This window comes from Petaurus breviceps, unplaced genomic scaffold (genome assembly GCF_028583685.1).
Source record: "Petaurus breviceps papuanus isolate PSGF00001 unplaced genomic scaffold, PetGlider_PUasm1.0 151, whole genome shotgun sequence".
NCBI classification, from domain to species: domain Eukaryota; kingdom Metazoa; phylum Chordata; class Mammalia; order Diprotodontia; family Petauridae; genus Petaurus; species Petaurus breviceps.
The window spans coordinates 5,036,810-5,090,753 of NW_027185712.1; the positions used below are offsets into that span (position 1 = coordinate 5,036,810).

The window sequence follows — 53,944 nt, forward strand, 5'->3', positions numbered from 1 at the left end:
AGAGAGAGAGAGAGAGAGAGAGAGAGAGAGAGAGAGAGAGAGAGAGAATTAGACATACAGTTGATTAAGTAAAGACGTAGGGTATATAGAGAGAAGAGGGCCAGGAACTAAACCTGGTAGTACATCCACAGGTAGAGGATGTTATCCAGAAAAGTAGACTAAAAAGGAGTAGTCATATCAGAAAATATCTAGACTAGTTCACACTCACTCTAACAGATGAGGGACCATTAATTGATTCATTTAAAAAATTTTTAATATTGGGGTAATCATCATGTAAAAGATTGTTTCAACTCTAAATTTCTGGAGTTCTGGTAGCAATAAATAAAATTTGCCCTTTTTGTTCAAAGTACTAATCCTCTTATAGATTTTAATTGTATTTTATTTTTCCCAATTACACACCAAGATAATTTTTAACATTAATTTTAAAAAGTTTTGATCTCCAACTTTTCTCCTTCCCTACCTGTCCCTCTTCTACAATGGTAGGCAATTTGATATAGGTTATACAGATGCTATAATGTAAAACCCATTTCCATATTAGTCACAGTTGTAAAAGAAGAAACAGATCAAAAGAGAAAAAAACACACAAAAAATAAAGTTTAAAAAGTATGCTTCAATCTGCATTCAAAGTTCATTTCTTTATCTGGATATGGTAGCATTTTCCCCTTTTTTCCAATTTATTTAATTATTTTTAGTTTTCAACATTCATTTCCGCAAGATTTTGAGTTACAAATTTTTCTCCCCATCTTTCCCATACCCCCAGGCAAGATGAATTACTGGATATACCAGTGCCTATATATCTTATACACACACACACACACACGCACACACACACAGACACACATATATATCATGTAAAATTTGCATGTTGCATTTTAAACAAAACATTTTTTTAACATTTGCTTTTGAAACTTAGAGTTCAAGAGTCTTTCCCCTCTTCACTCCTCACCCACCCACCCCCACTGGGAACACAGCACTTAAACATAGGTTGTACATGTGTAGTTATGCAAAACATTTCTGTAGTAGTTATATTGTGAAAGAATATATTTCCCTCCATCTTATCCTGCCTCCCACTTATTGTATTATTTTTTACTTTGACCTCGTCCGTTTTCAAAAGTGTTTGCTTCTAACTACCCTCTGCCCCAATCTGCTCTCTATTCCATCATCCCTCTTCTCATCCCCTTCCCCCCTACTTTCCTGTAGGTTAAGGTACCTAAATGAATATGAATGTTATTCTCTCCTTAAGCCAAATTCAATGAGAGTAAGGTTAACCATTCCATTTCACCTTCCTGCTGTTCCCCTCCATTTTAAGTGTTCTACTGCCTCTTTTATATGAGATGATTTGCCCTAATCTATCTCTCCCTTTGTCCTTCTCCCAGTATATTCCTCTCTCAACTTTTTTTTTATAAAATGCTTTATTAGTACCTACTTTACATCATTCATTTCTGCAAAATTTAGAGTTAAAAATTTTCTCCACCTTTTTCCCCCTTTCCACCACACCAAAATAGCAATCCCACTGGATATCCCCTCCTCCAATCTGCTTTGTCTCCCATATCTTCTCCCATAAGTCCTCCGACTTTCCATTAGGGCATGGAGGATCTCTATGCTACAGTGCCTGTATATCTTGTTTCTCAGTTACATGAAAATAATATTAAAATAGCATATATATATATATATATATATTTAAACATTTGATTTTAAAGCTCTGAATTACAAATTCATTCCATTCCTCACTTGTCACCCACCCTTACTGGGAGGATAAGCAATTCAATATACATTGTACATATATAGCTATGCAAAATATTTCCATAGTGGATATACTGTAAAAGATTAACTATATTTCTCTCCCTACTATCCCACCTCCCACTTGTTCTATTTTCTATTTTATTCTGGTCTCTTTTCAAATGTGGGTGCTTCAAATTTCCCTTCCCCCCAGCCTGCTCTCCCTTCCATCATTCCCCCTCTCATGCACTTCCCCCTACCCTCCTGTAGGGTGAGATAACCTATATAGTGTGTATGTCATTTCTTCCCTAAGCCAAATTCAATGAGAATAAGGTTGACCCATTCCTTTTTGCCTTCGTGTTCTTCCCGTCCTTTGTGACCATTTTACCCTGCTTCTTCTATATGAGATAGTTTACACCATTCTGTCTCTCCCTATTTCCTCTCATTACATTCCTCTCTAACCAATTAATTTCACCATTTAAGTATCATCACTTCCTATTCAATTAGTCTTGTGACCTCTATACATACCTGTACACATATATACACAAATTCACATACGTATTCATATGACCATCTGCATTCCTATAAAGACATAAATATGTATGTATGTTTATATAAGCATATATACATACATGTGTGCATATGTATATGTATATATACATACATAAATATACATATATATATTTCTATTCCCTTCATAATAAATGTATTCACATATATTTCTATTCCCTTCAACTATTTTCATACTTAGAAAAGTTTTGTCAATTACAAATATGTTTTCCATGTAGGGATGTAAATAGTTCAATTTTGATATGTTCCTTATGATTTCTTTTCCCTGTTTACCTTCTCATGGTTCTCTTTCTTCTTGTATCTGAATGTCATATTTTCTATTCAACTCTGGTTTTCTTTTTTTTATCAAGAATGCTCTAAAGTCCTCTCTTTCATTGAATGACCATAGTATCCCCTGAAACATGATACTCGGTTTCACTGGGTAGGTAATTCTTGGTTTTAATCCCAGTTCCTTTCACCTCCAGAATATCATATTCCAAGCCCTTCAGTCCCTCAGTTTAAAAGTTGCCAGATCCTGTGTTATCCTAATTGTGTTTTCACAATATCCAAATTGTTTCTTCCTGGCTGCTTGTAATATTTTCTCCTTGGTCTTGGAATTCCAGAACCTAGCTATAATATTCCTAGGAGTTTACTTTTTGAGATCTTTTTCAGGAGGTGATTGGTGGATTCTTTCAACCTCTATTTTGCACTCTTCTTCTAAAACATCTGGACAATTTCCCTTGAGCATTTCTTGAAGGATGATTTCTAGTTTCTTTTTTTGATCCTGACTTTCAGGTAGGCCAATAATTTTAAAATTATCTCTCCTGGATCTATTTTCCAGGTCAGTGGTTTTCCCAATGAGATATTTCACATTGCATTCTATTTTTTTCATTTGTTTGTATCTGTTTAATAGGATGTTGATTTGGAGATGGAGGCAAGATGGCGGAATAGAAGCAGGACCTCTGAGTGGCTCCAGCTTCCACCTTCCCCAATCCATGTAAGAAGGGGACTCTAAACAAACTTTGGAGCTGCAAAACGCACAAAATAACACAGAAAAGCTAACCTCCTGCTGAGGACAGCCCAGCAGGCTGGCAGGAATGGGCCAGTGCAGTGCTGTGGGAGCCAAGCCCAGCCACACACCCAGGCTTTAGCCACAGGGTGGGCCTGACAAGCTGTGGGCCTGACCAGCTGCCAGCCTGAGGGCCACAAGATCAGCAGCACCTGTGCCCATTTCCAAATTTATCAACACATAGATGCTAAGGACAAAGTGAGGGCTGTGCAGTCTAGATTTTGGGACCCAGAAAGTGGGAGTGTGTGGCTTTTCCCCTGGGCCAGAAGCCACTTAGAAGCCAGCACTTCCAGGGAGCTCCAAGTGGCAGCTTTAAGCTCCTGGATTGCAGAGTGTAGGGGAACCAAGCACAAGTCTGAGGGGTAATCACCCTTCCTTTAACCTGCTTGGATCTGGATTGCAGTCTAGAGTGGAGGTCCTGGGGTGGGTATCCAGCTTGCCAGAGCTTGTAGAGACCTCAGAAAGGGCACCCATCTAATACCTCTAGCAGTTGAGAAAACCCCAGCTTTTGGGACGAAAACTCCCCTCTGTGGTGGCATAATTCTACTGTAGCAAAAAGCCAAGGGGTCAAGTGACTGAGGGAAGACATGACCAGGAAAAGTAAACAAAGCAGGCAGAAGATTCTAACATTAGACTCCTATTTTGGGGACAAAAATGAACAAAGCATGGAACAAGAGGAGGAAAACAGTGAAGTCAGAACTTCTGCACCAAAAGCTTTAAAAGGAAAATACAAGCGAGTTACAGGCCATAGAGGATCTTAATAAGCAGATGAGAGAAGTGGAGAAAAAATTGGGAAGAGAAATGAGAACAATGCAAGAAAATTACTAAATGTCAGTGAACAGCCTGACTGAGGAAAATACCCCCTTAAAAATGTACTAACTCAAATGGCAAAAGAGGCTCAAAAAGGCAATGAGGAGAAGAATGCCTTAAAAACCCCAAATTGCCAGATGGAAAAAGAAGCACAAAAGCTCAATGAGGAGAATCATTGCTTCAGAATTAGATTGGAGCAAATGGAAGCTAATGACTTTTTGAGAAATCACGATGCTATTAAACAGATCCAAACAAATAAAAGAATAGAAGGCAATGTGAAATGTCTCATGGGAAAAACCACTGACCTTGAAAATAGATCCAGGAGAGATAATTTTAAAATTATTGGACAACCTGAAAGCCATGATCAAAGTAATAACCTAAAAATCATCCTCCAGGGAGTTCTCAAAAAAAATTACCCTGATGTTTTAGAATCAGAGGGCAAAATAGAGGTTGAAAGAATCCACCAATCACCTCCTGAAAAAGATCACAAAAAGAAAACTCCTAGGAATATTATAGCCAAGTTCCAGAATTCCCAGATTAAGGAGAGAATATTACAAGCAGCTTTTAAGCAACAAATTGAATATTGTGGACACAAAATCAGGATAACCCAGGATCTTGCAGCTTCTACACTGAGGGATTGAAGGTCTTGGAATATGATATTCCGGAGGTCTAAGGAGCTGAGATTAAAGCCAAGAGTCACCTACACAGCAAAACTGAGTATCATGTTTCAGGAGAAAATATGGTTATTCAGATAAATAGAGGACTTTCGAGCATTCTTGCTAAAACAACAAGAGTTTAATAGAAAATGTGACATTCATATACAAGAAGCAAGAGAAGCATGAGAAAGTAAACAGGGAAAAGAAATCATAAGGAACTTTTCAAAGTTGAACTATTAAAATTCCTACATGGAAAAACAATAATTTTAACTGATGAAACTTTTCTCAGTAGTTGAAGGGAATAGAAATATTTAGGCATATGAATACATATGTGAATGTGTGTATATATGTTTGCAGCTATACATAGTTAGAGGGCACAGGACCAATTTAACAGGAAGGGATGATAATTAAAAGGTGAAATTAAGCTGTGAGAGAGGAATATAATGAGAGGAGATGGGGAGAGACTGAATGGGATAAACTATCTCATATAGAAGAGACAATGGAAAATGGTCCCAATGGATGGGAAGAACAGGAAGGCAAAAGGGAATGGGTCAACCTTATTCCCATTAAATTTGGCCTGAGGAGAGAATGAAATACACATTAAATAGGGTATCTCACCCTCCAAGAGAGTTGGAGGGTATGGGGATGAGAGGGGGCATGATGGAAGGGAGGGCAGGCTGGGGGCGAGGGAAGTTGGAAGCACCCACTTTTGAAAATGGATGGGCTCAGAGTAGATAATAGAACAAGCAGGAGGTGGGATAGGATGGAGGGAAATATAGTCAGTCTTTTACATTATATCTACTATGTTATTGTTTTGCATTAGCCACACATGTCCAACCTATACTGAACTGCTTATCTTCCCAACAAGGGTGGGAGACAAACGAGGAAGTGAATGGGGAGAAAATTTGTAACTCAAAATCTGGCTGAAATAAATGATGTAAATCAGAAGTTAAAAATTAAAAAAAAAGTTTAAATAGTATGTTGATTTCTCATAAATTCACTAGCTTCCATTGACTCCAATCTAATTCTAAAGGAATGATTTACTTCAGTGAGCTTTTGAGATTCTTTTTCCATCTGGCAAATTCAGCATTTTAAGCCATTCTTCTCCTCATTGCCTTTTTGAGCCTCTTTTGCCATTTGAGGTTTCTTAAGGTTTTATTTTCTTCAGTCAGGTTGTTGACTCTCATTTCATAATTTTCTTGCATTGTTTTTATTTCTCTTCCCAATTTTTCCTCCACTTCTCTTATTTGGTCTTCAAAATCCTTCTTAAGTTCCTGTATGGCCTGTAACCAGCTCATATTTTTCTTGGAATATTTTGGTGCTGGAGTTCTGAGTTTGCTGTCTTCCTCCTTTTCCATGCGTTGATCCTTTTTGTGCCCCAAATAGGTGTGTAAAGTTGGATTGCTCTGTTTATTTTGCTTTCTTTGCCTCCTCATGTTGCCACTCAGTCACTTCACTTTTGGGCTTTTTGCAAAAATAAGACACTGCCACCAGACAGGGGAGCTTTGTCACAAATGCTAGGTTTTTCTCAGCTGCTGAATGAATTATTTGGGAGCCCCTCTGAAGCCTTCACACACTCTGGCAAGTTGGTCGCACACCCCAGGTCCTTCACCCTAGACTGCAATCCAGATCCAAGCAGGTTAAAGCAAGTGCAATTTCCCCTCAGACTGTTCTCTTGATCCCCCTACAATCTGCAAGCCAGCAGCTGAAGCTGCCATGGTGCAGTGGCTGCATGGCCACAGATCCTCAGCCCCTTCTCCCCCGGGGGCAAAGGCTGACCACACTCCCAAACTCCCAGATCCCTAATTCCCCACTGCACTGACCTCTTACTTTATCCTTAACATCTATGGGTTCATAAATCTGGAAACTGCCGCTGGTGATCTGAAATTTCTCCAGCTGGTGGCTAGTTAGGCCACCCTGGTGCTAAGACTTCTAGTTCGTGCAGGACTGCGTTCAGCTCCTAGAGCACTGTGCTGGCCACTTCCTCCCAGCCTGATGGGCTGGCCTCAGCAGGAGGTTAGCATCTCTCTGTCATTATGTGCGTTCTGTAGCTCCAAAGTTTCTTCAGAGTCACCTTTTACATGAATTGGAGGAGGTGGGAGCCGGAACCTTGCAGAAGTCCTCTTTCTACTCCACCATCTTGACTCTGCCTCCAAGACGTTTTTTCCTCTCTAACCTCTTAATTTTTTTTTTTAGATATCTTCCCTTCATATTAAACTCATCCTTTTCCCTCTGTCTATGTATACATGTACACACATAAGCTTACACTCACATATATATTTTACACACATACATCCTCCCATACATACATATATGTGTGTGTGTGTGTATATATATGTTATATACATATATATATATATATATATATACATGCATACATATTTATTCCCTTCAACTATTCTCACATTGAGAAAAGACTCATGAATTACAGTTATCATTTTTTCATGTAGGCATATAAAGACTTCAACTACAATAAGTTCCTTATGATTTCTTTTTCCTGTTTACCTTCTCGTTCTTCTCTTGTTTCTTGTATTGGAAAGTCAAATTTTCTGTTTAGCTCTAGTTTTTTTCATCAGGAGTGCTTCAAAATCCTCTATTCCATTGAATAACAATATTTTCCCCTGAAGCATTATGCTCAGTTTTGCTGGGGATGTGATTCTTGGTTTTAATCCTAGCTCCTTTAACCTCCAGAATATCATATTCCAAGCCCTTTGATCCCTTAAGGTAGAAGCTGCTAGGTCTTGTGTAATTCTGATTGTGTTACCACAATACTCAAATTGTTTCTTCCTGACTGCTTGCAGTATTTTGTCCTTGACCTGGGAATTCTGGAATTTGGCTATAATATTCCTAAGAGTGTACTTTTGGGGATGTTTTTAAAGAGGTGATCAGTGAATTCTTTCCTTTTCTGCTTTGCCCACTGTTTCTAGAATATCAAGGCAATTTTCCTTGAGAATTTCTTGAAGGATGATTTCTGGATTCTTCTTTTGGTCAAGGCTTTCAGGTTGTCCAATAATTTTTCATTATCTCTCCTGGATCTATTTTCCAGGTCAGTGTTTTTTTTTCCAATGAGATGTTTCATATTGCCTTCAATTTTGTTTTTTTTTCCATTTGTTTGGATCAGTTTTAGAGTATCTTGATTTTTCAAAAAGTCATTACCTTCCAATTGCTCCAATCTAATTGTGAAAGCATTATTCCCTTCAGTGAGTTTTTGGAATTCCTTTGCCATCTGAAAAATTTGGCTTTTTAAAGTATTCTTCTCCTTTTTAGCTTTTTGGGCCTCTTTTGCCATTTGGGTTAGTCGACTTCTTAAGGTGCTATTTTCTTCAATATATTTGGTGTCTCCTTTAGCAGGCTGTTGACTCACTTTTCATGATTTTCTTGCATCATTCTCATTTCTCTTCCCAGTTTTTCCTCCACTTCTTTTACTTGATTTTCAAAATCCTTCTTGAGCTACTCTATGGCCTGTATCCAAGTCATATTTCTCTTGGAAGCTTTAGATGCAGGAGTTCTGACTTCATTATCCTCCTCCAGTTCCATCCTTTGATCCTTTTTGTCTCCAAAAGAAAAAGGATTGTATGGTCTGATTTTGCTTTCCCTTCTTGCTCATCTTGCCAATTACTTGAATTTTGAACTCTTTGCTATGGTAGAACTCTGCTTACAGAATGGAGAGAGCTTTGTTCCAAATTGCTAGGGCTTTCTCAGCTACCAGAGCTATTAGTTTGGCACTCTCTCTACAGTACCCACAAATTATGGAACACTTTTACTCACCCTAGTACCACCAACAAAGACCATGATCCAGATCAAAGCAGGTAAAAGTAGAATCGATTACACTTTGAATGGTCATTTGGTCTCCCTACAATCTGAAGGCCAGCAGCCTGGAAATAGACATGTAGCAGCAGCTGCATCTCTCCCACTTCTCACCATGGGGGCAGGGGCCATACTGCCCTCTTCTTTCATCCTTCCAACAGAGTTCTACAATGACCTTTCATTTTCTCATTGGCATTTATGGTTTGAGAAGTCTGGAAACTACCATAGCTGCTGGTGATTCACTCACCTGAAGTCTGCTCTAGCCAGTCTCGGCTGCCCTGGGGCAAGAACCATGTGGCTCACTCAGGACTGTGCTTTCCTCCCAGTTTGCTGTGATAGACCTTTTTTGTCTGCCTGCCAGGCTGCCTTCAGAGGGAAATTTGTTTCTCTCTGTCTCTTTGTGGGTTCTGTAGCTCTAAACTATGTTTAGAGTCATTTTTTTTACAGGTATTGGAAGTGTTTGGATCTGGAGCCCTTGCCAAGTTTCTGCTTTTACTCCGTCATCTTGGTTCTGCCTCCACTAGCGTTTTCCTTAAACAGTCCTTTGAATTTGTCTTGGATTTTTTTGTTGCTGAGAAGAAGTGAGTCATTCATAGTTGATCATCACACAATGTTGCTGATACTGTGGACAGTGTTTTCCTAGGTTCTGCTAGTTTTACTCAAAAGTTCATACAAGTCTATCTAAGTTTTTCTAAAACTTTCCTGTTCATTATTTCTTATTACACAATAGCATTTTTACATTCATATACCACAGCTTGTTCATCCATTTCCAAAATGATTGGCATCTCCTCAATTTCCAATATTTTGCAACATGAAAAGGGCTGCTATAAATATTTTTGTGCATGTAGATCCTTTTCCCTTTTTTATGGGTCCTTTATCCCTTTGGGATTCAGACCTAGTAGTGATATTGCTAGATCAAAGGATATGAACAACTTGGTTGTCCTTTGGGCAAAGTCCTAAATTGTTTTTCAGAATAGTTGGATCCTTTCACAACTCAATTAACAGTGCATTAGTTTCCCAATTTACCATATTGTTTCCAACATTCATCATTTTCCTTTTTTGTCATGTTAGCCAATCTGATTGCTGAAAGATGGTATTTGAGAATCATTTTAATTTGCATTTCTCTAATCAAAAGTAATTTAGAGCATTTTTTCATGTGCCCACAGATAAAAGGTCTTAGCCTAAAAGAACCAGGGTCTCTCATTGCATCCTGATGAATATCTGGTCATTGGATCCAGATGGCTCTGGAGGAGTAAGTGAGACTGGTGTCCTTGTACAGCCCTCCTCACTCAAATCAGAGTAACCTGCAAGTCATATCATCATTTCCTGATACCATGGTCTTCTTCGAAAATGAAGGACAAAAACAACTGTGTACTTCCTTCCATCCTAGTTTTCCTCTTGTTTGTTCTCTCTCTTCTTTCACTCTTTCCCTCCTCATCGTTTTACTTCTGTCTACTGCCTTCCTCTGTCTTCCCTTTCTTCTGCCATTCCTTCCTCCCAATTTTACTTAATCTCTTCCCCTCCTACTTTCCTGTTGGGAAAGATAGATTTCTATATTCAACTGATTGTACATATTATTCCCTCTTTGAACCAATACTGAAGAGATTAAGGTTCAAGGGATGCCTATTGCCTACCCTCCCATTTTTCTCTACACTGTAAAGAGTTTTTCTCGCCGCTTCATGTCAAATAATTTGTCCCATTTTACCTCCTTCTTTCTTCTCCATACAATGGACTAGTCTTTCTCATTCTTTAATTAAATTTTTTTGTCATTTCCTCACATTTACTTTATACCCATACCCTCTGTCTATGTATATTTCTTCTCATTGGATTTGTGGGCTTCTTTTGACATTTGAGTTAGTCTATTTTTAAGGTGTTATTTGCTTCAATATTTGGGGGCGGGTCCCCTTTAACAGGTCGTTGACTCGCTTTTCATGATTTTCTTGCATTATTCACATTTCTCTTCCCAATTTTTCCTCCACTTCTCTTACTTGATTTTCAAAATTCTTCTTGAGCTCCTCCATGGCCTATTACTAGTGCATATTTTTCTTGAAATCTTTTGAGTCAGGAATTCTGACCTCATTGTCTTCCTCCCATTCTGTGCTTTGATGCTTTTTGTCCCCATAAAAGGAATTATGGTCTGATTATGTTTCCTCTGCTTGCTCATCTTGCCAGTCAATTACTTGGCTTTTGAGCTCTTTGCCATGTTAGAACTCTGCTTCAAGATTGGAAAGAGCTTTTTCCCAAATCTCTGGGGTCTTTGCAGCTGCCAGAGTATTAGGAGGGGACCCTCTGTACAGCCACCACAAGCTCTGGCACACTGGCCAAATACCCCAGGACCACCACCCAATACCAAGATCCAGATCCAAGCAGGTTAAAGCAAGAGCAATTACCCTCTGAATGGTCACTTGGTTCCCCTATAAAATGCAGGCCAGGAGCTCTGGAGGTAGCCACACGTCAGCAGCTACACTTGCCATGCCTCTGCCACTTCTCACCATGGGGCCAGAAGCCACTCTTTGATCCCCCTGTTCCAGCATAGTTCCACACTGACCTTTTACTACGTCTTTGGCATTTATGGGTTGAGAAGTCTGGAAAACACCACAGCTGCTGGTGATTCACTCTCCTGAAGTCTGCTCTGGCTGCTGGTGGTTGGGGCTGCCCTGGGCAAGAACCACATGGCTCATAGGGGATTGTTCTCAGCTCGCAACATACTTCAATAGACCTTTCCTGTCAACCTGCCAGGATGCCTTCAGTGGGAGATTTCTTTCTCTCTGTCACTTTGTGGATTCTGTAGCTCTAATTTTTTAGTCCTTCTTTTACATGTATTGGAAGTGATTGGAGTGGGAGCTCATGTTTGTACTTCTATTGTCTTTATATATTCCTTCTAGTTGTACTATTAGTAGCACAGTTTTTAAGAAACCCAAGTGTCATTATCCCATGTAGGGATGTATATAGTTTAGTTCCATTGAATCCCTTATGTTTGCTTATACCTTTTTACTTTTTTAGGCTTCTCTTGGGTCTTGATATTGGAGATCATTTTTTTATTAAATTCTTGTCTTCTTATGAAAGCCTGAAATTTTTCTATTTCATTTTCCCCTTGAAGTATTGTGGTTAATTTCACTGGGTAGGTGTTTCATGTCCTAGGTCTTTTGCCTTTTGGAATGTCATGCCCTATGACCTCCAAATCTTTAATGTTGCAGCTGCTAAGTCTTGTGTAATCCTGATTGTGGCTCCCCAGTATTTCAATTGTTTCTTTCTTGTCACTTGCAGTATTTTTGACTTGACCTGATAGGTCTAAAATTTGACTGTAATGTTCCTCAGAGTTTTTATTTTGTGATATCTTTCATGAGGTGATCAGAGGATTCTCTCAATGCAAATTTTCCCTCTGATTCCAGGATATCAGGGCAGTGTTTTCTTGATAATTTCTTTAAAATGCTATACATGTCTTCCTTCTGATTATGGTTTTCAGGTAGTCCAGTGATTCTATCATTGTCCTTTTAAATCTATTTTTCAGGTCAGTTGCTTTTCCAATGAGGTATTTTACATTCTCTCTATTTTTCCCATTCATTTATATTTGTTTGATTGACTCTTAATGTCTCATAGACTCATTAGCTTCCATTTACCCAATTCCAACTTTGAAGGAGTTGTTTTCCTCAGTTAACTTTTGCCCTTTCTTATTCATTTTATCAATTGTACTTTTTAAAGGGTTGCTTTCTTTGGTGGATTTTTGCATCTCCTTTTCCATTTGACCAATTTTACTTTTTAAACAGTTGTTTTTTCCAAGCTGTTGACACTTTCCCCCGCACAATTCTATTGCATCACTCTCTTTTCTTTTTCTTCCCTGTCATCATAATAACTTTCTATAGTCAGATTCTTTTTTTGGTCATTGTTTTGTTCATCTTTTTTTGGCCTTTTTCCTTTCTTTTAAAGTTTAGCTCTGCTCCTGTGGCAGAAGGGGGATTTTCTCAGGCTTCTTGTGCCAGGGGCTGCAGCTTCTGTGTGTTTAACTTTTGCTGTGCTGGTGTTGCCTGAGGCCCCCAGTGGGCAACACCAGGCTTCATGTCTGGTGCTATGTTAAGGGGGGGTTGGGTGGGGAATGGCTGATGATACTGAAGGCTTTAGGTGGGTTTGGCAGTTTATGTGGTGCTAAGCAAGCATCTTAGTAGTGTTGTCTAGCATGTGCTTATAATGGTAATAGAATTTAAAGATCCCCCTGCATTGCCTTGATTTTCAGGTTGTGTTAAAACCCATAGTTCGTGAATCCCACTTTTGGGATGGACTTGTTGATATGAAGAGAGGGGGCTGAACTGGGAGGAGCTGGTGCCATGGATTTACAGAGAGGCCCAATCAGAGAGAGGCCAGAAGAACTTCTGGGAGCCAGCATCAGGAGGCTGCTACTACTGCTGGAGAGTGAGAAATGAGAACTGAGGACTGAACAGGGAAGAAGCATGACTGTGGTGCCAGTATTTGTTTTGTCTGTTTTGATGTTACTTTGCCAGATTTGTCTGCTGGAAAATGTCAGTGCTGTTGTTGCAGAGGTCCTAGAACCTTGCTGTTGGTTCAGAATCCCTGAAGGAGGATTTTCTTGCTGTATGTTTACATAAATCCTGAAGTAGGGTCTTGCTGATGTTTTCAGGGTTCCTGAGACTGTCCTGCAGGCAGAGAATGAATTGATGAGGACACTGGCAATGTATATTGTGGCTTTATTAAGCTTTGTCTTCACAAGAACAGAGATTGCTGAGAAATTTCCTTGGATCAAGATAAAGAAAAGACCTCTCCTTAGGTATTGAATGCTGTGATGATATAACCTTATTGTGGCTTAGGGGTAGATGGCCTTTGTGCTCTCCACTGCACCTTTGAAAAAGTGTTTGGTGTTAATGTATGGTATTGTAATTCAGTTGTGATCCAGAGGTGGAAAACTTTTGACTTTTAAACTTTGTGACTGACCAAATAAATCTACTTTGTTTATTATTGGAAACTGATCACTAATTGAATTGAGAGAAGGCTTTGTGATTGACTAAATCGAAGTACTGCCCATGGGTGGAATATAGGGCCTTAGTACTTTGGGATTGAATTAAGAACTTACTAAATGAGAGTTACACTATATTTGATTTTGATTTTCTGTGAATGTTTTGCCTTAATTTGTCACTGAATAAATGGAGTTTGCTGTACCCCTAATCTGAACCTGGATGTTAATTGTACTTGGTATTACAGTGCTGATGCCAGTGGGATGGTTCTGAATTTCCTGGGGGCTACACTGAAGTACAAGTACTGGCCATTGGAGGTTACCTATTTGCCCAGGGATACCCTAAAGAATGTGGTGGTTCTCCCCTGGCTATGTTAAGGCATGAGTGGGGTCCTAGTGTTGATATTTGCCTGTTATATCACATTGGGGCTCAAGATCTCCCACTAGTTTTCTGAAGTGGTTCTTGCCACTGGGTTGCTGGGATGCTTCCTTTTCTGGACTATGTTCCCCTTTTATCCTAGTGAAACAGACCTTTGTGGGTGATTTTCTGAGTTTCTTTGGCTCAAATAATTTTTTCATTCCCTTTTTGTTGCATCTACTATGCCAGGATTTGTTTGGGGTTTCATTTTATGGTTGTTTGGAGGTGAATATGGGAGAGTTACAGTGATTTACTAATTACTCTGCCATCTTAGCTTTCAGAAGTTCCACAATTTTCTTATTACAGACGTTTAAAAAATCCTCCATTAGTACTTTCACAAGATTAAGAAATAAGGGGGAAGAGGGGAAGAAACCAAGATGGCAGAGTAAAAACAGGAATTCTATGCAGCCCCTGCTCCAAACACCTCCAATATCTGTAAAATATGACTCTAAGCAAATTTTAGAGGTACAGAACCCACAACATGACAGAGAGAAACCATAGATCCAGGAGAGATAATTCAAAAATTATTACACTACCTGAAAGCCATGATCGAGAAATCATCCTTCAAGAAATTCTCAAGGAAAATTGCCCTTATATTTTAGAACCAGAGGGCAAAATAGAAATTGAAAGAATTCACTGATCACCCCTTGAAAAATATCCCCCAAAGAAAACTCCTAGGAAAATCATAGCCAAATTCCAGAGTTCCAAGGTCAATGAGAAAGTATTACAAGCTGCCAGGAAGAAACACTTTGAAAATTGTGGAAACACAATCAGGATAACACAAGAACTAGCAGCTTTTAAATTAAGGGATCAATGAGCTTAGAATATGATATTCTGGAGGTCAAAGGAGCTAGGATTTAAAGCAAGAATCACCTACCCAGCAAAACTGAGTGAATGCTTCAGGGGAAAATATGGCCATTGAATAAAATAGAGAACTTTCAAGTATTCTTGATGAAAAAAAAAAAACAGAGCTGAGTGGACAATTTGACTTTCAAATACAAGAAGCAATAGAAGAATGAGAAGGTAAACGAGGAAAAGAAATCATAAGGAACTTATTAAAGTTGAACTATTTATATTCTTATATGGAAAAACTATAACTTTAACTCAGGAGACTTTTCTCAGTATGAAGATAGTTGAATGGAATATGTGTGTATACACACATACACATATATGTATGTATATATATGAGGGTGTATGTGTGTATAAATACATATGTGAGTGTTTGTACATGTGTGTACATGTATACACAGACAGAGGGCATGGGATCAGTTGAATGGGAAGGGATGATACCTAAAAATTAAAATTAAGAGGTGAGAGAGGAATATAATGGGAGGAGAAAAAGAGAGATAGAATACGGCAAATTATCTCATATAAAAGAGGTAAGAAAAAACTGTTAAAATGGAGGAGAGGAGCAGGAAGGTGAAAGGGATGGGTCAAATTTACCCTCATTGAATTTTGTTTAAGGAGGTGTAGCGGCAAGCACCCCAAGCGTCCTCCGGTTTGCTTCCACCACAGGTTCTTGGATCTGCTTTGATAAAGGAAAGCAACTCAAAATGGGTTAACAAGCTTACTTTAATCAGTCAGACATATATTGTTTACCTTGTTCAGGGGAAAAGGTCAGCACCCCGAACTTCAAAGTATACAGGCAGAATTATCAAGACAGAAACAGATCAAGTAAACAGATTTCAGACTGTCCAACCATTACATCCATACCCAGTCAACATCTGGGTTTCCACATCTGGGTTTTTCAAAGCCGGGGAGGCTCTGGACAATGGCTTCCCAGAATACAGATCAAATCACAGAACACTTCTCAAAGTCAGCCCCCAAAACAAAGCTTCACATCAGGACTTATATAGCCTTCTCCTGGCTCAGAGAATGTAACAACCTTCTGGACCCACTGGCCAATCAAGAAGTATCTACTGAAAAACAAGCCTCCCACCCCAGGCTCCAGGTGCATGTTAGCCTAGGGACAGGGAAGATCTTTAAATTTGCATTTCCATTACAGGAGGGAATAACACATACTAATTTGGGTATCTTACCCTACATGAAAGTAGGGGGGAAGAGGACAAGAGGGGTGATAGAATGGAGGGCAGAATGTGGGAGAGGATAGTTAGAAGCACATATATTTGAAAAGTGACAGAGTCAAAGTAGAAAATACAATGGGGGGTGCAATAGAATGGAGGGAAATATAGTTAGTCTTTCACAATATAACTACTATGGAAACATTTTGTGTAACTACATGTGTACAACCTACATTGAATTAATTGCTTATCTTCCCGTTGGTGTTCAGTGAGGAGGGAAGAATGGAAAAATATGGAAATTAAAGTTTTAGAAACAAATATTTTAAAACATGTTTTTACATGCAACTGGGAAATAAGATGTATAGGCACTGGGGTATAGAATTATATCTTGCCCTACTAGAGAGCTAGAGGGTGTTTACAGGAGGATATAAGAGACAGCAGATTGGGGGAAGGGGTATTTAGTAGACTTGCTGTCTTGGGGTGGGGGTACGATGGAGAGCAATTTTGTAACTCAAAACCTTGTGGAAATAAATGTTGAAAAGTAAAAATAAATTTTTAAAAAAGTAAAAAAAAGAAATTGGAGGCAATTTTGACAAAAGATAAATGTTTTCTAGAACAGATAAAAATTGTGCTATTAGCTACAAAGATGTTGATATGGTTTAGATCTTGAAGACAATAATCTCCAATGAGATACAAACCATATATACCTGAAACGAAGAACTAAAATGCCATATACAATGAAGCTTCTCTGGCATATCTATTTAGAGTACTAATTTTGGGTACTTGAAATTCATATTCCTTCCTTGAAACCTCTATGCTGAGAAATGGGACACTTCTATCTACCTACTTTTACAGCAGAAACAGAAACTCACTAAATACCATGCCATTAGTGATGCTTTTCATGGACAGTGAGCAGAGAGGAAACTTAGAGAGTCAGATCATCTTTCTTGAGAGGTAAGAGTAACAAGGAATGAGAGTTATGATGAGGATAACAACTTCTCTTATTATTCCCTTTTTGAATTTAATATTTCTCTTCTATTCTCCCCTCTCAATAAGGTTGGCTCAGAATGAGGACCTGGAATCACTCATCCATTCCAGGACCAGTAATCTTTTCTATATCATTCCTTTTTCTACATTTTCTAAGATATCTGGACTTCTCTTACATTCTCATTACCAACCTGATGCACTCTAAAATGGGTTATCATCTTTTTCCCATACCTTTGATTCTAAAAGAGGCATCAAAAACATATATTTCATTATTTTATAAAAGACCACAGCTTTGTTTTCTCCCTCTCTCCTTTTCTCCCTCCCTTCCATTCCTTTTGTTTTCTCTGCCTTCTTCCTTCTCTGCCTACTTTCATTCTTTCCTTGAAATTTCTGTTTTCAAATAAATTTCCTTGATAATTTGTACAATTTCTTCCTTGTGCATTCAAATGATAATTTGGAAATTTCCACCAAATTGTCCAAGCACAATCTAGCAGTTCTGCACAATACTATTTGCATGTTAAGCAGAATATATTTGATCAGCATACCAGAATGCAATTAACAGTTTATAATACAACAAAATGTTTCATTAAAGAGGGAAAAATAGACTAAGTATCATGTCCTAAAATCATTTCCATCACTTATCATTATGATATATACATATTCAAATAAAGCCCATGTAAGATCATTCTGAATTCTAATTAGGGCTAATGGTCTTTATTTTGATTAGATGAATCATTATTGGACACTTATCTAGACCATGGAAACTTTCTCAGGCATCAAAAGTTTTTTATAACACATTTCACTTCTTAATCAGTTTCTCTCTTTTTTTCACTTCTACTGTTAACCTTATTGGGTACTCCTGCATATCAACCTCACTATTGTTGAAGAAAATATATTTTGACAATTGTATTTCAATTTTTTATTTGCTCTCTTGCTTGCTATATTTTATTTTGTGTATTTAAAAACATAGACTTTACCAGATTGCCAAAGTACTATACATACATATATCTGCATCTGTCACCATATTGTTTAGCAAGGTTTTAGGTTAATTAATCTATGTTCATTGCCATATATGTGTATGTGTATATGTATGTATTTATGTATGTACATATATAGAAACAGATATGTAGTATCTGAAATTATAGAGATTACAATATATGTGGACACTAAAAATTAACAAATGAAAAATATTTAAGAAGCTTTTAAGTTCCATATTTCATGTTTCTCCAAGCTGCATGAAGGACTCTATGCCCCAGATATCTCTTCAATGTAGAAGCTAATTCAAGCCTGGAGTTCACACATTGAAAATACTCTCTATTTATGAGGCCTTTAGCTCCTTCAAGACTTTTCTCTAGCTTGCTTCTGTTTCAGATAACCTCCTACTCCTCTTCAGTTTGCTTTTAAACATTGTTTTCCCACATTTGAATATTGAGGTCAAGAACTGTTTTTTTATTTGTGCTTGAATTTTTCTCAAGTGTTGATATACTCTCAGAACTTAATAAATACCTTCAAACTGATTTATGGAGAGTGATATTTTTTTTCATTATATGAAGAAAAGAAATTGAAAAAGGAAAGAATTCAGTGCATCCTGGTATAGATGATGAAGACTTCAAGAAGGTTGTTATTTAATGTTGCTCCAAATTATAGAATTAAAAAATAAAAAATTACCATATATATAGTTTACATTAAGAGTTAAGGTTGACAGGTTAAAGAGTGTGATTATAAATAATTGTTTCCATTTTTGTCTTTTCTGACCCTAGGACTCTAGGAGCAATGATATAGAAAGATTTCTTAAGATTCGTAGTGAAAACTTCTTAATGGCACTGTTTTGGAGAAACACTGTGCTTCAAGATTTTTATTTTAATCTAGAGGGTGAATTTGTACTACTAGCTTGGAGGCGATGAAATTTTTTTGAAAAAGTTAAATGAGAAATTAAAGCAATTATTCAGGGAAATCAAGTCATCCCTTTGCCTACCTTCCCAAAAGAATCAAATAAATTACCATGTCCATGTTATTTTTCAGGTTGAACATGACACTTTATTGTATGTAAATAATTTGGGGGGTATAGTCACACCCACCCACTTCTATTTTGGGGAGGTGGGAGGGTATAGTGTGAGTTGAAGTATTGGATAAACAACTATGCATTGTTTCTCTTACTAAATAATAGAATTTATCATGGGATCTTAAAATAACTCACTGATGAATTCATCCCCTTTAAAGTGTATGGTGTGTGCCTATGTGTGTTTATAAAGTTAGGATTAAAGCTGGTAAATTAGTGACTAGATCTTAAATTGCCAACTTGCATCCTGCCTTCTCTAGCTTCCCTGACTGTGTGCTGAGAAGCCTACTCCCTCTCTTGAAATCTTTACCTTCCTTCAGAACTATGCTTAGGTGTAGATACCTCTGTTATGCCTTCCATGGAGCCCAGCTGTTAGTGCTCTCTCTTCTTTCAAATTATCCTAGAGCAAGCTGTTTAATCTCTTTTCTTAGTCACCTTTACTCTCTACCTTATTACGTATATCGGCATATAGGTTGTGACCTCCCATTCACCCTCCCCCATGTGAGCTCCCTAAGGCCTTCCATCCTTCAGTGCTTAGCACTGTGCATGGCTGCACATAGTAGGTGCATAATAAATATGCACTGTGTTTTCATATGTGTTTAATTAAGTTGAATAGAAATCAATAGCAAAAGAAACATTGTGAAAGCAAACAGTACAAAACTACATAAAAGAGTCTGTTTCCCAGACATGTGCGTGTTTGAGGCCTGTGTGTTTTGGGTGGTGTGGAGGTGGTTGCCTAGCAACCCCCCTCCTACAGTTCCTGGTTGTAAAAGGGAAGATTGCGCATGTCAGTCCATTGATCACTCCTTTACTGGGCCAGGAGAGAGCATTTCTCTAGCGATCCGGTAGAGTGGAATACTCAGATTGCAAGGAAACTTACCAGCTTTCCTCTGCATGGGGACCTACGCCCACACATCCCATAGAGGTATTGGTTGCTCTAGAGAAACGGGGAGATAAACAACATATTAATCAGATGGTGAAAGATGTTGAGCAAAAAGAATTTTAGTTATTTCAATCAATAATATTTCTCCTCCCTTTGATTTTATAGCAGTGAGCTGTCGCTGCATCCAAAGCTGCATGAGCTCGGGAGAGCGAAGTAATCATATCACACTGTAACCATAAGTAATAAGACATCTCCGTATGTGGGTGGGGCTCCGATGAAACTTAAAGAAATCTAAGTTGTTTGTAAATGATGGGATTTTGCTACATAAAGGAAGATTTAATGAGGCACTAAATAATATGAAGCAATAATACCCATAAACACACACTATTTACTTATATAACATTTAATTTAGTCACACAGTACATGTTACCTAGATTGGATACACATACTTCAATAAACTGAATGCTAATATTTATGTATCTGCAGCATGTATTGCAAACAAATGCCCACTTCTTTATTTTTTTTCAAGGAATGTTTTTTTTTCTTTTTCCTAGAGAGAATCTTGCCAGGTAAATCAATTGCTCCAGATGCGACTCATCTGTATCAGGTAGTAAGATGTGGGTACAGACCTCAAATCCTGCCAATAAAGGGTGTTGGTGAAAAAAATTGGTTTGTGTGCTTTCATAGTATGAAAGTATTTTTTAAATAGAAGATTACTGAGAAGGTAGGCATTTTGCCAAAAAGAAGCAATGTTGCTATATAAAATTTTCCATGATACAGAATATTAGAGTCACTACTTCCCCAGACACAACTTGATCAATTCTAGTCTCTACTCCAACATTTAGTACTTTGTTGGTCATACAGTAGATTCCTGAGACTATCTGCCTACAACACTCCACCCCATCCTTCACACACACACACACACACACACACACACACACACACAGAATCTCTGTTCAGGAGCTCAGAATCGAAGGATTTCTTTGACAAACTATAATTGACAATGTGAACTGCTCCTTGAGACTCTCTCCTGTGAAATAAATAGATGAACATATTTGTACAGAGACAATTTCATTAAATCCAAAATCAAACTAACTATATATATATACACACACACACACACAAACATACCCATTTATATATTTATGTACAACATATATGCACATTGTCCGTATTTACATATGTGTGTATGTATACATTATATATAATGTATGTACACATATGCACACATAGAAATGCCCGATTTTTCTTTTAATCTGCAGAAATTAATAGCTACCTATACCAAGTTATAATTTTTTTAGGTATTTTATATTTTCCCACACATTAGCAGTCAGTGTTTATAACCAAGTACATCATCCCTAAATTTTCTTTAAATACTCACTGAATTTCATCAAAGATGAATACACATTTGCAAGGCTCTGAAAACAAAAGTGATCATTCTCATCTTTTCCTCAGAATTTTGCCAATGAAATTTCAGGTATTAGGTAGAAAAAACCTGAGCTGTTAGAATGGAATGGCTGTTAATAGTATCAGCAGAAATGTTGCATTAATAACAGGACTGAAGAGGAGGGGAGAACAGAAAGGAAGATGCAAGGGGAAAACCATAGTGGTTTTAATTTAAATGTGTCAGTCAGTTGTAGTTTTTTTCTGATACGTGTTATTCCTCTGAAGAAGAGGGAAAAAGTGAGAAAAATGTGAGTGTGTGGGTGTGTGTGTGTGATTGAAATGGATCACATGGAACTGAAGTTTTATTTCTTTTCCCTTGCCCCTTAATCCCCTTCTTCCATCACAACACTGACACACTGAGATATATTCCCACCCACCCATGAAACCCAAAGATTTTATGTTATGGAGTGACAAGATTGAGTTTAGGGACTTCTATCTCAGTCTGCTTCTGTGTCCCACTGAATAAGACAGCTAATATCCTGTAGCAGAGCAGTTAAAATAATTGATGAGCGTGTGTGTTGAATCCCCTGGAGAGGCTGGAGAAAGAAGGGGGTTGGGGGGGGGGGTGGAGGGAAAATAGAAGGAAAAAAGGAAGGGGAGGCGGGCAGGTGCTGATTTCAGCCCTGTAGCGTCAGGATTGCGTCAATTTGGGTTTCAACCACGTCTACAGTCTAAGAGCTGAGCTACTCAGGAGAGCCAAAACAGGAACGGGGGTGGCAAATCCCTGTATGAGGGACAGCTGAGCTCCCTCTCTGCTTTCTCGCCCCCCACCCCCACCTTGCTCCCGCTTGAAGGTCCCCTGGGCTGCACATTGGTGCTTGCATCACGAGGAAAAGCCAGTTCCTGATTCCGGGAAGAGGAAAACAGCCGCTTTCATAGAGAAGCAAGCCAGGGGTTGCTGTTCAGTACCTCGGACAGAGCACGCAGCAAACATGGCTCCGATCACCTCAAGCAGAGAGGAATTTGGTAAGCAAGTTCTTAACCAAACTTATAAAAAGGATTTGTTTGTTTGTTTGTTTGTTTGTTTTTTCTTTGGAAATTACAGTTTGGAGTATATGTTGTCTCTCAAGGCTGGGTATGGGTTAGCTAGCCATTGGATTTTAGAGAACGGGAATGGTATTTGGATAATCTTAGTAAACCCAGTCTGTCTCTTTCCCTTACCAGGTATCCTCCTTGTAAATTGCATTCTGCTAAGGTTATTTTAGCTTCAAGAAGTTCTCAAAGATTCAGGGAGTTCTATATATTGTAGTAGTAGCAAAGTGTTTTGACACTTGATTGTTGGTTTTATTTTATTTTATTTGGCCTGGTGAAGATTCCTTTTAGGTAAATATCTTGTGTCTGTCATTTCAGGGGTAGGGGGAATGGGGGCGGCGGCACGGAGCTTAAAAGCAAATACATATTTAAGACATCCTAAAAAAAATAGAATCAGTTCAAAATAATTTTAACTAGTGGGCTCTGACACCCTCATTTTACATCAGAATGTACTGTAATTATTTTATGGCCATATCACTAGGCTACATTTTCCTTTAAAAAAAAAAAGGAAAAAAAAAAAGATGTTGCTAGGTAGGATTCTAGGGCAGCATTTGTGTCTGTCCCTATTACATCATACCAAATGTGTACTGTTTTCTATTCATATGTTAAGCTTGTGGTTCTATTATATTCAATCTTTATGCAATAGAGATGAACCGTACTTACTTTTAAAATGATTCAGCACTGAAAGTCAAATATTCTCATGTAAGTGGGCTAATGAGCATGAGGATTAGGAGGGGTGAGGAAACTGTTATCATCACTGTGTGAATTAGTTTTGTTCTGTGTTCCCCAAATCTATGAATTCTACCAGTAAGAAGGACTTTGAGAGTAATTATTCTTTTATATATTGCATTGCACTGTTTAGTTTTTTGATAAGAGAATTCAAAGAAGCTAAGTTTCTTTCTAATTGACAGTAATCATTTCTGTCCAGCACTTCCTGTTTGGTTCTTTGTAATTACAATGATATTGTGTCCATCACCCATGCTTGATAGGGAAAAAAATTAACTAATTATATTAATGAGTTATTAAATCTGCATTGCTTCCCCTCCAAAAAAATAATCTCTATCTTGAAATATAAGATCTGGTTCATTTAACTGCAGTGGTTTAAATTACTTTCTATTATTCTCTAAAATATGAAAGAAGCCTCACTCCCCCACTTTGTTACAGTAGACTTCATGGTCGACCAAATTGTGTGTACTTATTTATTGCCTTAATAGTAAGGACAACTTCAAAGCTTATGCTAAGTTTGGCTAGTCATGTTCAGTTCTTCACAATTTTTTTTTCCATGCCATGCAAGAATATTTCACTTTGTGAATTCAAAGATTAATTTCTTATTTCTAAATGATTCATTTTTTTCAATATTTCCTTACATTACTTTTTTCCCTTATTGGACACTTTTGATCAAACATTTCTTAACCAATTCTCCTTCATTAACTTCTGGCTTGTAATTATTGGGAGACATACACAGAACCCTAAAGAGGCTAGTGAGAAGTGTAGTGACTAAAGATTATTCTTCTCAGAGATGTTTAAACAAATTCTAATCCCTTATGATCCTGAACTTTCCATCTCAATATGGGAAAGAGATTTTTAAAGTATAATAAAATAACAAAGGTAGCCAGTGCAAAAATCATTATATTTACCTGTGTGTGTTGCTTCTACTGAAAATTTATTTGAAATGGACAGAATAGTTTGACAGGATAATACGGAGCTTTCATACACAGTTACTAATCATTTGTGGGAGAAATATGCTTACATACAAAACATGATTACCTTAATGCATAAGCAATGTCACTAAACATCAATAATTTAACACTCTATTCTCAGGAGGGATGTGTTTGGTTCTGATTACTGTATTGCCACATTTAAATGCACTAAGACAAAAAAATCTGTTATGAATAAGAGTTAATTCTCAGTTATGTTCATTCTTTTTAAAAAATTATATGTCAAAGGGAAGCTATTTACTGGAAGATACAGTTCTATTTTCTTGCTGTTTGCATTTGTGCAAATTGTACTGTTTCTCTCTTTGTACTTTGGCAGTCATTCTAATAATGGAGGATTTTAAGAGTAGGAAGCCAATTTGTTTTTATTCTTACAAGTTATTAAATATGTTCTTTCTGTTTTTACTTTGTTTTTAATCAGTTTGTTTCCCTTAGTTCTGGTCCATTATCTGACAGAGAAACTTTTAATATATATTGCAGAGTAGGGTAAATGTTATACAGTTACTTCATAATTGCTTTGGCACTATTGCTACATTTTGGATTTTAGTTAAACTAGTTCAAGGAATTCTTAATACAGTGTTTGAATAGTGAATGCTTTGAAGCACATAGCAATGATGTTTCAGAAAAAAATAGTAGAGCATAAAATGTTAATGAAAAATAAATAATGTAATTAGCACTGACCTGCCAAACTGTGATTGTCCTGCATAATAATTGAGAAATATCCATAGGTTAACAGATTCTTCTCCTCTCCGGTTTCTCGCTGTCATTTTGTTTATGGCACGCAACTGGAATGAGAGAGTTTCCGTCATACTGTATTTCTTTCTTGGTGTCACCCAGGGGATATGTTTATACCTGAAGGTGGCGTGAAATATGTACATAACTCTTATCCTCAGCAGTTGGAAAGTAATTCAATCTGTCCAACCTACTGCAATTGCCATCTCTATTATGTTTTTCAAATTGCGTTGTATCTCAAGCTTTACTCCTTTAATGTAAGTTATTGACCATTTCATTTTCCAGATGAAATTCCAACAGTGGTGGGGATCTTCAGTGCATTTGGTCTGGTGTTCACAGTTTCTCTGTTTGCTTGGATCTGCTGTCAGAGAAAATCGTCCAAGACTAACAAGACTCCTCCCTATAAATTTGTGCATGTGCTCAAGGGAGTTGACATCTATCCAGAAAACCTGAGCAGTAAGAAGAAATTTGGAGCAGATGAAAAAAATGAAACAAAAAATAAACCAGTTGTGCCAAAGACCTCACTACATCTTGACCTTGAGAAGAGAGATCTTAATGGCAATTTCCCCAAAGCAAACCCCAAAGCTGGCAGTCCTTCTGATCTTGAGAACTTCACTCCTAAAGCATTCTCAGAAAGGGAACAGAAAGAGTCCACTTCCCCAGACAGCTTGAAGTCTAGTTCATCCTTATGTTCTGTAGAGAAACAGGATAAACTTGGCACCCTCTTCTTTTCCTTAGAGTACAACTTTGAGAAAAAGGCATTTGTGGTGAACATCAAAGAAGCTCGTGGTCTGCCAGCTATGGATGAACAGTCAATGACTTCTGACCCCTATATCAAAATGACCATCCTTCCTGAGAAGAAGCACAAAGTGAAAACCAGAGTCCTAAGAAAGACCTTAGATCCAGCTTTTGATGAAACCTTCACCTTCTATGGGATCCCATATACCCAAATACAAGATTTGGTCCTTCATTTCATCATCTTGAGTTTTGACAGGTTTTCAAGAGATGATATCATTGGAGAAGTCCTTATTCCACTCTCAGGCATTGAATTGGCTGATGGAAGAATGTTAATGAACAGAGAGATCATCAAAAGAAATGTTAGGGTAATTGATTTTAAGTATTTTAAAGTGCTGGCAATCAAAATTGAGCTATTAATATATTATTAGTAGCCATTTAACAATATCTAGAGGTTTGACTTGAAAATTCTATCAGGTTCTGAGACATTGCCATGTTCAATATTCAGATGAAAAATAATAACATGATCAAAAAAATTTCATTTATTTACCTTTATATGTTCATGAATACTTATAGAGAGATATCTTAAGGGTTAAAAAATAATCAAGTTTTATGAAACTTTTATAATATCAGTCTAAAGATTAGTTTTTCTCTCTTCTCCTAAGTATTTGTATTGGATTTTAATGAAATTTTTTTCAAAAAAGCAGAAATTGCATCATACTGAATGTTTATCTTATACATATAAGTCTATCAGCAACATCATTGATGGTTAATAATAATAGTTTTATTTTAGTCTAGGGACTATCACAAATCTTATCCATGATTTATAATTTAGTAATAGGATGTTATTTACTATGCTTTTAGCATCATTATCTTTTAGTTTTCCTGACAGTATTGGAAAATAGTGAGACATAAGACTAAGCAAAAGAAATTCTATTTCAACTTAAAGTATAACATTAAAATATCTTCTTACAGCAGCTCCATAACACATCAGGATCTTAGTGATGGAAATGTCATTGGAGATTTAGCAATGTGAGAATTGTATATATTAACAAAGTATCATTGAAAATGAAAGGGACTTTGTATATGACCAACCCTTTAGCTGTCTTGTGACAATTTTTGATGAGGAAACTTAGTCCCAGGGAGGTAAAATTTGTAATCAAAAATCTAAACTTTTAGCAAGTCCTTTAAACCCTCCAAATCTCACCTGTAAAATTGGGAATGGCAAATTAAAACTCTTTTTTCCCTTCTTGTCTTTAACTTGTTATTCCCCAAATTTATCTCATTTTTAACTAGCTACTTACATTTGTTCATACATATATATCCTCTGCCCCTCACCTGGATCAGTCTCTATCTAAAGATTGCCTATGATCCTTTGATAATGCTTATGAATAAGAAAAGAATCTCAGATCTAGAACCTTAGTCTCTTGATTCCTAATGTAGTCCTTTTACATCAAAGTATAATACTCGCCATGGTTGCCTTATATATTTACTTTACTTAAACTATTTATTCCCAGTGAGATTTTTTAGGGGTATTGTAAAACTTCACCTCAAAGGAACAAATGTACAGGGAGGGAATATGCACTATTCATAAAGTAAAAGATCATACCTTTTTATCTTACTGGGCATTTGGAATATTTTGACATAGTCTACACTGATAAACTACATCAAAATAAGCAAAGTTAGGCATTTTTCCTACTTGCATTGTGAAGGGGATTGCATAAGTGTCAAATTAGTATTAATGTCTATATGTTATTTCATAATATGGAATAAATCCACTTCATCAAATGCCCAAGGGTACCCCAAAGTTGAATAGGTCATCTCATTTTTCATCTGTTTCGTAGGTTGGGGACCATGCCATAAATACCATACTCTAGCTCAGAGATTCTTATACTAGAGCCTATGATTTTTTAAAATGACAACTATATTTCAATAGTTTTCTTTGTAATCCTGTGTTTTATTTTATAGATTTTAAAATATTTTTCTGAAGATGTTAATAGAATTCAACAGCCTGACAAAAGAGTTTGAGACAAATATGGTTAAGAATAACTACCCCTCCTACTCTCAAGCCTTCAAGCTTTTTTCTCAACTTTTTGTATTAAAACTTTTGTTTTATGTTAGCAGTCATCCCAAAAGCAGAGTGCAAATACTAACCAGAGAATACTGCAATCAAATAAATCAAAACTGAGTAGACAGAAACTGTAAATCAAACTCTCCCCAGACTTTAATACATTCCTTAAGAGAAAAACAAACTTGTTATACCATTCAATAGAGAGAAGACAACGCAATAGCGTTGAATCCTATTGAAATCTCTGAGGGATTTTTGAACAAACTTTTAATCTTTGATTTGACATAGCTCTCACAACTAAAAAAAATAGTCATTTTGTTCTTCACTCACTGTTTAGGAGGATTGCATAATATGTTGATCACTCAATATTATTTCAACAAATATAAAGTGATCCCCAAAATAAAAGGTATGGTAGCTGTAAATAAACTACAAATTTGTATCTTTTCTTGAAAAAACAAGCAAACAAAAAAAGAGGTGTGGCTAACCCTTGAAAAATGAAAACATGAAGCAATAAACATCAAGACCACTAGATGGCAGACATAAGCTCTTATGAGACAGGTTTGTGATGGTGACTCATAAAGCTTTCTATTATAATTACTTTTTGTTCTATTGTATTAAAGTCAGAATACTAACAATTTAGTTAAATGAAATATAAATGTGTAATAGTGCTATGTATAGTTCATTAGAAAATATTTCACAAGCAACAAGAAAATACAGAATTGTCAGGAAGTATTTATGAAAAGTGTCTTTATTTCTCTAGAAGTCTTCAGGACGAGGGGAACTTCTGATCTCCCTTTGCTATCAGTCTACAACCAACACTCTCACTGTGGTAGTTCTAAAAGCTCGGCATCTACCTAAAGCAGATGTTTCTGGATTATCAGGTAATTTTGCATCTTAAATCAGTCCAGTTTTATTGGAAAGGAATTGATCCAAGATTAGGAAGATGGTGGGGTTTTTTATATGAAATAAGGTTTACAGACCTGATTTCTTTTTTTTTTAATAGTTATAAGGTGTACCATGTGCAGTTCTTTGGTTCCCTAAGTCAGCCAACACTATAATTATTGTTGTCAAATTTATCTTAAGAGTTCAGGAAAATAAATAAAACAGGTAAAGTTAGGGTAGAAGAGAGAAGGAAAGGTTTTTTTCAAAAGACATGTATTCAGCCTCAGTATGGGAAAGGGTTAGATGAAACTGAGTTCAAAGAAGCAGGGCTTGTTTGTTTCTTGATCTAATTAATTTTTTTTAATATAACTGGCAAAGGAATATAATTTCATACCTAAGTCAAATTTGCTATTCCATTTTCTATCATGTCTCTGCATTGACTTTTCCATTATCTTTAGTTATCATTTTTATTACTAAAGTCAGTAAAATTCATCATTGATTCTCAGTTCTATGAAAGACCATAGGAAGGAAACATTAATCAACATTAATTTATTAAGTACTTATTTTGTATGGTTACCAAATATACATCACTGTATTAATTTAATTTCAAAAAGTAGTTTTAAGTTCTAATCATTGTGATAGGCACCAAAGAAGTTACAAAGATTAGAAAAAGATCTAGCCCTGACTTATGAATCTTATAATCAAAGGGAAGATGTTATTGATGAGTCACTTTTTAGTCTTCTCTGATTTCATGACCTCATTTGAAGATTTCTTGGCAAAGACCCTAGAATGGTTTGCCATATTCTTCTCCAGCTCATTTTATAGATCTGTCACTGAGGCAAACAGGATTAAGTGACTTGCCCAGGATCACATGGCTAGTAAGTGTATGAGGCTGGATTTGAATACATGAAGCTAAATCTTCCTAATTCCAAGCCCCTGTGCTCTACCCTCTACACCACCTAGTTCCCCTGTCAAGTGGGGGATATCATGCAGATAATTTTATATATATGATAATACATGAATACACAAAAAATTGTGTATGAGACCCAAGGAGTGATGTTGTTGCAAATAAATGTCATCTTGGTTTAAGAGGGGGAAAGCTAATTTTATTATGATAAAGTGCCCCTTATTGACTTGATCATCTCATTTTTCTATTACGCCCCAACTATGGGCTTTGAATTATATCTTCATCCTGTTCTACCTCCTGAGTCTTATTTCTTTCTACAATTATCTGCCTTATATTTTGAACCAATCTCCAATTCTTTCCTAAGTTTCAATCTAATTATTGCTAAGCTGTGTTCATTCTTCCTTTTTATTCTCTCTGGTATAAGATTTTTGTCCATTTTCATTATACAATTCTAGATTAGACCTTTATACTTTCTCACATGGCCTCTTACAGCAGGACTCCTATGAAATTCTTATCACATCATCCCCTTGTTAAATAAAAAAAAACCTCTAGTACTCCTCAAACATCCATAGAATAAAATCCAAACTCAGCCTATCATTTAAAAGTCCTCCATAATCTGATTCTAATATATCCAGTCATATCTCACAATATTTGTTCTCATATTCTGTACATACCTGAAAAACAATGGATTAGAATCACCATTCCCTAAATTATTTTTATGTTCTTTTTTCTAACTTCTTGCCTTTGTTTATAAACTATCACAGTGAGGAATGCAAATCTTCTGCCACCCCTATCCTCACCAGCATCATTATTGACAAATGATTGACTACCCCTCTTCTAGTCAGAGCTTGATTTCTGCCTCTTTCAAGAATTCCTCATTGATCCCTCAAATAAAAGTAATATTTTCTTCTTTGGATCTGATGTAACATAATACTCTCTTCTCACTTATACATTTTTATGCTGTCATATGCATCACAATTTTCAGTGTACTTGTTATTTTTCTCCACTTAGATTGTAAGCTCCTTGTGTGTAGGGGTCATATCTGATTTATCATTGTTTCCTTAGAAACTGAAACAATTTCTTTCAAGAAAAAGGCAAATAGTTGTTTTTTTGTCTTGTTCTTGTTTCTTTTCATTTAAGGTTGGCGCAGACATTTTCTGGTCTCTGTAAGAGGCTCATTGAGGGAGAAATGAACTTTAAATTTGAGGATCTAACAGCTTGGTTAAACATAAAAAAGGCCGGAATAATTAGAGAGAAGACATATCTATATTTATCTGTATCTATATCTATCTATATATGTGTCTTTACATATATATATAATATACTTATGTATTTATGTTCTAAGTTGTATAATAATCAGTTATTTGATTACATAAAGAGCAGGATATTCAGGCAGCAATATCTAGTGCAGTATAAGATTGATGAACAGAAAACAAGCATACTAAGATAAAATATATGCCAGAAAGTGTTACACTTTTATAGTTTGACATGAAATTAGAAACTTATCTCTATAAAATATATGCACATCTACTTTATTGCTAAATGTAAAATAAATTAAAAACAAAATGTAGACCCAATGGTTAGAAAATAATTTATGAAATTAATTTACATTAATGTGGTGAAATTGTAATGACAAATATGAATCATACAAGGACATGTCAAAGTGATATACAGAATGATCAGTTGTCTGGTCAGAATAAGAACTATATATATATATATATATATACACATATATATATAACCTACAAATATATTTAACAAAACACACTAGCTATTACATTCCATAATAATATAGAGCATATAACTTGTTTTTCTTTTATGCAAAATATTTTAATACCACTGTAATATTTTACTTAGAAATTTAATTCCATGTTTTTTATTTGTTTTATATATTTGTGTCATTATTATTAAATTAAAATTTATTTTTTTATAATATATATAATGAATTGTCTAGTCCATGATTTTTATTTCACACATGAAACTAAGACCTAGATGGGGTCAGAAACTTGTTTATGCAAGGCCATAGAGTCAATCCAAAACTGAAACTCAAAATATTACTTTTAATTCCTAGGCTAGTGTTATTCATATTCTACCATAGTGGAATCTCAGAATTAAGGTGTTTTCATATGATTTATCAGTTCTTTTCCTTTTTATTTCTGCTAAATTTTTGTCTAAACCATCTTCTCTTCTTTGGCTACTTTCATTTGCCCTCATATTTTCTCCTTCACTAAAACTAAAATTTAACTTCCTCCATTTTTCCTTTGTCATTTCAGATCCTTATGTCAAAGTGAACCTGTATCATGCGAAAAAGAGAATCTCCAAAAAGAAAACACATGTGAAGAAATGCACCCCTAATGCAGTATTCAATGAATTGTTTGTCTTTGACATTCCTTGTGAAAGTCTTGAGGAAATCAGTGTAGAGTTCCTGGTTTTGGATTCTGACAGGGGATCAAGAAATGAAGTAATTGGGAGGTTGGTCCTTGGAGCATCAGCAGAAGGAACAGGTGGAGAGCACTGGAAGGAGATCTGTGAATATCCTAGGAGACAAATTGCCAAGTGGCATATGCTTTGTGATGGTTAGCATCCTAGCAATGAATTGGAACTTAATGATTTTCCATAGACAAGGAGTAATATTATTTCTTTGTTAAATGTGATTATAAGCTTTTGACAGTAAGACAGTCTTTTAATTAAGACTTGGATGAATTGGTAGATCAGGAGGTAATTGTAAAATTTTATCACTCATTTTATTCTCCTTCATTAGAGAAATTTGATACAATTTCATAAGAGATTGAACTTCCTTGATGTTTTAATGACTATTATCATAATGTAAATTTCAGTAAGAACAGTCAAGTCTTTCATAAATATATCATTGTATCTCTATTTGGTAGCTGTGTTTTTAAAGGTGATGATGTCCTCTGCATATGTCACTGGAACTCATTGCATCTTTTGAGACACTGACATGGAACACATGTCTCTCTGAGTCCAAGATATCAGAGCTCTTGTGAAAATCATTCATTTTTCCTAAAAGTTGGAAAAATCCATTCTTTTAATCAACCCAAAGATTATCAAGAAATGTTCACCATTTTTAGTTATCAATTATGTTATGTACAAATAGTTGTTTTGTATGAAATGGTGTATACTCATTCGTTTGTGGTTTGGAAATAATAGGTACCATTTTCTCACAAGGAGAATAAATTCAATACCTTCAAAAAGCCAGTTAATACACTTAAATACTTAGTTTTAGCAAAGGGCTCAGCTGGGATCCAGTTGTACTGTTACATTACAGGTGAATTCGGACTGAGTATTAAACTCATTGTCCTTTACCAAAAAGTAATATGAGAGTATCTTGGGCTCAAAAGATCTAAAGCATGAAAAGGACCTTAATGAACATATTGTTCAAACCCTTGATCTTACAAATAAAGAAACTGAAGTCCAGAGGTGGTCAATTGCTTCCCCAAGATAAAAGAAGATTAAATGTTACATTAAAAAAACCCTCCTACTAAATTTTCTATGATTTTGTCACATTCCCAAATATCAGTATGGCCTAAGGAAGAAAAAAAAACAACCTTGTTTCACTTTGTTATATCATCAGTTAAAGCAAGATGTAAAGATATTATGGCTAGCTGGAAACCTGTCTGGAAAAAGTTACCTTAAATCATTTTGGAAAATATGGGTGTTAAATAGCTATTTTCCTGCATTAAAATATGACCAATAATGATTAATTCTTCATTTAGCTTTTTTTTTAATCAATGTCAATGGGCCAACTATTTAAGTATAAAATCATATTGAGATTATAAGAATATTGGTTACCAGATGGAAAAATAATTGTTCCCTAAAGCCAAAAAACCAAAATAATAAAAATATTTTAAAAATTTAGAAATAAAGTAAAATGCCTTTGATCCCCATGGAAAAATATTTGCATCAATCCAGATATATTTAGCCCATCCTACTAGCACAAAACTGTGTAAAGTTTACTATTCCTTCTTGGTTAAGTTGTCCTGGCAGTGTTGCCTACAGACAAACTACATAATTATGCCCTATATTTCAGGGTTTGGGCTCTGGAGGCCACTTTAGTACTACTAGAAAACAATGCAAAACTTAAATGATCACTTGGAAACAATTATCCTTGGTCACTGCATGTGGATTTCAATGATGGGGAGAAGTGAAGTTGGGAATTCCAGTGCAGTTGGAATATGAAATATGCAAGTAAGAAATTAATACCACTGAAAGAATTGCATTTGAGTCTTTCAGGTTTTGTGTCAGTATTTTATCAGTTTTTGAGACTGTGTTTGATATCATGGTGTTTATAAAATTCTATGAAATTGCATTTTTGAAACAACTTATACATGCTTTTTATGACAGTGCTCAATATAAAGTAAATGTATTACATTCTGTGTGTATAAAGGACTGAAATCAACTGTCTTTTGTTTAAAACACAATTGTATTTGTTCTTATGTCCCTACTATTATCTTCATCCCACCACAATATCCTCTTAGAGCATCAAGTTCAATATAACATCCTTGTGAAAACATCATCAATGGAAACAGACCCATGGAACTATAGAATTCTCAAGCTAAAAGGGATCTTAGAACTCATCTAGTTCAACTGCTTCATTTTACAGATGAAGAAACTAAGGTGCCAAGAGGTTAAATAATTTGCCTAAGGTCACATGGCTAGTAAGTGGCAGAGCTGAGACTTAAATTCAGTTCTCCTGGTTCTCAAATGTAGGGTTTTTTTTCTTCACCACATCTAATGCCTCTATGCAGTTATAGGTTCTAATTTAGCAAAAGGCAAATTGCTTTCTATTTTGATTTCTTTAGCTTCTTGGGCTGTGTGCCTGTTTTATTTGAATTTCCATAAAAGTCTACCTGAAAAGTTGGTCTGAAGTACCCCCTTCTGGCAGCCTAAGCATTAATATTATTACCAGCTAAAGAATGACTAAAGAATAGTGGAGGGAGGTAGGGAGAAAATGTTAAAAAAATGAAGAAAAAAAATTTTTAAATAGAGATTTGTAAATAGAATTCTTTTTATTTTTTTTATTTAAAGCTTTCTTGATTGTGAAAAGTTGAGTAATTGAGTTGCAATCCATTCTGAGGAAAGAAAAAGACAATGAAAAAATATATATAAGGAAATTGAAACAGGCAGGGACATGTGTCATCCTGTCATCTGAGAATTCTTTTTTTCTGTTTTTATAATGTGTTAAATATCCCTGTGCATATCTTGAATTCTGTTAAGGATCCTACTCTGTATGAAACTTGTAAAATAATTGTTTGTCTGAGTAGCCTACCCAGACCCCCTTATTGGGAGGAATTCATGTTTGAAGAAGTGTTGTAACTCAATAACTGATTTGTTCTGATGTTGTAATTCAATAGAAGTGAATTGGAAGGAAGCATGGTGTATGAAATTTTGTCATGATTTTTTTGTGCCAGCTCTGTATGATGTGCCATGTTTGTAAGACAAGAATAAATTGCTGCTTTCATTCATGCCATCCCACCCCAAACTTCTTACCAATGTGTGTTTTCATATAGCATTTATTACTCCTCCATCTGGGCTCTACAATTATATTCTGAGGGATAACATTCTTGACATCTGCCTCCACAACATCAAAGGCAGAACTCAGAACTATTAATGGTGGTATTCTATCATGGAGGGGATATGTTGGAGGGGGAGGGTTGGCCTCTCTATTTCCACTTTTCATTTTATTTTCTCTAAGCCATCATTTTCTGTGTCTAGTTTCACAATTTTCTTTACATTATTTCACAGTTCTTTGCATAGTTCATAATTTTTTTCCTATTTTACCTAATTTTCCCCAGTTTTGACTTTTCTGTTTCTCTCTTTACTATTTGTTATCACAGTGGAAGTCCCTTATCTATCCCCAAGTTGAGGAGAAAATTAGGCTAGGAACTTGGTCACCACTTTGAAGGGGCGGACTTTTTTGTCATGAAGAATTGTGTAATGGAGATTCAAGGGCGATGTAACATAAAAAATTAGACTGATTCATAAAGTGAATACAATTTCTAAATCATGTGGATGAGAAATTAGTGAAAGGGAAGGGAAGGGAATGGAAAATGTAAAAACATTCACAGACTGCCTAGGCACTGTGCTAAGTCCTTTTTATAAATGTTACTTAGTTTGATGTTTACAACAACCCTGTGAGGTAGGTATTATTATTATATTCATTTTGCAGTTGATCAAACAGAGGCAAGGATAGGTTAAGTGACTTGCCCAAGGTCACACAAGTAGTCATTATCTAAGGACAATGTTGAAGCCAAATCTTCCTGCCACCTGGGTCAGCACTCTGTGCCATCAGGTACAATGTTGTTTTAAGATTGTCTATAAGATAGTGTCTCCTTATATATTAGAGGACATATATGTCTGTGTGTTGTTATAGAATCAGAGAGCATTAAAACTGGAAAGCACTTTAGAGATCATCTACTCAATTCCCTCATTTTTTAAATGATGAAACTAAGGCTTTGAAAGGTAAAGTGACTTATACAAGATCATATGATTATTACGTGTCAAAGGCTAGAGAGGTACTGTCTCTTTTGATCTATAGATCAATATTGATTCTATTAGTCATATGTTCTTAAGTACTGTATACATGGAATGAATCAGATGATTATTAAATCCAGGAATGGATATGTAATTTGAAGGCAGTTCTCATAATCAATGAAGATTCTAATCCCAATTCTCAATACCACTGAGAAGTCAGGTCTCTAGAACCTGGCTCATTACATATCTCCTTTAGTGTGCTAGGAATAACGCTGAAGGTTTATGTCTTTCTCATACCATTGGTTAGAGTTCCTGTCCAGGTCTTCTCCTAAAGATCAATCACCACTTAAAGTTAATACTTCCATTATATCATAAATATGATGCAGTAATTATATTTCTGAATTATTTAACTAATTAAAATCAATTTGCTTTTGCAAAAAGATATTTAGAAAAAAGTAAGTCAGATATTTTTCAGGGGGCAGCTGGGTGGCACAGTGGATGGAGTCCTGGGTCTAGAATTAGGAATATCATCTTCCTAAGTTCAAATCTGGTCTCAGACACTCACTAGCTGTGTGACCTTAGGCAAGTCATTTAACCTTGTTTGTTTAAATCTCCTCATCTGTAAAATGAATTGTAGAAAGAAATGTTAAACCACTCCAGTATCTTTGCAAAGAAGACCTCAAATGGGATTTCAAAGAGTTGGAAACAACTGAAAAATGGCTCAAAAACAATGACAGCAACATTTTCCTCCAAGACACGGGAGGGTATGCTCTCCAAATATACTACTTCAGTTTATGGAGAGATTATGCTCAACCTTTAAAAAATCCTTACAAATCTTTTGCCCCATCAAGTTTACTTGAAATTACAGCATGGTCAACAAATAAGTTTCTGTTACTCTCTCTCAGTTGCTGTCTATATACTTTTGTGGTGGATTAAACAGGCTGCTGGGATCTTTGCTCCTCATCTTGTGTGGCTGTCTGCCAAATCTTGCATGGTCTCTAGCTCCCAGATATCTGATGGCTCATTTTGTTAACCTTAAAAAGTTCACAAGATCACAAGTACCTTGATAATACTTCATCTAAGAATATGAAAGAATAAATACAAAAAGGCAAATAATGAAGGCCCTTATTCAAAGGGCACATGCTTCCCTTGCTGAATATCTACCCTAGATTGTAGTCAGGGACAGAAAAGAACTGAAATCATCTGATTAGTGCTTTTAGTAAATATTTTCAGCTGGATCTCAGCAGGCTATAAACCAGAAATAATGCTTGTGCATACTTTAATATTTATATGAGGATTGTTTCCACAACACATGCTGCACATCCTTATGAGTAGTGGGCTTATTGGCCATTCCTTCTCCCCTTCACAAATCACATGAATTATCAACTTATCTGAAATATTATGAGATTTCCTCCATAAATCTCTAACATCCTTACTGTTTTCAAAGTCCAACTTAAATTCAATTTATTAAAGACAAACAAAAAATTAGACTGTTTTGTTCACTAGGCACATCAAGTCATCCTGGACAAATGGAACCCTTTTAAAAGTTCATTGCCTTCAGTACATACCGTATATTTTATGTGAAAGCTGATTTCCTTGTTTCTAAAAGTTGTGTTAGTTGTGTCACTTCATAAATCTTCTTACCAACTTCTTTTTCTTTTATTTATCTGTGCTCTTTCACTTATCCAGTTTTTATATTTAAAGAATCAGAATCATGGAATGTTAAAGATAGAAGGGACCTTGAATATAATCTAGATCAGTGATTCTTAACCTTGGTTTCATGAATTCTTAAATGTATATTTTTATAAAAAAATTTAGTCATCATTAGTTTTTCCCCATAATCCTTTGTATATATGAATTAAAAATATTATTGTAAGAAGGAGTCCATACAATTTCCCAAACTATCAAAGGTATCTGTGACCCAAGAATTTTAAGTAAGAGGGGAAAAATGAGGCTCAGAAAAATTCTGTGAATTCCTAAATACCATGTACATAAGAAGTAGTAATACTACCAAAACTCAAATATCTGGATTCCTAATCCAGAACTTTTTAAGGTTCCTTTACCAATTTGTCTCACATTCTTTTTTCTACCTGGGGCAAGTAACTATTAAGCCAAAAGAGTGTGGAACTAGTAAAAGATTATATTATCTGATGTTATAGAATAAATTCAGAATTCATCATCATCAAGTTGAACACTGTCTGATAATATTTTTCATTCATAAATATTCAGTAAAATCATTTACTAAGACACAGTGAATCTTCAGACTGTGTAGGTGAATGTGTGTGAATAACAGTAACAAAATGATAAATCCTTTAATATTAGAATGAGAAATAACATCCATCTCATCTCTAAGTAATGATAGACCCAACATGGCAAACCAAACAATAACTCATTTTAGCATAGTCTTTTATACCTGAAACCATGGAACATTCTTCATATCTCTCCTCCTTCCCCAACTCCCGACTTCCAGTGCAGGCTACTGTGCAGTGAAGCAGTAGAAAAAGAAGGCTTTCATACATTCTATGAAGCTCAGCCTTTATTCTGAAAATGATCATAAACAGAGCATTTGAGGAAGGCCAGAGTTGGATTATGAAGTAAGCTGTGGTGGGAAAAGAGGAATAATCATGTACTAGAATGAGTCAGAGTCAATTTTACAACTAATAAAGCGATGACATCATCACTTTTGTTAAATTGGTAGTCCAATAGTGGGCATAATTCAGTCTCTAAATGGGTACAAGAGGCCACATACATTCCTTTTTACACAAGCCTGGCAACATTTCTTTTCTCCCAAGTTGTTATACCTTGGTACCTCCTGGAGTCTTCCCCAATGACTCCTATGGCCTTGTGCATACATTGTTCAAACCTACACACCAAGTATTTCATTCTTCTCTTGTCAATACTGAACTAAAAACTTTGCCACTCTTTGTACTTATAAAATAAGCTTTTAAATTGATCATGAAATCTACTAACATAATGTAAATTTTAAAATGATTTAATAAATTAGACCTTCCTCCTTTAAATTCTTTATAACAAGACTTTATGTGGAAATCTGGTGGGCCCAAATAGATTTCAGGGACCATAGCTTACCCAGTGTTGCCAAGAAAAGGACTGATAACATGGTATATGCTCCACACTTACATTTTTTTATTATAAACCATGAAATAGGACTCAAAGCTCTTGATTGAGTTTTATCCTAGAAGTTACAACTAAAATAATATTATCTCTTTAAAGTATTTTGTTCTCAACTCAAGTTTATTCTGGGAACATCTCAGAATATACCTCTTATCTACGTATCAAAGATTTGACTTTCCCCAAAAATTCTGTACAAGCAATCAAGGTAAGAAATATATTATGTAGAAATGCATGTATATAGAAAATAGAAATGACTCTAAAAAGACATTAGAGAAAAAAAAATCTATATTATATCTTTATCTGTATCTATAGAATAAAACCTTTTGTGATAACTTATAAATAATCAATATAACTCTTCCCTTTTAGGCACATTCTGCTCTTCTAGAATCCTTTTATCAAATTTGTACCATTCAAATACTTCATTAATAGTTCAGTTCAAAATCTCAATCTGGACTTTATTCCCTTGCCATTCATTCTTCCAGAATTGGAAGTCATTTGGGCAATCTAAAAATCTCTGCAAGAGGAATGTACCACAGAAAACTTTTTTCTAAAGAGTATTATAGATCCGCAAACTCTAAAACCATGGGTTATGCATTAGGTAATCCAAAACATTGATGCTATCTATACCCACCATTCCTCTTCTCTGGATGGGAGATTAGATTCTGTTATATTGTTTAGGAAATTTTGTTTTGATGAGAAAACTAGATTTCAAGATTAACAATCTGGGAATGACCCACAAAGCAACCATCAAGAATTTCATTGTCTACTACATTTAATATATCTATAAGGCTAGTTTCTGAGACTATACTTGCCTGGAGTCTACTCACCCAACCCCATCTTCTTCCTTCCTCTAAATAGAAGGCAAGTTTTAAGAATTACAGTTTTCAGGTACTCAAATTTTGGATGATGTGAATGATCCTCAAACAAAAGAAAATTGTTGATGGTTCTTTTTTTGGAGGGGCCAAGGGAAGAAGACCTACCCCCACTCCCCACTATCTTGTCAAGATCTCTACAGAGGAAAGTCAGAAGGCCTAAAGACGTACTTCTTCAATGAAGACCCTCTTTTACAGGGAAAAGACAAAGATCAAAATGAAGTAATTCTTCTTGGGGCCAGCCCCCATCAGTAAAGCTCATTCTCAAGGAAATACCTAGAGGAACTTTAAACCAACTCATGATCCCGAAGGCCAGGATGAATATCTGATGAATAATCAACAAATATATTTTGTTCTATATACAAGGCTGTAGCAGCTAGCACCCCAAGCATCCTCAGAGTGGCTGCCCATACAGGTTCTTGTATCTGCTTTGTTAAAGGAAAGCAACTCAAAATGGGTTAACAAGTTTACTTTAATCAGTCAGAACATATATTGTTTACCTTGTTCAGGGGAAAAAGGTCAGCACCCCGAACTTCAAAGTATACAGGCAGAATTATCAAGACAGAAACAGATCAAGTAGACAGCTTTACAAACTGTCCAGCCATTACATCCATACCCAATCAACATCTGGGTTTTTCAAAGCCGGGGGGCTCTGGACAACGGCTACCCAGAATCCATATTAAATCACAGAACACTTCTCAAAGTGAGCCCCAAAACAAAGCTACACATCAGGGCTTATATAGCCTTCTCCTGGCTCAGAGAATGTAACAACCTTTTGGACCCACTGGCCAATCAAGAAGTATCTACTGAAAAACAAGCTTCCCACCCCAGGCTCCAGGTGCACTTTAGCCTAGGGGCAGGGAAGTTCTTTAAAATTTACATTCCCATTACATTCGGCCCCAATGCTTATATCCATAGCCTTCATAGGGAGACGTTTTTGAAAACCCTAGTCAAAAATTTAGTGACTTATACCACTTTGATGCCCACAGACTCTTTGCCCTTTCAGTCCCCAAAACATTTCTCTTTCCAATTCTGTTTTCCTGTTTCATACAGGCTCTATCCCTGAACTTTCAAACCCTGGGTTAGTCATAAGAAGAAAGGTTGATGCCTACCACCCACCCCAATTTCCATTCTTTGGATAGATATTATTATGAAATATATATATATATATATACATACATACATACATATATATATATATAATACAGCAAAGCAACAACTAAAAACACCTTTATCGCATCCTACTCTCACTTTCTAATTATATCTCTTTATCCCTTCTCCATTTTACATATAAATCCTCAGAAATACTTGCAAACACAAAATTTCATCATTTCTTCTCCCCTTAGTCCCAACTCCTAGCAATATGACTTCTGACTGAAGAAATCCACTGAGATCACTGTCATTAAAACTACTTTAAATTCATAAATGGCTAAATTCAATGGCTTTATATTCATTCCTCACTTTTGTCCTCTTTGAAGTTGTTGGCTTTGATGATTCTACTGTTAGTTCTCCCTTTCTCCCTATACCTATTTTTTTCTTCTTTCAAAATTTTTGGCATTATTCATATCTTGCACCCCATATGGTGAGTGTACCTCCAGGACTCTCTCTTCAACCCTCATTTCTTGTCCTCTCTCTCTTTTTCTCTGTCATTCCCATGGTTTTCAACTATCATCTCTAAGCATATAACTCTCAGATCCATATAAATATATCCTGCTTTAATATCTGTCTTAATTTCTGCTGTTCCTTTATCACCTGCCTATCAGACATTCTCACCTACATGTCTCTCAGGCATTTCAAACTCAACATATTTTTTAAAATTGACTTAATTTTCTTTCCTCAAATCCATTCACCTTTCAAATTTTCTCATAAATATTGCCTAGAGAATGATCTAGCTGAGATTATTATGATAGTGTTAACTTGAGACAGTTCCTAGGATAAAATCCACTCTATGTTTCTTTAGAGTATAGGATGCTTCATTACACATTAAATTATTTATCTTCCTTTTATAGTCACATACATATCATATTTACTATTTTTTTCTTTTCACATGTTAGACAACAAATTGATTTAATACACAAAGATATTGTATCATTTAGGAAGCAGCTACTGAAGGCTACTAAATGCAAAAGAGTACTGAAAGATATAAAGAATTATAAATTATCCATTAACGAAAGTTTTACAAATATGAAAATTTTAGAAACAATTACTATATTAGCCCGAATTTGTCAGATTATTTTCTAAACCTGGCTTGACAAAATATTAATGCAATTGGTAGTTTTGCTATTATTACCATCAACAGAGAAGTTAACATTAAAATGTTATTTTGGGAATCACATTGAAATTTGACATATGACCATTTGTTATGTGTTTGGCGAAGAAAATTTCATGAATGTATAGTTCTTCAAAGGAATGCTTCTTTTCACAATACAGAGTATGAAATATGAAATATTTGGGGGATAATAAAAAAGAAGATAATGTTAAGACAAACAATGCTATTGATAAAATTGAATAAAATCCCTTTATGTCAATAGGAAGTTAACTGAAGACACCATTTGTATATTAAATGCATTTAATATGATAAATTTGCAAAAATTACTTTCCGTGTATGCATAATTGATAAAAATGTTTTTTTTATTTAGTATTAGGATTCATTTCACAGTTTTCTTATCTGTAAAATTAAGGATTTTATTAAATTGTCTATTAAACCCCTTCTAAATGTGAATCCCTCACCCTATTATCTTATGATAAGGTGGTAAAAAAGCAGAGGCTTTCTTATATGTTCACATGCAAGACAAGGGGCCTTTGAGAGCTTCCATTTTCTCATCTGTGAAATGGAGATAGCAATGTCTATTGTACTTAATTTGCTGTTTCATGTAAGTGAATTAGATGTACCTTACAGATGTCAAAGGGCTACATATATGCCAGCAGTAGGAATAATGAGTGGTGCTAGGAGTGTTGTTACTCAAGGAAAAACCTGACATTGTGATATTGTCATCGTATTTTTCATTATTAATGTTATTGATGGTGTTCGTATTGATATTCTTATTATTATGTTCCCTTCTCATTTTTCTTCCCAGTGGGGCAGATGTAGACAGAAACCAGTTGCTTTCATTTACAATTGTATTATATGAAATGTTATGCAGATGACAGGAAAGGTGGATAAAAAAATAACTGAATAAAAGTTTTGGGAAATAATTTCATATTCTATAGACTTCCTGAATGTATCTTCATCACAGCTTTGATAACAAACATAATAATGCAAATGATTTGTGATTCTTGCGTCATCTTTGTGTTATTATTGGTTGACCAGTGAAAAAGCAATTAGATACTTTGGAAGAGTAGCAGGTTCAATTGTTGGAACTTCCTTCTCTTTCTTGCCCTTCCCTCCATTTCCCCCTCATTTCTCCACTCCATACCCTTCTTCTCTCCTCTCTTTTTCGGTGGAGGTTGGATTACTTGAACATTTGTAGGTACTAGAAAAAGATCTTGGAGGAAAGGAAAATGTTTAAGATGAAAGATGGAGGGAATATGAACAGTGTGGAATCTTAGGGGCAAATAGTGTGTTTGATCTTGTCAAAGAACAGTTATGTCTTTATTTGAGTAAAAAGAAAAAAAGGACATGAGGGTAAGAGAAATTGAAGGATTTCAAAGTATGGACCAAGGAAGTTTGGGAAGCTCAAGAAGGAAAGAATTCATTATATCAGTAAAGTAGATGGCATAGAATATCTGTTGAGAAAGTAAATGTGAGCAGTTTCATAGGTTTCGGGGGAAGAAGGAGCTTTGGAATACATGCTCCTACATTGGGACAGAGAATATTTTAGGAAAACTAAGCAGATTTTTTTAGAGGAAATGGACATTAAATTAGATTATGCTAGGTGAGTTGGAAGTAGATTCAGTCATTTTGGTTGTGTGATCTCTAATATTGCTAACATCATAGAAAAATGATGGGGATGACCCACAGTTGAAAACTGTCAGTGGTAGCACAAAGGGGGAAGAGTTTAAAGAATAGAGCAGAGTAGAAAGAGAATATGAGAAGAGGAAAGGGAGACCAGAACCAAAATCATGAATCAATATAGTGGGGAATGATGGAATGAGTAGAAGGAAGAGGCAGTATAGTACATTAGATTTTCGATTAGAACCCGCAATTCATATGTTGACTATTCCGTTTAAAGCCTAGGTGATCAGACTCAACCACTATGTGCCTCAGTTCATCACTGGAGAGCTAGTTTTTAGAAATCCAAAGTAATAGTAATTTATATAGTGACAGAGGGTATGTCAGTGTTCATGTAATTATTTCATAGATAATGAAAGTGAAGTCAGAGATGTTTTAGGGGCTCCCCTATTTCCAAATAGGTAGTCTCTTATATGTTATTTAAACATGGTCCACTTAATTTTCAGTCTTTGTTCTTGACGCTATATGGTTCTTAGTATATGATTTAATGGTGAGGCTAAAGGATAGGTGAGATGTGTGAAATGGAAGGACAGGAGATTTTGACCAGAGAGATAAATTTCAAAGTTTATAAATATGAAGTTAAAACTTATGGGAAATGGTAAAATCTAAGATCACCTTTGTCTTTGGTGACTAAAATATAATGAATGCTTTTGTTAGGAGCTGAGGAGATTAATGAAATGGAATCCACCATGTTTAAAGATACATTAATATATATTTTTTTGCTCTTCAAAAAAAGATTGAATGTCTTATTCACTGTTAGCATACTTGACTATTGTATGAAGGGGTATGCTGGTAAATGTTTAACAACCAGATCTCTGGAGGGAAAAAATGTACATATGACATATTTTTTAACTGAATCTGCATTATTGACATTTCTCCCATCACATTTTAAACTTTAGACTCAAACATCAGAAATCAAATACAAAATAGGGAATAGAAACAAAAATATATCATAAACTTAAATATTGGTAGTTAACTACAAAGTTAGAAAGAAAAAAAAGCATGTCATGAGCATTATCACTTCTTTTGTTTTTTAAATTAAATTTTATGTTAATTTTTAGTTTACATCATTCATTTCCACAAGATTTTGAGTTACAAATTTTCTCCCAGTCTTTCCCCTACCCACCACACCAAAACAGTAATCCCACTGTATACCCCTTCCCCAATCTGGTCTTTTCTATATCCTCCGCCATCTCCCCCCCAAATTTCCAATAGGGCAAAATGGATCCCTGCCCCCAGTGCCTGTATTTCTTATTTCCCAGTTGCATGTAAATAATAATAATTATATATACATATAAGCATATATATATATATATATATATATATATATATATATTTAGTATTTGATTTTAATACTTGAATTCCAAATTCTTTCCCTTTCTCCTTCATCACCCACAATTACTGGGGAGATAAAAAATTCAATATAGGTTGTACATGTGTAGTTATGCAAAACATTTCCATAGTGGATATATTGTGAATGACTGACTCTATTTCCCTCCTTCCTATCCCATCCCCCACTTGTTTTATTCTCTACTTTGAAGCTGTCTCTTTTCAAAAGTATATACTTCCAACTTCCCTCCTCTCCCCAACCTACTCTCCTGTCCATCATGCCCCTTCTCATCCTCTTCCCCTCTACTTTCCTGTAGGGGAGACACCCTATTTAGTGTGTATGTCATTCCCTCCCTAAGCCAAATTCAATTAGAGTAAGGATGTCTCATTCCCTATTGATTTCCTGTTCTTCCCCTCCATTGTAACAGTTTTCCCTTGCCTCTTTTACGTGAGATAATTTACCCCCATTTTGTCTCACCCCATATCCTCTCATTACATTCCTTTCTCACATCTTAATTCACCTTTTAAGTTTAATCCCTTCCCTATTCAATTGGTCTTTTGTCCTCTGTCTTTTTATAACTGTACACATGTATACATACACTCACATATGTATTCATACACCCATATACCTTCCTATATAGACATATATACATGAATGTATTCACACACACACACACACACACACATACACATACATATATATATGTATATATATATATATATATATATATATATGCCTTTCTATTCACTTCAACTATTCTCATACTGAGAAAAGTTTCATAAGTTACAATTATCATTTTTCCATATAGGAATGTAAATACTTCAACTTTGATGATTACCATATGATTTCTTTACCCTCTTTACCTTCTCATGCTTCTCTTGCTTCTTGCATCTGAATATCAAATTTTGTATTTAGCTCTGTTTTTTTCATTAAGAATGTTTGAAAGTCCTCTATTCCACTGAATGACCATATTTTCCCCTGAAACATGATGCTCAGTTTTGCTGGGCAGGTGACCCTTGATTTTAATCCCAGCTCCTTGGACCTCCAGAATATCTTATTCCAAGCCCTTTGACACCTCAGTGTAGAAGCTGCCAGATCCTGAGTTATCCTGATTGTGTTTCCACAATATTCAAAGTGTTTCTTGCTGGCTGCTTGTAATATTCTCTCTTTAATCTGGGAATTCTGGGAAATGGCTATAATATTCCTAGGAGTTTTCTTTTGGTAATCTTTTTCAGAAGGTAATAGGTGGATTCTTTCAACCTCTATTTTGCCCTCTGGTTCTAAAACATCAGGGCAGTTTTCTTTTAGAACTTCCTGGAGGATGATTTCTAGGTTCTTACTTTGATCATGGATTTCAGGTAGTCCAATAATTTTTTAAATTCTCTCTCCTGGATCTATTTTCTAGGTCATTGGTTTTTCCCATGAGATATTTCACATTGCCTTCTATTCTTTCATTTGTTTGGATCTGTTTAACAGCATCTTGATTTCTCATTAGCTTCCATTTGCTCCATTCTAATTCTGAAGGAATGATTCTCCTCGGTGAGCTTTTGAGGTTCTTTTTCTGTCTGACAAATTAGCTTTTTAAGTTATTCTTCTCCTTGTAATGTAATGCCAAAAGAAGGCAACTTCCCAGGTTCAAAATACCAGCATAGGTGCTCTCTATTTTGTTCAGTGACAAACCAAGAACAGAGAAGATCAAAACATGACAATCATTCAAAATACAGCATTTACTAAGCGTGATTAAATAATCTCCAAGTACTACCCCACCCCAGGACCTTCCAATCATTCAATCAATTACAAAGTCTCTGTTCTAAATACTTCTCCACCCCATAGGCTATATCTTAATTAAGTCCACCACAAAGCCCCTCTTCTCAAATGGAGATTAGTTTCCAAACATAAGGTCAAAAGTTCCCCACCCCTGGATCACAATTGAATCTACCCCAGAGTTACATCAAGTTTAAACACAGCACTTAATACCCAAATGGAGGTCTTTTCTTCATCTTGACACGAGGCAAGTTCTCAGCAATCTTAGTTCCTGGGGAGACAAGGCTTAGCAAAGCCACAAGATACATTGCCAGTCCCTTCATGAATTTATCCTCTGTCTGTAGAACAGTCCTAGAACCCCTGAACACATTAGCAAAGCCCTCTCCCAGGATTTCTGTAAACATACAACAAGAAAATCCTTCTTCAGGGCTTCTGAACCAACAGAAAGGCTCCCAGACCCCTGCAACAACAGCACTGTCCTTCACCAGTGGACAGTATTCATTCTGTCTGCAGGACAGTCTCCAGACCCCTGCAACAACAGCACTGTCCCTCACCAGTGGACAGTATTCACTCTCTGTCTGCAGGACAGTCTCAGGGCTTCTTAGTGAACAGCCAGGTTCCAGGACTTCTTCAACAAAAGGACTGCCTTTCACCAGTGGACAAATCTGGCAAAACAACATCAAAACAGACAGACAAAGTACCAGCAAAACAGTCATGTCTCCTCAGTCCTTGGCAGCTCAGGGGGCAGGTCTCAAAAGTCCAGGGCAATTCAAAGCGGACACCAGCAATTCTCTTAGTCTCTCTCTCTCCACGAGGTGCTGCTTCCAAAAAGATCTTCTGCCTCTCTCTAGTGTCTCTCCAAATCTACATCACCAGCTCCTCCCAGTTCAGGACTTTCTTTTCACATCAACAAGTCCATCCCACAGGTGGGATTAACAAACTCTGGGCTTTAACACAATCAATTTGAAAACCAAGCCAATACAGGGGAATCTTTAATTGCCATTACTATCACAATCCTCAATGTCTTTTTGAGCCTCTTTTGGCATTTGAATTAGTCTATTTTTTTAAGATGTTATTTTCTTCAGTCAGGTAGTTGACTCACTTCATAATATTCTTGCATCATTCCCATTTCTCTTCCCAATTTTTCCTCCACTTCTCTTATTTGGTTTTCAAAATCCTTCTTAAGTTTTTCAATGGCCTATAACCAGTTTATATTTTTCTTGGAAGAATTTGGTACAGGAGTTATGACTTTGCTGTCTTCCCCCTGTTCCATGCTTTGATCCTTTTTATCCCTGCAAAAGGAGTCCAAAGTTGGATTGCTGTTCTTGCTTTGCTTCCTTTGCTTGCTCATGTTGCCATTCAATTTCTTGACTTTTGAGCTTTCTGCCACAGTAGAACTCTGCTTCTAGAAGGGAGAGCTTTGTCCCAAATCACTCGGTTTTCTCATTTGCCAGAGCTATTAGTTGGGTGCCCTCTCAGAAGCGTCCACTGGCTCTGGCACACTGGTCACACACTGTAGGACCTCTACCGTAGACGGCAATTCAGATCCAAGCAGGTTAAAGCAAGAGTGATTACCCCTCAGACTGGTTGCTTGGTCCCCCTACAATCTGCCAGCTAGGAGCTCTGAAACAGCCATGCATCCATGGCTGCTGCACCTTAGCTGCTTCTTGCCTTGGGTGCAGAAGCCAGACCCCACTCTCAGACTCCCTGTTCCCAAAGTCCACTGATATCTCACTTTGTCTTTGTCATTTATGGGTTGATAATTCTGGAAACCACCTCAGTTGCTGGTGATCCCCATATTTTTTAAGCTTCAAAATAGGTAGATAGAGTTTATGGTCTAGAGAACATGAGTCAAGTAAAGCTCTATTTTAGGAAGAGAGAGAGAGGCAGAGAGAGAGAGAGAGAGAGAGGAGAGTCTACATGTAGAAAATGGTCTGTTTGTATAGGAACTTAATCAACTCTTCGTTGCTACAAGAATCAAATCTGACATAAAAAAGACTTTATTCTAGAGCATTGAAAATGTGAATTCACTCCAATAGATGACTTTTAGCACCATAAAATCATTTTACCTATATTTAGAATTATATATTAAGAATTTAGGCTTTTTGGATTTGTTCTTGCTGAGTTTAGTAGACAAAGACAGATAGAAGACTGAAAAGTCAAGGCAGAATAGCTGTTAAAATGACTTTTTTCCCCATTTTGGATATTCTTCATTAGAGTTAACAGATATTACTTAATGATATAGTTATTGGTTTTCCATAGTATCAATTTCATTGATATAATAAACTTTTCATGAGAAAATGTTCTTGAACACTCAATTAATGAACCAACAATCATTTATCAGGTACCTTCCATGTAGCAAGCACTATGCTATGTCCAGAGATGGAAAATTCAAAGTGAAATGGATCCTACACTCAAGGAACTTACATTCTAGAAATAGTGCACACAAAGAATCTTTAACTATACCAATTATGAATCTATTAGGTAAGGATTTCCACAAAGGTTGGTAAAATTCCTTTGTGTTTAATGGTTTCACTTAGAAATTCATTAGCTTATTGAACAACTTCTATATTTGTGTCTACCCACATCCCTCTAAGGTATAGTGCCTGGTCTGACAAGACTTCGTTAGCCACATAACATCAGAGGAGGCACGCTGAGAGCAACATGAAAGCACTTAACAGGTCTGCTCCCTAAAACTACACAAGACAGAACAATTTGATTCATCATTGCCCATGAATATAAATAAAAAGATCCTAATCCACTTTATTCATTTTTCTTTTAATGAGAGTCAATATTATCTTTTGGTACCATATCTAAATATTCAGCCTTAAAATAATCATCCTTTTCTGGATTGTCAAATACTGCCTCTTTCATTTAGCTTATGCAGGTTTATTCAGCCCACAGTAATTTCTGTCTTCTCTGATTTCCCACAACCCTACTCATTTTGGCATTTATTCACATAATATTTTTTTTTGTAATTTAATCATTCCACATATGTACCCCTCCCCATAAATCTTTCTAAGATCCTTGAGGACAGGGACTTTGTCTGATTATTTATCCTTCCAAAGCACTCAGCACAGAGATGGGCATATAACAACGCCTAAATATGGACTCATTGAATATGAATTGAATTGAACTAATGGTCAGATGGAGGAGCTTCATGATGCCATTTGGTGGATAGAAATAGTAACAGCCAAAGAAATAGTTTTCCAGAAAACTATAACAGGATCATCTGTCATTTTGCTATAATACATTAGCTCTGATAAGCTCTGCCATTGAACAGGCACCAGGGAAAGTAGTCTTGTCTAAAATTATATGTATCACAGATAGACCCATGTATGTATTTATACTCACCACTATATTATCCAATGGAGAGTGTCCAAATCAGAAGATAATGATTTAAAATAGTTTTATTTGCATTTTTTGACATGTAATATGGAAGAAGCAGCAGAATCTTTATTTTACTGATTCTGTCTTGCTTAGGCTAATATTAAATGAGTTTTCATTCTTTTATCATGTAACAATTGATGGTGAGATGCGGCCAGAGAGTAGTATACAAATAAGTCTCATAAATCCACCTCCTTTCCCCTATTCCCAAAGCCATGCACATACTGCTTTGCCTAGTTCCAGGAGATGTCAGATAGGGTTTTGAATGGTCAGAGAGGGTGTCAGGCCTAGGACACCCCAGTCTATTAGACTTCACCTCCTAAATTCTTGTCTCTCCTCCATTAGGAAATCAAGTGAGAAGGGCTGCCAAGATCACACAGTTCCAAACTTGGAATTCTGTGAAGTGTGACAGTAAGGAAGGAACAGAGAGTAAGTCTTGAGGCTCAAGGGAGGAAAGAAGAGGTTGAATAAGAAATAAGAATGGGGTTTTTCCTACATTGAGTTTGATCTTATGAAAGTGCCTTGTTATTATGGGTGCTTGAGAGTATGAATGAGAAAAAAAGGGTCTGAGTTGTGATTGTGGCATGCTTGATTTTTAAAAGGCTCACAATATTATACTGCCTCATTATAATTATAGGTTAGGGCTAGACAATAAAGACAGGACATTGTTAATCCAGTAGGAATAATGGTAGGTTTGGGAACTAAGTAAGCTCTTGGGATGAAGAAAGCAGTGTACCCAAGGGAAAAAGAACAAGGGTATAGATAAATGGTTATAGGTTAGGGGGAAAATAATTGAGAGAAATAGGGATCATATAGACACTGAATATTTGAGCAGGCAATGATAATCTGAGCAAGATGGAATGCTGAAATTTCAGGCATATACTGGATAATGACCATCCAAATTTTAATGCTGAAAAAGCAGAATTAGTTTCACTGGTCTAGTGGACCCTTAAATACTCAGCAATCTACAGGCAAACATGACTTTAGAAAAGTAAAACAATGTAGGAAGTAGAATATTTTCTTCAATCCAACAACAAAGGAGAGATTTTGATGTTGAAGTTGCTTGTGGTTTCAGTCTCAGGAACAGTCATGAATAAGCATTGTCTATCATCTGATTGCTGTTGAAGATAAATGCAAAGATATGGTTGGTTTGCTCTGTAATCAATAGAGGAAGAAGGAATATCTAGAGATCTTTAAAAGTTGTAATTGCTAAATACATCCACTTCCCCTTTATAGGTCTATAACAGTTATATATACATATATGTGTGTATACACACATGTATACATACATATATACATATAATAATTTATATTATAATATATGTAATAACATATATGTGTAATAACATGTGTATCCAATTTTTATTGGATAGGGAGCTAGACCTGGAGTCAATCAAATATAATCTGTTGTAATGAAACTGAGACAGATTTCACTACTACTGATGAGTATGTCAATCGTATATCAGTAATTCAATGAGATCTTTTTCCAACTGAAATTGAAAACATCATCCAGAAATAATTCTAAATGACCAAAGACCAAGAAATCATATAGTCCAACCTGCATTCAAATCATAATTTGTTTCTAAAATAAATCCAACAAGTGGGCTTCCTGATCTTTTTTTTTTTTGCTTTTTGGAGGGCAACTGGGGTTAAGCAACTTGCCCAAGGTCACGTGGCTAGTTTTTGTGTTAAGTGTTTGAGGCCAGATTTGAAATCAGGTTCTCCTAACTCCAGGGATGGTGCTCTATTCATTGAGCCACCTAGGCACCCCTTTCCTGACTTTTCTTAAGGCCCCCTAGGTAAAACAAGAATATTTTGGGATGTGTGATTTAGCACCAAAAGTGACTTTACAGCCTATTGAGTTTAACTCTGTCCTCTCATTTTGCAGATGAGGAAACTGAGGCACAAAGAAGTCTCTCCTCTCATTTTGCAGATGAGGAAACTGAGGCACAAAGAAGTTAAGTGACTTACTTAGATTCACACTGTCTTCTAATTAACTGGTTCCTCACACTCAGAACTTCTAACCTAAAAAGGTTCAGGCCAAAGAAATCTTCATCTCTCTCCAGGCTGCGCTATTGTGCTCATATTCACTGGGTTTTCTCTACCATGCCATAGAATCTTCTTGACCCTGGAAATTCACTCTACCTTTGGGCCACTTCTTTCATTAGAAGTACCCACTGTAAACTCAAAGGATTATGGATTTAAATGTTGTAAACTAAAAGTAAATAAATACATTTTTTAAAGTACTCACTTTACTTTTGACCTTATTATCTGATCTCTGCTTCCTCCCCAAACCCACAATTTAAGAAACTTCAGGTCAAAGAATGTACTACTGTTTTATCACCACAAGACAAGCTTTACTTTGTTCCTTTACCCCCTTTCACGACCCTTTTACATATTACTTTCTCCATTAGAATATAAGTTCCATGAAGGTAAAGAACACATTTCTTTCTTATTGTATTTGTATCACAATTATTTAGTACAACATCAGGCTTAAGAAATACTGTTCACAGACTGAGTAGTAAGAAGTGCAATTAGAACCTAGGTACTCTGTCTCCGAGTTCAATACACTATTTCCTATGTTAATAGCATTCTTTCCATTAAAAACAAACAAACAAACAAAAAACACACCAAATCATTTCATATGTGAGGTAAAGATTTATACTGTGACAATACTAAAGGCATATGTAGATAAGCACATTCTAAGGAAGGAGAGAAAGAACTAGAATAATTTATTCCACAAATTTCCTGATGAAATGACTTTTAAGTGTTCACTGGAGAAGAGCTCTTTAAAGTGACAATAATATTTAGGTTTTTGTAACTCTCTACATTTCCCTTTTTGAAATATATATATAATGAGGAATTTGTAGTATTGCAAAGATAATCAAAGGGATTACCATTCATTTTCAAAGGCAAGAGTGGACAAAAAATATAATCTGTTGTAATGAAACTAATGAAACAGATTTCACTACTACTGATGAGTATATTGATCATATATAAGTAATTCAATGAGATCTCTTTCCAATTGAAAGTGAAAACATCAAGCAGGACATGAACATATTATTAGCAATAATACTAGGTTTTATAAAAACCAATGATCCTATGAACCATATTCTTAACTTTAGACATAGATCACACTTAGCCCCAGACCATTAAAATGTACAAATTGAAGTTATCTTTGAAAAATTCAATTAGTTTTAAAATAATATAACAAAAATTGTCATTAATTATAAAGTATTTTAAAAATCATAATTTTGTTTTAACAATATGTTTGTTCTAGAACATCTACTAATACATCATATTACAAGAAGACTCCAGGTAAATTATAGACTATATATAACTATATGTATATATAAAACTACATCTATATGAAACTATGTAACTATAAATTTATGTATTTCTGTACATGTATGTATGTGTACATATGCATGTATGCATACAAATGTTTATATATGTGTATGAGGTGTGTGTGGATAGAGAGATAGATAAGTAGATAGACTGACAGATAGGTAGATAGATAGATAGATAGATAGATAGATAGATAGATAGATAGATAG

General features: G+C 35.8%; 1 protein-coding gene across 1 annotated transcript; it reads left to right on the forward strand.

Annotated features, from left to right (window-relative positions):
• Positions 1 to 22,034: 22,034 nt before the first annotated feature.
• SYT4 (synaptotagmin 4) lies at positions 22,035 to 32,444 on the forward strand. Its single transcript, XM_069075514.1, has 4 exons — positions 22,035 to 22,353; positions 25,152 to 25,969; positions 28,430 to 28,550; positions 31,732 to 32,444. The coding sequence occupies exons 1-4, from the start codon at positions 22,320 to 22,322 to the stop codon at positions 32,037 to 32,039; spliced, it is 1,281 nt and encodes a 426-aa protein (XP_068931615.1). The 5' UTR covers positions 22,035 to 22,319; the 3' UTR covers positions 32,040 to 32,444.
• The last annotated feature ends 21,500 nt before the right edge of the window (positions 32,445 to 53,944 follow it).

Coding starts and splice junctions, on each gene's coding strand:
- SYT4 (XM_069075514.1), top strand. CDS start 22,320: ATGGCTCCGATCACCTCAAGCAGAGAGGAATTTG. Junction 22,354..25,151: donor CTCAAGCAGAGAGGAATTTG/GTAAGCAAGTTC, acceptor TTCATTTTCCAG/ATGAAATTCCAACAGTGGTG. Junction 28,551..31,731: donor AGATGTTTCTGGATTATCAG/GTAATTTTGCAT, acceptor TTGTCATTTCAG/ATCCTTATGTCAAAGTGAAC.